The 72,089-nt window shown below is 40.9% G+C and overlaps 1 pseudogene; it reads left to right on the top strand.

The window, feature by feature from the left end:
- Positions 1-10,390: 10,390 nt before the first annotated feature.
- Positions 10,391-57,268, top strand: LOC101438271 (1-acyl-sn-glycerol-3-phosphate acyltransferase alpha pseudogene; annotated as a pseudogene).
- The last annotated feature ends 14,821 nt before the right edge of the window (positions 57,269-72,089 follow it).

Below are 72,089 nucleotides of genomic sequence, written 5' to 3' on the forward strand. Positions count from 1 at the left end.
AGGCTACAGGCCAGACTATGGAGACTCCCCATTAGGTTAACTGGATGTTATAATGGTATTTAATAAATTGGTGATTCTATCTGTAGGACTCAGCACACTTGGAAACTAGTACTTTTCCGTGACTTTTTCATCCCTTCACTTTGGAACACATTGGTCCCTTTCATCACTTGGCTTAAGTCAAGTAGATTGTCAAAAGCGTTGTTTACAGTACTTCAGAGCTGTCTTTATAGATTTTTTCCTGAGGATTTTGAAATAATATCAGTGCACAGAGTTAAAATTGAACAATGAAATCCCAAACTTCTAATAATCAAGTCCTAATTGGTCCCTTATTTTTTCTCTCCTTATGATTATCTGTGACTTATTTAAAGAATGCCATAAAAGAAACATGAGTATAACATGAAAAAAAAATCGTGTTTAAATCCATATATTTATCCTTGAAAACAGCAGAGTTTTTAAATCTGTGGTGTATTTCTTCAGTCATATTATGGCAAATGTTTCTTGCTTGTGACCAGGATCAATATCATTGGTAGAATCAACTACCTTTGTTCTTCTCTTTATTAATCATAAAACTTAAAGTTTAGTAATCCTAAAAAGCTAAAAATAAATAAATAAATAATATTTTAATGCTGGAACTGCTTGGGATCCCTGAAAGAAGGTTGAAAGAAAAGCCATGCCAAAGAAGGAAAGTTTTTAAAACAAGAAAGCATTGTTTGGGTTAAGTGGACGTAAAAGCCAATTATTTACATATTAATTACCTTTCCAGAAGGACAATTGTGTTTATAAGATAGAAGTACTGTCATTAAATGTTTCCTTTGCTCAAATACTGGAGGACATAAAAAATAAGTGCAATTTAATTAACAGGTAAATTAGGCCAATAAGAAATTTACTTTTATGTTTATTGGCATTTAACTAACGTGAATTAATGAAAGAAGGATCAGCTGTGGAAAATATCTGGACAGTTTCACAGGGTTTTTTTCAAACAACTAATATTTATTTAGTCCCAAACAAAATGTAATCAAACTCCTGCAGGCTATATCATGGGGACCAGTTTTGGTTTTTGGTTTTTAATTCCATGCAGTTTTACTTCCCCTTATCCCTCCAAGCACACAGAGAAGCCTCCAGGAGAGAGTTTCAGAAGCCCTCCAGAACATGTACCTGAGACCCACAGGCAATCCCCTCCCAAAAAGTTTAAGTAGGTTGTACTTAGAGTCACCATATCATACAAATGGGGACATGTTTTGAAATTAAAAGAAAACAGGATATGATGTGGGTGCATTTTCAGGATTTGGAGTTGTCCTGGGTGGTGCTGCAGGGACAGATGCTGGACATTGTGTGTCCTGCCATGGTCCACTGGGTGGACTTGGGGAGAGTGTAGACTACAACGTAGACCACTGTCTTATGGTGCATCAGTGCTCCAAAATGTATTCACCAGGTGCAGTGACTGTGTCACAATGATGGAAGAGGTTGTTGATGTGGAAGGAGTGGGCTGGGGGAGTAGGGGGTATATGGGAACCTCATATCTTTAGAATGTAACATTTAAAAGAAAATAAAGAGGAGGAAAAAAAAAAAGAAAAGAAGAATCTAGGATGAGTTGTTTCTAATTGTATTAGACCTGGCTCACTTCCTAGCTTAAACCCCTTAGTTTGAAATTAACCCCTTCCTTCAGCTTCCCCTGAAGGGAGACTTTGACTCTGCCCTGTGGTCCCAGATGCCTGGATACCAAAGAGGGAGGAAACCAGTTGTGCAGGCTAGGATGAGCCGGATTGCTCCCTTCCTGATGTGAATGGAGATGGTCAGATGATGACATACCATGTACCATGACCAGGGAGGGGAAGTGTTGATGCAGTGCAGGAGGCAGCACCATATATTACAAGGGAGTAACAAAAGAGAAAATATCCATCTGGAGAAGAAAGACAAAAATGAGAGAGGAGGCATAAGGCACAGAGCAGCCTAAAGGATACCTGACTTTCCAATTCAAATCTTTATGTGACCCAGTTGTACTTAAAATCTATTCCTCAAATATGATGAGATTTTTTTTATTGCATCCTTTAATTACATTTATACTCCAACAAACTTGAGTGAGGTTTTACTTTTTGCCCCAATGCCATTCCTGTTTGGAACAAAGGTTAAGTATTGCAGAGTGTATCCTCTTCCTCCAATCAAAACTAGTCTTGTATTAACAAATAAATGACTAAATGGCCTCTGTATTTCCATCGTAATAAAGGCCAAATCCTTAAAGTCATGAAAAAACTCTAATGTTACCCATGTAGATTAACTTATTTTTTCTTCTTTTTTTAAAAATTGATGTAGACTAGTAAACCAAAGAAATAACAAATATTTAAATATGGGTTTTAGGCCAATGTTGGGCAAAATATTTGTTGACAATCTTGAAATCAAGATGAAAAAGTGTTGAATGATAACATAATTAGATGGCTAATATAGAAGACGATTTAGTGCTTACGAGCATGGATTCTGTTATCAGACTCTCAGGGTTATAACCTTAACTCCACAGTTCTTTAGCTGGTAAAATTGAAGTTACTTAGGATTTTTTTGTATTTTTCTTAAAGCTTTGTTTTATTTATTTACTCCCCCCTCCCCCATTGTTTGTGCTCTCTGCCTGCTCATTGCATGCTCCTGTGTCTGCTTGTCTTTTTTTTAAGAGGGTCTGGGGCCTCTCATGTGGGAGGGAGACACCCAATCACTTGAGCCATCTTCGCTCCTTGCTTACCCAGTCTCTCATTCTGTCTGTAGCTAAGCGTGAGGGTCTCGTCCTCGCTCAGGCCCAAGAGTCGGGGGGGCTTGCTCTTGCCAAACCACTGGCGGGGGGTGCCCCAAGAGGGAGCACCGGTTCTCCAGGCGTGGGGGACGCGCGGTTGGGGAAAAACCACGGAGACCGCTTGAGCGCAAGAACAGGTCTGCTTTATTGCGGAAGTACACTTGGTTATATAGGGTTGGGTAGAGGGAGGGGTTGGAGCTAGGGCGGGCTAGCTACGGGGTGGTAGTGAATAGGTGGGAGTGGGCGGGACTGGCGAAAAGGACAGCAACGGCTGGAGGGGGAAGATAACAACGGCTGGGAGGAGAGGTGGAGGGAGGCAGTAACAATTGCTCTCTTTTTGTTTTTTAGAGGGAAATAATGAGGGGAAAGGGGAATAGGCTGGGGAAGGCGAGGGGTAAGGGGGCAAAGCCGGCTGGCTATGGGCGAATGACATAGCATCTGGCCAGGATGCATGCATTAGCCCTCAGGGTCGGTGCGTGCCGGCGCTAGACGCACTCCGAGCCTTGCCAGCGGAGTGGCCTTGCAATGCCCTAGAACCCCCATAGAAGGGAAGGAAATGACAGGGAGCGGCTAGAGTAGGTCTCTCGGGCGGAGAGGACGAAGAGGACGGTGGGGAGGGGGCTCTTCGGTGGCGAGGCGTTGGTAATGAACTTGCACGAAGGAGCTGAACACAGCATTGGATACAGCTTTGGCTTGATCTTTGGCAAGACTGACTACCCTCTTGATGCCCCAGGGGCCCACGGTGAGAATTAAAATGACGACAATGAGCGGGCCTAGAAATGGAAGGAGGTAAGGGAGGAGGCCATGAAAAAGATTGGAAGAATAGTTTGCGTTTTCTCGCTCTTTGCGGCGTTTTTCTAGTCCCTCTTGGACTTTTCTCAGATTGTCCTCAACTAGGCCGGTGGAATTGGCGTATATACAGCATTCTTCTCCAAGAGCGGCACAAAGACCTCCTTCTTTGAGAAGGAGGAGGTCGAGGCCGCGACGGTTTTGCAGGACTACTTCGGAGAGAGAGTTAAGAGAGTCTTTTAGATATTTGACAGCTTCGCGAAGATAGGTGATGTCTTCATCAACAGCCTGTCTGAGAGAGGAGAGGGCAGAAGACTGCGTGGCGAGGGCAGCGATGCCGGTGCCTGCCCCCGCGAGACCCAGAAGGGAAGCAACAGTTAGGGTTGCAGTGATTGGTTCCCTTTTTGTAGGTGGAGAGAGGTTTGTTTGCTTAGCAAACGGCGGAAAAAGTCAGTGTCAGAGTGGTAGAGGACTCGAGGGGCGAGAAGGATAAGCACACAAATTTCATTACTAGCATTGAGGGTGGCGATGTTGAGGCAAGGGGTTAGTCCAGTGGAGGTACAAAGCCATTGAGAGGTGTTATGAGGGATTAAGAATTTGGCAGTAGTGCTGGGAGAGGAGTAACCAGAGCAAACACTAAGGGAGGGGTGAGGGCCTCGACGAGAATGAACACAGTGTCCTGTGGAGGAAACAGACTGAAAGGTTAGGGGGACAGAGGAGGCGTTCCAATTGCATTCGGTGGGATTCTGTTTAGAGGATTCGCTGAAGGAGAGATTGGTGGCGACAGGTTCATAGAGAGGAAGAGAAGGGGAGAGGCAGAGCCAACAGTTCCGAGTGAGGTTGGGGTAAGATGTGTTTAAAGAGGTGTATGAGGCATTGATTAGTTTGAAGAGAGGACTGGAGTACTGAGCAGGGGGTAAGTGAGGCTTAAGAGCATGGGAGCTGAGGGAGGCAGTGGCAGGGGGGGTACCAGGTGGGGGAGGAGAAGGAGGTTGTGCCTTAGGGGGGTTGAGAACTCGATTTGGGCCGACAGCAGGGGGGGGTGAAGCAGACGGCTGTTTCTTTACAATAGTGAAGATAGAGCCATAATCATAGCTTTCCATGTATAGACGGAACCCCCATGTGCGACCTTGAAACCAGATGTTTGAGTTGGGGTCTTTGACTGTGAGCGTGATGTTATTGTGTAAAGCATTGCCCTTTTTTAGAGTGAGATAGGGGTCTTTGTTTGGGGCTCTTGACCAGCCATGGGCTATAGTTTCACAGCCCCAGGAAGGGCAGAAAAAATGTGTCAGGTCATGGCAGCCTCTTGCAGAGGCAGGGCAGATATAGTAGCCTTGGACTCCATAATCCCAGGGGCCGTTGAGGCCTGTAAGTGAGCTGTACCAGCATCGATGAGTTTTGTGTGTAACGTCTACGAGAGAACTGACGACAGGAAGGTTGGCAAGATTACATATGTGCACTGAGAAAGAGGGAGCACTCGCAGTTACATTGAAGGCAAGGACTTTGTCAAATCGAGAGAGTCCAGTTGAAAGGTCGATGATTTTGATTGGCAGCGGCTGAGAGGGCGAAGAAGGCCAGGGCGCAGGAAATGGTCACGAAGCTGTAGAGAGGCATCATTTGACGAGGCAGCATCTGTGGAGATAAAAGAGAGAGAAAGTTCCTCGCTCTTCACGCGTGGAGAGCGGGTGGCATGAGGGGAAGAGAGGGGGTTTTTGGATGATGGCTGGTGTTGGATTTGGGCGAATGGGGCGCAGTTTGGGCCACCATAGATAATGTTGTCTCTCACTGAGGGCATAGGGTGTTGATCGTTTGCTGGGACTAATGGGTCAGTGGCAGGCCGAATGCAGCGCCCAGGGATCCAGAGAGGCTGCGGCTCAGAATCTGGAAAGATACAAGCAAAGCCTCTCCCTTGTGCTAGGAGGGGAGCAGGATCTTGCCAACGATTGGTGGCAGGGTCTTTCCAATGGACTAGGGGGACTTGCGAAGGCTGCCACATTGGCCCCCAGTGCTTGTGGGTGGGAGAAAGTCCTTGATTGTCAAAGGTTAGAAGATTGTGGTGAATGAGGCAGGCAGTCACAACGTCCGTTGGGGCCTTGTGGGGGGAGGAGGCTCTCTCCTTCTGAATGAGCAGTTTGAGCTGTTGATGAGTACGTTCGAAGATCCCTTGTCCTTGTGGATTATACGGAATGCCGAAGTGATGTGTGATGTGATACATTTGCACGAAGCTGGCAAAGGCAGCACTATGATATGCTGGCCCGTTATCTGTTTTGAGATCCCATGGGACCCCCATGAACAGAATAGCTTGGCGGAGCGCTTTGACGCAATGTTTGGCGCTCTCCCCTGCAAGGGGGACTGCATAGCACAGATGCGAAAAGGTGTCAATCGCCACATGAAGATATTTGAGGCGGCCGAAGGCGTTGACATGAGTGGCGTCTAATTGCCATCTTGAGTTTGGGCGGAGGCCGCGAGGGTTGACGCCTTGAGGTTGTAAAGGTCCAAGTGGCAGCAAAGGCGCTCAAGTCCGGCACGCACGCACGAGGTGCTTGCAAGTTTCAATAGGTACGTCTGGAAAGAGCTTTCGGATGGACCGCGCAGAAAAGTGAAACTGGGAGTGTAAAAGCTTAGCTTGATTGACGAAGTTTCCAAGCCGTGGCTTGTTAGTGGAGTCTTCCCGAAAAGTGACTGGGTTTATTTGATGGGCGGACACGGAAGCGTCAGCAAGGTTATTTCCCTGAGTCAGAGGCCCTGGTAGGCCACAGTGGCTTCTAATGTGAGCTATGAACCAGGGCTGTTGCCGTTCTTCAAGCAGCCGTTGCACAAAGGCGAGTGCCCGATCAATGTTTGAGTCACTTGGCAAGAAAGTGGCAAGTGGGAGGCTGCGACAGACTTGAAGAGTGTATAGGCTATCGGTAAAAATATTGAGAGGCTGGTCTGGGTGGAGATTGAGGACTGCAGCGACAGCTAGAAGTTCGCCCACTTGAACAGAAAAGTCATTAGCGAACAGCAGTTGCCGCGGCTCAGGATTTTTAGGAGTGTATATGATGGCTGCAAATGCCGTTTTTGAGGCGTCTGTGAAGGCAGTGATGGCTGAAGGGATTGGGTTCCGTGCAGGCAACGGGCGGAACGGGTTGGAAAACGCCAATTGAGACATTCCTTGCAGCAATCGGTGATGAGGATAGTGGTTGTCAAAGGAGCCGCGAAAGAGCTCTATTAGGCTCTGCATTTGAGCATTGTTCATGATGAGAGAAGTGACTTCTTTGGCATCTAAAGGCCAAACAATGGTGTGTGGCGGGACGCCATATGTTTGCATGGAGAGAAGTACTAAGTCAGTAGCTAACGCAATCCATGCCCTTATAGAAGGGCAAATTTTTGGAAGCTTGCTTTTGGATGTATGCAGGAAAAGGAGTGGGCCATCTTGCCATAAGAGGCCCGTGGGAGTGATTGGCGTTGGCAGGATTAAGGCTAAGACTGGAAGGTTAGGGGAGAATCGCTCTAGACGGCATTGCTGCAGAGCGGCACTGACTTGTTGAACGGCTTCTCGGGCGGCAGGGGTGATGGTGATGTTCCGAGTAACCGCAGTTGGTGGGCTATCTTTGGTTTGCAAGAGCTCGAAAAGGGGCTGCATTTGCGCTGTTGTGATGGGGAGCGCTGAGAGAAGCCAATTAATCTGTCCACAAAGCCGTTGGAGCTCAGTGAGTGTCATCTTGTGAGAGACGTGAATTTTTGGGCTCGCAGGTTGAATGGACTGGTGAAAATGAAAGCCTAAGAATTGAAAAGGAGGTTGAAGGTTTATTTTGTCCGACTGCACAGTAAGCCCGAGGCTGGAGAGGTTTGTTATTGTTGCCGAGAGCAGATCATTGAGGAGCGCATGGGAGCTCGCTGCCAAAAGGAGGTCATCCATGTAGTGGAGGATGTATGTGTGCTCCGGATTGAACTTGGAGCGCAGCGGCTTAACGGCATGGTTGACATACAATTGGCATATAGTAGGGCTGTTGCGCATGCCTTGAGGTAACACCTTCCATTGAAATCGCTGCGCTGCACCTTGGTTGTTGATGTGCGGAACTGTGAACGCAAACCTTGGACAGTCCTGGGGATGGAGAGGGATAGAGAAAAAGCAGTCTTTGATGTCAATGGTTGCTGCATGAAAATGTTGGGGGACTGCGGTGGGATGCGGGCATCCTGGCTGAGGCGATCCCATTGGCTTAATATGCTTGTTGATCTCTCGGAGGTCGTGGAGAAGGCGGAACTTGCCTGTGTTTTTCTTGTTAATGACGAAGATTGGTGAATTATAGGGACTGGTGGACGGCTCAATATGCCCCGCTTGTAGCTGCTCTTCGACGAGGGCAGAGAGAGCCTGTAGCTTGTGAGCTGGCAAGGGCCACTGCTCGACCCAGATGGGCTCCTCTGTGTCCCATTCCAGAGGGATAGGGTCAGGTTTTGAGATGGGAGCAGTGGCCCCTAGCAGGGGGGGGGGCAGCGCGGCTGAGAAGGCTTCTGTGGTGATTCGGGCTTTTAACTGGCTGAGGACATCTCTCCCCCATAAGATCGTCTGGACTGACGAGAGGATGAGTGGGCAAATTTGGCCTTCATGGCCTTCTCGGTCACTCCAGTGCAGAGGCTGAGATGTTTTCCAGGAGGTAGCGGCTCCTGTGGCGCCGATGACTTGAGGGCCAGTTTCGAGGGGCCAGTGATTGAACGCGGCGATCTCAAAGGGAACACAGGAGACTTCAGCACCAGAGTCCAGAAGCCCATCGAGCCATTGTCCACCGATTTTAAGCTCTAATGAGGGTCTCTGGCGGCGTGTGATGGGCATTGTCCACATTATGGCTTGGGAGTTTTCCCGAGGACCTCTTGCGGGTGGGGCTGAGGCCTGCCCCGCTGGGAGTTTAAAGGCTGCTGGTAGTTTTGGATGGCACGGCAGTCACGAGCCCAGTGATATCCTTTTCCACAGCGTGGACACGGCGTAGAAGGGCCTCTCGGTCTTCGTGGTGGCAGGGCGGAGCGGGGTGCTGGGCCTGGCTGAGGGCACTCGCAGACGAAATGGCCGGACTGACCACACCGAAAGCAGACGGAGGTGGGAGTAGATGAAACGGCCATGGCAGAAGCAAAGGCAGCAGTGAGCGTTTTGACTTGCGGGTCAATGTCGCGGCAGGCGAGAACCCATTCGTGGATATCTTTATCACGTATGGGGAGGACCACAGCCCGGAAGGGCGCAAGGCATCCATCTATGATGAGCTCTTTGGCGAGTGCGAACTGAGCGTCTTCACTAGAAATTTTTCGCTGGCAAGCTTCCAGGATGCGGGCGACGAATGCTGGGAAAGTTTCATTGGAGTCTTGAAGCAGTTGTGCGAGCTTGGTGGGCTGCTTGGTGGAGACCAGAGAAAAGGACCGGTGGATGAGGAATTTTACCCGGTGCCAAAATCCTGGGTCAATGTGTAGATATGGACGAGGGTCCGCGTAGTTGTTGATCCCCGTATACGCATCAGGTGGATCTAAGACGCCAGCTTGGGCATTTTCTACTACCTGCCGGTCAACGGCTGCTTGGTAGTGAGCTCGCCATTCAAGAAATTGACCTGGCGTTAAGATGGTACGGGCTAGTGAAATCCAGTCGTATGGGAGAACGAGTTGAGTTGCCAGCTCTTCAAGGAGCTGGGTCACATAAGGGCTGCCGACTCCATCTTCTTTAACAGCTTTGCGGAGGGTCTTAACTTCTTCCGCTGTGAAGGGCAGCCAAGTTTGAGGTCGTTGCGGCGTAGGCTGCAGATTTAGTGGGTAAAGCTGGGGGGTATGAGAGGGTGCCCCGCTAGGAGTAGGTGGAGGGCTACTGCCATACGGTGGTGGCGAAGGATAAGCGGAAAATAAGTGAGAAAATGGCGACCAGGCAGCATTTCGACGACAACAAAATGGCGGCGGGGCACTTCCGGGCCAAGATGGCGGGGTGGCCGCGTCACTTCCAGGCGCCGGCCAAGATGGCGGAGTAACTGCGTCACTTCCGGGCGCCGGCCGAGATGGCGGAGTAACTGCGTCACTTCCGGGCGCCGGCCAAGATGGCGGAGTAACTGCGTCACTTCCGGGCGCCGGCCGAGATGGCGGAGTAACTGCATCCGGTTGTGAACAAAATGGCGCGGGGGAAGCTTCCGGTTTAGCGGAAGATGGCGACCATACAGTTTCCGGGACGGAGCCAGATGCTGACAGGGCAGGAAGAGGCGGGTAAAGGCGGGAAGAAGCGCCTTTGTTCCCGCCGGCGGGCTCCGGGCCCGGTGAAGAAGAAGCCGGAAGTGCGCCATTTTGGGCAGAGGTGGAGGAAGAAGGTGGAAGTTCGCCATTTTGGGGAGCCGCAGGAGCGGTCTCTGTGTGCCGCGGGGAGCTCGGGCGGGGGGGCTCACGCTCGAGGGCAGCCGCAAGTTGGTCAGACAGAGAGTCAGTGTCGGCGGACTCATTGGGATCACAGTCTAGAGGCTGCTTGGGAGAAGCCTCATGAATAGTCTCGGATGGGGCACCAAGGAGACAGGCGCGGATGGCGACGAGAACGGGTAAGAGACCTGGCGGGAAGGAGCGTTTTTCATGCTCCATTGCAGAGGCGACTCAATTTATGAGTCGCGAGTATGTGTCCGGGCTCCAGAGTTGGCAAGTGGCGAGCCATGGATTAAAGGGGAGCAGAAGGTCCCAGTATTTTTGGAGTTGCCGCAGGGAAACGCGGACTCCATTGGTGTCGAGCAGGGCGGCGAGGGCCCTGACTTGCGGCGCCTGACGCGTAGATAGAGAGGCGCCCATGTTGAAATAGAGACAGGACGACGGCGAGGGGTCCTTACCTGGAGAACGAGGATGGGCCGTCCGATTCACAGCAGCAGCAGCAGCAGAGAGGGGCCGGGGGAGGAGCTTCCACGTTGGGCGCCAGTTGTAGCTAAGTGTGAGGGTCTCCTCCTCGCTTAGGCCCAAGAGTCGGGGGGGCTTGCTCCTGCCAAACCACCAGCGGGGGGTGCCCCAAGAGGGAGCACCGGTTCTCCAGGCGTGGGGGACGCGCGGTTGGGGAAAAACCACGGAGACCGCTTGAGCGCAAGAACAGGTCTGCTTTATTGCAGAAGTACACTTGGTTATATAGGGTTGGGTAGAGGGAGGGGTTGGAACTAGGGCGGGCTAGCTACGGGGTGGTAGTGAATAGGTGGGAGTGGGCGGGACTGGCGGAAAGGACAGCAACAGCTGGAGGGGGAAGATAACAACGGCTGGGAGGAGGGGTGGAGGGAGGCAGTAACACTGTCTCCTCTTTGTATCATTTCATTGCATCATCTCATTACTTTGGGTCACTGCCTTGCTTGTCTTTTTAGGAGGCACTGAGAACTGAATCTGGGACCTCCGATATGATAGGTAGGTGCCCAACTCTTGAGCCACATCTGTTTCTCAAAGTTACTTAGCTTTTAAGCTTCAGTTTTCTCAACTATAAAAAGGAAAAAAACAGAATATCATCTTCATAGGGTGGTTGTGAGGATTACATTAAATACTGTATAAAATACTGTATGACCAGAGCACCATGCACTTGATAAGCACATAATTAATATTATCATTAGAGTCGAAATTAACAGGACTGATGTCAAACTACCAAAAAGTCACAAGAGAGAACTATGTTCTTTTCTATGACATTTTGTCATTTTTCCAGTTTTGAATACAAACTTTCAATGTACTTAACACAGTGGGTGCCTGAACAAATATTCAAAGTTTTTCAAAATATGTCTATGATATCTAGGTAAGTGAGAATAAAATTTAACTAAAATAATTGCAAAACTCTGTACTTTGGTTTTAAAAAAATTCAAGACTCAAATATAGGCTACATGAAAATTTCCTTAACCCAAATGAAAAATTAGACATTTCAGTTACTCACAGGTCCACATGAACCACAGTGCAAGTCTGGTTACTCTTGTGAAAAGAAACAAAGTCACCAGCATAAAGACACTGAGGGTCTTATTAATATAAAGTGGTGAGTACATATACTTTGATTAGTATAAAATGCTTATCCATTCTGATAAAATATTTATTCTCAACAGAAATTGGTTATCACCAAGTATTGCTTATCTGAAATTCTATAAAGTGTGCTCCATTTTCCTTTTTTTCTTGGAAAATCCCTAATGGTTAATTGCTTTTGTCTTCTGGAAAATCCTTTCTCAGAAAGGCACTCCTTCCTGCAATGCCCAATGCAGGTGACCATCTTATTTTACTTAACACTTTTTTTAAATTACTTTTTTTTTAACTTTTTTTTTTCAAGATTTATTTATTTATTTCTCTCCCCTTTCCGCCCCCCCCCCACCCCCCACCCCGGTTGTCTGTTCTCTCTATTTGCTTCATCTTCTTTGTCCACTTCTGTTGTTGTCAGTGGCTTGGGAATCTGTGTTTCTTTTTGTTGTGTCATCTTGTTGTGTACAGCACCATTCCTGGGCAGGCTGTACTTTCTTTCGGGCTGGGCGGCTCTCTTTATGGGGTGCACTCCTTGTGTGTGGGGCTCCCCTATGTGGGGGACACCCCTGCATGGCAGGGCACTCCTTGCACGCATTAGCACTGCACATGGGCCAGCTCCACACGAGTCAAGGAGGCCCGGGGTTTGAACTGTGGACCTCCCATGTGGTAGACAGATGCCCTAACCACTGGGCCAAGTCAGCCACCTACTTTTTATTTTTAAAGAAACTTTAGATTACATAAATGTTACATTAAAAATATAGAGGAGTCCCATATACCGCCACCTCCTCCCCCTCCCCCATTATCCCCAATTAGTATCTTTCATTAGTGTGGTACATTTGTTGCAATTGGTATACACGGATTGAAGAATTGCTGCAAACCATGGTTTATATTTTACATTATAAAATGTACTTGCACTGCACAATTTTATAGGTTTTGATGGAAAGTATAATGGCCTGTATCTATTGTTGCAATGTCATGCAAGGAAATTCCAATATCAAAAAAATGCCCCATATAACACCTAACTACCCTCTTCCTCCCCTCAGAACCTCTGGTGGCCACTGCCTTCATATCAATGATAGAAGATCTTCCATTGCTAGAATAATAATGTCTACTATAGTCCATAGATGCATTCCCCCCTTAAGTTCATTTCTCATTCTTGAGGATTTGGGGATGGTGATGTCCACTCTGTTTCTGATTGAGAGGGGACTTCAATCCCATGGGGCAGATGGATGGAACCGTCTTGCTTGCAGTTGTGTATACTCTGTTTTTAGAATGAGCATTGTCTAGTATTACATATTGTCTAAGAGTTACCTCCTGAAAGCCTTTTGTGGCTCAAATGTAGCCTCTCTCTAAGCCAAACTCAGCATATAAATGCATAACCTCCCTCAGTGTGGGACATGACTCCTGGGAATGAGTCTTCCTGGAACTGAGGTATTATTACCAAACATTTAGAAAAAGACCTTAAATCTTAAATACAAATGAATTTTTAAATCTAAGAGATTTCAAAGTGTGTCAGGTGGTCATTCCAGAGGTTATGCTTATGCACATCTCAGCAGGATCTCCTCCACGGTAAACAGTGCCTCAAACAGTTGGGTTCCTATTCTCCAAGATAGACCATATGCTAGGCCACAAAGAAAGGCTTAATGAATTCAGAAAGATCAAAATCATACAAAACAATATCTCTGACCACAGTGGAGTCAAGCTGGAAATTTGCAAGGGACGGAGGCCCAGACTTCACACCACAATTTGGAAATTAAACAGCACACTCTTAGAAAAACAGTGGGTCAAAGAGGAAATCTCAAAAGAAATCAATGACTACCTTGAAACAAACGATAATGATAACACAACATACCAAAATTTATGGGATGCAGCAAAAGCAGTACTGAGAGGGAAATTTATAGCCATAAATTCACATATCAAAAAAGAAGAAAGAGCAAAAATTGAAGAACTAACTGCATTTTGACGGAATTAGAAAAACAACAACAAAGTAACCCAACAGGAAGAAGAAGGAAGGAAATAACAAAGATAAGAGCAGAACTAAAAGAAATAGAAAATAAGAAAGCACTTGAAAAAATAAACAAGACCAAGAGCTGGTTTTTTGAGAAGATCAACAAAATTGACAAACCTTTAGCGAGACTAACAAAGAAAAAAAGAGAAAAGATGCAAATACACAAAATAAGAAATGAGAAAGGGGATATCACCACTGACCCCACAGAAATAAAGACTATCATAAGAGGATACTTTGAAAAACTATATTCCAACAAAAATGACAATTTAGAGGAAATGGACAAATTCCTAGAAACACATAAGCAGCCCATATTGACGAAAGAAGAAATTGATGATCTTAACAAACCAATCACAAGCAAAGAGATAGAATCAGTCATTAAAAATCTCCCAACTAAGGAGAGCCCAGGGCCAGACGGCTTCACAGGTGAATTCTACAAAACATTCTGGAAAGAACTAACACCAATCCTGTTGAAACTATTCCAAAAAATCGAAACAGAAGGAACATTGCCGAACTCCTTCTATGAGGCCAACATTATCCTAGTACCAAAGCCAAACAAAGACACCACAAGAAAGGAAAATTACAGACCAATTTCTCTAATGAACCTAGATGCAAAAATACTTAAAAAAATACTTGCTAATCGTATTCAACAACACATTAAACGAATTATACACCATGACCAAGTGGGATTTATTCCAGGTATGCAAGGATGGTTCAACATAAGAAAATCAATCAATGTGATACACCATATAAACAGATTGAAGGAAAAAAATCACATGATTATATCTATAGATGCAGAAAAGGCATTTGACAAAATACAGCACCCTTCTTGATAAAAACACTCCAAAAGATCGGAATACAAGGAAACTTTTTGAACATGATAAAAAGTATATATGAAAAACCTACAGCCAACATTGTTTACAATGGAGAAATCTTGAAATCCTTCCCTCTAAACTCAGGAAGAAGACAAGGATGCCCATTGTCTCCGCTCCTATTTAACATTGTCTTGGAAGTACTTGCTCGAGCACTGAGGCAAGAACCAGATATAAAAGGCATTCAGATTGGAAGGGAAGAAGTCAAAATTTCATTATTTGCAGATGACATGATCCTATACATAGAAAACCCTGAGAGATCTACAACAAAGCTTCTAGAACTCATAAATGAGTTCAGCAAAGTCGCAGGTTATAAGATCAATGCGCAAAAATCAGTAGCACTTCTGTACACCAATAATGAGCAAGATCAGGAGGAAATCAAGAAACAAATACCATTCACAATAGTAAATAAAAAAATCAAATACTTAGGAATAAATTTAACTAAAGAGGTAAAAAACCTATACACCGAGAACTATACAAGACTGTTCAAGGAAATCAAAGAAGACCTAAATAAATGGAAGAATATTCCTTGTTCATGGATAGGAAGACTGAATATTATTAAGATGTCTATCCTACCAAAACTGATCTACACATTCAATGCAATCCCAATAAAAATCAACACAGCCTTCTTTAAGGAACTAGAAAAACTAACTATGAAATTTATTTGGAAAGGAAAGAGGCCCCGAATAGCCAAAGACATACTGAAAAAGAAAAACGAAATAGGAGGAATCACACTTCCTGACTTCAAAACATACTACAAAGCTACAGTAGTGAAAACAGCATGGTATTGGCATAAGGAGAGACACACAGACCAATGGAATCGAATTGAAAGTTCAGATATAGAACCTCATGTATATAGGGAGAGAATGGCCTATTCAACAAATGGTGCCTGGAGAACTGGATAGCCATATGTAGAAGAATGAAAGAGGATTACCATCTCACACCTTATACAAAGATCAACTCAAGATGGATCAAAGACCTAAATATAAGAGCCAAGACCATAAAGATCTTGGAAAGCAGTGTAGGGAAACATCTACAGGACCTTGTAATAGGAAATGGCTTCATGAATATCACACCAACAGCACGAGCAGCAAAAGAACAAATAGATAAATGGGACTTCCTCAAAATTAAAGCCTTCTGCACCTCAAAGGAGTTTGTCAAGAAAGTAAAAAGGGAACCCACACAATGGGAGAAAATATTTGGCAACCATATATCTGATAAGAGACTTATATCTTGCATATATAAAGAACTCATATATCTTGAAAACAAAAAGATAAACAACCCATTTAAAAAATGGGAAAAAGATTTAAACAGACACTTCTCCAAAGAAGAAATACAAATGGCTAAAAAGCACATGAAAAAATGCTCCAAATCTCTAGCTATCAGGGAAATGCAAATCAAAACAACAATGAGATACCATCTTACTCCCATAAGATTGGCAGCTATGAAAAAAAACAGAAGAATACAAATGCTGGAGAGGATGTGGAGAAACGGGAACACTCATCCACTGCTGGTGGGAATGCAGAAGGATCCAACCATTCTGGAGGACAGTTTGGCGGTTTCTCAAAAACCTAACCATAGATCTGCCATATGACCCAGCAATACCACTGCTGGGTATATACCTATTAGAACTGAAAACAAGGACACAAACCGTTATATGTACACCAATGTTCATAGCAGCATTGTTCACTATCGCCAAAAGTTGGAATCAATCCAAATGCCCATCAACAGATGAGTGGATCAATAAAATGTGGTATATACACACAATGGAATACTACTCGGCTGTAAGAACAAATACACTACAATCACACGTGATAACATGGATGAATCTTGAGAATCTTATGTTGAGTGAAGCAACCCAGGCATTGAAGGACAAATACTACATGACCTCAATGATATGAAATAAGCAAACTGCCTCAGAGAGCTAGAGTCTGGAAAAGAGGCTTACAGGAAAGCGGGGGGTGGAGGAAGGATGTGAGTTAACGTCTGCAGGGGTGGAATCTGTGATGAGCTGGCGGTAAGTATGAGCAAAAAGAAGGGACAAAATGGGGGCAAGGGGTTGCCTTCGGGTGGGGCTTTGTGGGTTTGAGGGGGGCTGGGGATGGGAAGAGGGGTAATATTGTCCAAAAATTTGGGGGAGGGAGGGGCAACATACAAACATGGGAGAGTGTCAGGTGTCCGTTGAGAACAAAAAGTTGAGAAAATCGTATCAAAGTATAAGTAGGAGGGACACCTGGTTAGGATGCTCAGGGGGTATGGTCTGATGCGGGACAGACTCCAGGGGAATAGCTGAAGGCTTATTTTGCCAAGGTGGGTAGTACCATTGGGAAGAGACCCAAGAAGTGAGAGTTGGGGTGGACCCACACCCTGGGGAGGACTAATGCCATCAAATAGAGAGAACTGTATCTCTCGTGAGAAAGGATGGCTCCCAGGGCATTAGGGCAGTTGAGAAAGTCAGGCCCTGAATACTGCTGCAAGGATCTCTGGGCATGGCTTCTTGGGAAATAGAGATTGGCTGGCGTTGTGGGCCTCAAGGGAAGGGGGAAAATGGATGTGGAATGGAAGGAACCAAGGTGAATATGGGGGCAAGAGAGGAGTTCTGTGAGAGTACACGAGGATGAATATAAAACATGTAATATTACACCAGAAACATATAGGGGACGACAGACTAATAATGTAAACCATAAGGCAAAACATAGGATAACTAAAAAATTTAGAAAACTGTACAATCTTAAGTATGGACCACTTAGTAAGCACAGATGTCACCTTGTTTGAAAGCTATTGTCCCGGAATCTGTACATCAGTATCAGGAAATATGATATGAATAAGCTAAAAGATTATCGCTATGGAAGGGAAAAGGTTTTATGGTGGATCTGGGGAAGTACTGTATATTGTATATATGAATTTCGGTGATCTAAGACTCTTGTGAAGCTGACATTATGTTGGGATTCACTTTACAGGAAGTTTTGAATCACAGAGTGGTTCAACAATGGCAGCAGAGGAATACTGATATCGGATGTTATTGACAGGATATATATGGCTGACAGGGAGTTATACAGGGCATATGCCCAGGGTATATAGTAATGTTTAGATATACTCATAGTGGAAACAATTAAAAGCAACAGCTGGGGTGGGTACTGGGCGCCTGGCCGGGGGGTCACGGTCATGGACCCTGGGGAGCAGCGGCAGTCCACCAGGGGCAACGGCAAGAACCAGGAAGGAAGGAGGGCCCAACAGTGGGTTCCTGATACTAATGGCTATGCTTTTGAGCCTATACATCTGCAATAAGAACAAGGCCTAGAGTAGCACTGTGCCTGGGAGTTTCCTCCTGACAGCCTTCATGTTACTCAAATGTGGCCACTCTCACAGCCAAACTCAGCATGTAGATGCAGTGCATTCCCCCCAACATGGGACATGACACCCGGGGATGAGCCTCCCTGGCACCGAGGGATCACTACCACATACCAGCTGAAGATGCAACTAGAAAATGACCTTGAATTAAAGGTTCAATACGGATCAGCAGAATATCCCTGTCTACATATAATAACATGACTTCAAAATGCTGTTTGACCTAATATAAGGGGGAAATGGAAAGGAGAAATGAGATTATAAGGCTATGAGTCTCTAAAAAGGAGTCTGGAGGTTGTCAGAAGGAATGCCCTTATGCACAACTGAGCAGAGTCTAAGGGACAGGTAAAGTAGATACAACCCCAGGTATTGGTTCTTCTGAGGGATAAAGAGACCCACGGGTTCTATGGTCATGGCAGATGGGGTTCACTCCCATGGCAGATGGCCCTTCTTTGGAACTGGTGTTTCTACATGATGGAATTGAACTCGGAGGGGATCTCTTCCCACAAGACTTGCATGCTACTTTATTGGAATTGTAGTTGGTGCTGGGGTTTAAGATATATTTAGGGGATTTGAATCTCTGGACTGATAATAAGACACCCAGGCCCAGAGCCTCAACAGACTTCAGCTCCTACACTTTGATTTATTGGACTGACCCCACTCAGCTAACATGGAGTTGAAGAAGGTCAACCACCACACCATGGAGCCTAGAGTGTCTACAACTGAAAGCAGGAGGAGTGCATCCAGTATCCATGTAGAATCTAAGCCCCCACTTGACATAGATGTGCAATGGACACAACCAATCCAAATGTCCACAGAGAAAATGTGGAATGGGTATGGGAAGGGTAGCCATGGTGGCTGCTGGGTTTGGGGAATGGGAGGAAGAGATGAGATGTGGAGGCGTTTTCGGGACGTGGAGTTGTCCTGGGTGGTGCTTCACGGACAATTACAGGACATTGTAGACCCCCCCCCCAGGGCCCACTGGATGGAACGGGGGAGAGTGTGGGCTATGATGTGGACCATTGACTACGGGATGCAGTGATGTTCAGAGATGTACTTACTGGGTGCAATGGATGTCTCACGATGATGGGAGAGAGTGTTGCTGTGGGGGGAGTGGGGGGTGGGGGCGGTGGGGTTGATTGGGACCTCGTATTTTTTGAATGTAATTCGTAAAAATAAATAATTTTAATTAAAAAAAATTTAAAAAAATAAAAAAATAAAAAAACAGTGGGGTTCCTGAGGACTCTAGAGTCATATAGACACTCTAGGCAGGGCAGACAATTTCAGGAATTTGGTACCCTGTCGGAAAACCTTTCTTTTTCTTAACACTTTTAACTACTGTGTTGAGTTTTAGACTTCAAAAGCCCATTAAATATTTTTTACACTTTTTTTTATTAAAGTTAATAGATCACAAAGAATGTTACATTAAAAAACATAAAAAAACATAGAAAACGTAAGAGGTTCCCATATACTACACTCCCCACCCCCCTCACCCCATCACTTTTGTAAATTGTATTTTTTGAAGATATATACATCACACAAAAAAAGTTACATTAAAAAATATGAGGTTCCCATATACCCCGCATGCCCTCACCCCACTCATCCCACACCAACAACCTCCTCCATCATTGCGACACACTCATCGCACTCGGTGAACACATTTTGGAACACTGCTGCACCACATAGATAATAGTTTACCCTGTAGTTCACACTCTTTCCCCGTACATTCAGTGGGTTATGGCAGGATATATAAAGTCCAGCATCTGACCCTACAATATCATTTAGGACAACTCAAGGTCCCAAAAATGCCCCCACATCACATCTCTTCTTCCCTCTCCCTGCCCTCAGCAACTACTGTGGCCACTTTTTTTTACCTCAGTGCTATAATTTCTTCTATTACTAGCCACAATAGTTTTATAGTAGAATATCAGTAAATCTACTCTTATCCATATTTTATTCCTCCATTCTGTGGACCCTGGGATGGTGAAGTCCACTCCACCTCTAGATCAAGAGGGGGCTTAGGTTCCACATAGCTGATGAATGCAATTCTCCTGCTTGCAGTTGTTGGCACTCTTGATTCCCTAGTTTGGTGGTTGACCATCTTCACCTCCCTGTTAGCTGACCTGGGTAAGTCCAGTGAACCAGAGAGTAGGAGTTGCCACTCTGCTGAGGCTCAGGGCCCAGAGATTCAAGTCCCCTGAGTATGCACCATCCCTAGCGCCAACCACAGATTCAGTAAAAGTTACAGAAGAGGCATGTGTAGGAAGGTGACATCTGAGTCCAGCTCCATCACACTCAGGAGCACAAATTCCAAAGTAGGGCCCTCTGACATGGCACAGAACTCCAAATCCATCTGCCATGACCATAGATCCTGTGGCTCTCCATAGCCTTCAGCAAAACCAGCACCTAGGGTTCTATCTACTTTGGCTCTTTCTGGGGTCCTGCTGAGGTGTATGTAAGCATAACCCCTCTGATGACCTTTTTGGAAGACTCTTAGCCATATAAACTCATTTGTCTTTGCCATTTCCCCTTTTATTCAAGGTCAAAATGCAGTTTTTAACGCTTGATCCAACTTGTAGGCTGAGATATTCTGCTGGTCTGAGCCATTAAATATTAGAATAGAGGGATGGTGAACAGATTGATCAGCTAATGTGACAAAAATATTTGTAAATAAAAGGGGGGATTGATTGGGTAAAGGGGATATTTGTGGAGAAAGGCAGAAACTCACTCCACCATCTTCAAATATTTTAAAGGAAGAGGATTTTGATGCATTGTCTGCTAATCCAAAAGGTAAAACTAGAAACAATATGCGGAATTCAAAGACAGCAGAAATAATAGCAATATAGGGCTCAACCTAAGGAAGAATTCATATTGCCTGCCTTGGGGTCAATTTGTGTGAGCAAGTAGTGGACAGGTCCAGAGCCTGGAGGCTCATTGCCGGGTAGGGAGGGGTTGCAGAATGGAAGCTTGGCCTGAGGTAGTAATTTGGACAGGATGATCTCTTGCTGTCCTTACACTTTCTGGACTCCAGGATTCTAAGATCCAGCTGTGTGCTCAATTTTATTGAACTCATCTGTTAAGAATGGTATTTCAAATGCACGCCACTAAAAGAAATACTTTAAGAACAGAAGAGACAACATAAAATTAGCTGAAAGTTGAGGAAGGCATTTTTGTTTTAAATGAGGTACAAATGAAAATTGTCATTTTCCCCTCTCCAAAGAGAATAGATAGAAAAATATAGTTATGTTTGTGTGTGTATATATATACACACACACATACATACATATATATATGTATCAACTAATGTATATAGCATTAAAGGTTCTTTGGCGTATTGGTCGAACAAAATAGCTATCTCCCCAGAGGTTGGTGGTGTAATATGTTAGCAAGGTTAATTCTATACACATATGTTTCTTCATCTGAAATGGATAAATTCTCTGCAATTCCTTCCTTTGAGTGTCAGAGCATGTTGTTTATACCTTTTCCAGAACTTGTCCTTATTTGTTTCTTTTCATTTAACAGTTCAGCTTCTTGGTCTTCACACAGCAGCAGCACTGTGAAGCTTCGTCTTTCTCACTCTCCTGCTCAACACACTGTAATGTCTTCCCATTGATGATGTAAAATTTTACTAAAGCCCAGTGACTCGAGAAAACAGAGAAGGTTAAGAATTCATCCCATCCCCACTTGTGTTCTGGAAAATAGCTTAAATAAGACTATTTAAGCTTCGGATGCCCCTCTTGTACATGTATGACGTATGTATACAAATTCCTGTTCTTTGCCTCATAAATGATTAGCTGAATTGCTTGTCCACTTCCTGTCCACTGATCAACAGAAACAATCTTTTGATTAAGCTTCTCTTCTTCTCCAGACCCCAGAACTTTAAGGACATCTCCCAGAAAATAGACTGTTTCAGGATAAAACAGTCTCTGATCTATCTGATCACATCATCCTTTTATCCCACCTCCTAAACCCAGTTCTTTCTACTCTTTGAAAGAAAACCTTTTGCACCTAATTCTTGAGATGCTTGCAGAGCTTATCAGGACATTCTCCCTATTGCATTCATCTCTTCCTCTACTTTAGGAACTCCTCTCCCCCATCGCAATCATCCTTTTGAGTAAAGTTTCTCCTTACCAGGTCTGGATTTATTCTTTATTTAACACAACTAAGTTCAAGTCAAACCCACTCCTTTCCCAGGCTCAGGAGACCCTGCCCACTATCCCACTGTGATTCCCATCATTCTCACTCTTGCTCAAAGTGCTCCAGTCTCTCTGGGCTCCATGCTATGTGTGTCATTCCCAAACCTGGACCACTCTACTGTGACTCTTCACATGCACAGCTTTGATTTATCATTCTTTAGTTTTCAGTTTCAATGCCACCTCAAAGTGACCGCTCCTAAAATCAGTATCAAAAACTAGCCCCATCCCCCACTGCTGACTTGCTATTACCTAAGCACCTCCTTTGTTTGTTTTTCTTCATAATTCTTATCCCAATTGGCAGATCTTTCATATATCTGTTTACATGTATCACATCTATCTTCTCTACTAGAAACTAAACTTTAAATGGAAAAAGTCTTATCACTCTTGCTTACCATTATATTCCTGGTACTGAAAACCATGCCTGGAACTTGGTAAGATCTCACTAATTATTAGTTTCATAATTAGAAGAAATATCCAAACACTCAAATACAATTGACTTCAGTCCAGTGCATTTCCACTTTCTAATCCAGGTCACCACCATTTCTCAGTCAGAGTGTTTCGAATTCCTTCTAACTTCCCTCTCCCCATCTGTTCCTTCCTTGACCATCAATCTACTCTCTACACTGCATCCAGGGAAATGTTTTTAAAGTACAAATTGGATAATTTATATCTTCTAATTGGGATTTTTTAAGGGCTTCCCATTGCTAATAAGACAACAATCCTAAAAGTACTTATAATAGAAAACGTTTGCTAGGCCATTACTATAATAGAAAACATTGCTGTAAACAGGTATTAATTCATTTATCCTCATAAAACCATTCATAGCTCCTATTATTAGTCCTATTTTAAAGATGTGGAAACTGAGGCACAGGAAAGCTAAAGGCCATGGCATGGTTGACAAACACCTCCATGACTTGGCCCATACTCACATCTCCAACCTCATTTTATGCAAGTGTCCAGACATTTTAACCAGAAACACAATAAGAATGGACTACATCTGACAAATTTAAGACAGACTGGAATATCCATTCACCCTCAAAAAGTCTCTACATCTCTGCATGTGCCTTTCCCCCTACTTATTATGCTACTTCTGAATCTTCTATGTAGATCCAAATGCCGGCCATATTTTAGAATCCTACTGCAATCATTCCTCTATGATTTTATCCCACATCACTCTGATTAAGCTCTCCATTAAATACCTATTAGTTATATTGCTGATAATACCCATTCAGTAAATGTGCCATCTCTTACTAGTTATGTTTTCTTCTTGAATTATCTACCTGAGCATTGCTACATCTCACGGCAAAAATATAAGTTCCTCAAGAGTAGGAACCCAGTCTTTCTTTTCTTGCATAGTTGCTGGCATACTATCTTGTATGTATGTCTTATAGGTGCCTAATGCATGTCCATTGTTTGATCTGTCAACTGGTCTTCTTTACACTTAGAGTGATCATTGTCAGGAGAGAGTTAGGAAATATTTGGCATTGAGCTCCCAAATATTTAGTTTCCAGCATGAATCATGGTATTTCCCATCTCACACCTGAAAGAACTAGTACTCTACTAATTACAGAATATAGTTGAGAACAATTTTTTAAGATTTTTTACTTAGAATTGTCTCCATACAAGTTCTGTCATTGGGAAAGGTAGAAAAACACTCAGCACAGCTCCAAAAGCTGTGTTTTCCTCATGTTTGACACATCATCACACACATGGCTGCTATGCTTCTGATAACATGGCTTTGCAGAGTCTGTTTCTATGGTAATTTTAAGTTTACATAACACTAGTTCTTCATACTCTTCCTGAACACGTCTTAAATTTGCAAAAATTGACATGTAATTCAATTTTTAAATGATTCAATTTAGTTTGTAGACATTAAGGCAATAATTATAAACTAAGACTATGTAACCATATAAAAATACTTCATAATACTTGAAGGGAAAGAATATGAATTTGGGCCTATGCTGAAATTATAGCCATGGAATGAATATGTGTAGCAGGTGCTTTTGGTGGCCCACCCTACAGCCATCATTCTTCCTAACGAACCATGATTCAGTTCTGGGAAGTGTGGACCTAGCCTTTCCTACCCCACAGCTGGGTCATGATTAGGCTAAACCTGAGGTACTTAATCTAAGCCAGAGTTACTTGGCCCAGGGAGCTTTGGGAGCACCAATGTCCAGCTATCCTATTCTCCCATTTCTGCATTTTTGTAGATCTGGGGTGGGGTTCTGGCATCTGGTAAGTCTTTAAAGCTCCCCCAGGAGGTTCTAAGTGCAGCCAGGATTTAGAACCATCAGTCTGAGTCAGTGTTTCTCAAACTTTAGGAAGCCAAGAATACCTGGAGTGCATGTTAAAACACAGTGCTGGGCCCACTCCCTGAGTTTCTGAACCCCACTCCCCAAAAGTTCCCAGGTGAGTTCAGTGCAGCTGGTCTGTGATCACACATTGAGAACTAGTGATCTAATAAGCTCTTCTATGGGCGCTATTTTGTATTTAAAGTCTGGAACTGGAATATGGTAATTTTGCTACCAGCCTGCAGACGGCACAAACACACAAAAGAGGATGGAGCCAAGTGATTCTCAGAGAAGGGGAAGGGGGAGTTGAAATGACTCATGCAACCCACCCTGTCTAGGCACTTATGTGAGTTAAATCTCCATATTTTGTAAGTCATTAGAGAGGAGGCATTTGTTGTTTGCTCTTGAAACTATGTCTTTCTGAGATAAAAACAGTTCTGTTACAAATGATGAAGATGTTATGTTTTCTTTTGCAAAATGCTTTTTGTATAATAAATATGATATATTATATCACAAAATACAATTTACTTGATTGAATCTCTACCATAAAGTGGAAAAGAATGGATGTGGTTATTTTACCAATTTATTCAACTTACATAATAATTTTACCACTTTTTATTTATGGTCTGTTTTAATTTTCCAAAATATTTTCCACTGAATACCTCATTCAGAGGCAATATTCCAAATGTGAGACCTTCTTCTCAATGTTTGGAATTAAAAGGTTATAGGTATGCCTCCATATGAAAGAGCTCTTTAGAGATACTGACCTGGTCATCAAGAAGTGCATAGCAACTAGCTACACCAGAAAAAAATAGAACAATTAGAACTTTTTTCTTAGTTAAGGCTATTGCCTTTAACCTCCTTCTGACTTTGCCTTGACTCTGCCAAATGAGTTTTCCATGTGTGCTCCACTTCCTCCTACTTCTATGTATTTTCTGATACAAATATTCTAAATGCTCCTCCTTTTCTCTTTAATCCTACTTCATCAATGCTTAGTATAGTACAGAAAGGTTTTGCAGAAGACATTGTTTGTTGTTAACCATATTATCCATTCCCAATCTTGCTGTCCTGCCTCCATTCTAGAGTGTGAAAAGACTACATGCTCAGTTTTTCCATCTCCATTGTAGCTGGAGTGGTCACATGACACAGTTCTGGCTAATCTAACATATGCAAAACTCTTCTATGGAGATACTAGGAAAGGTTTGCTTTCCTGATGAAAAAGACTCACAAAGATTCTCAAAGTGAATAACTCATATGGAAGAGGTAGGGATATGGGGAGATGGAAATTGCATAATATTTTAAGTTATGTAGGAGGAAAGATGCTGTTAAGTAGATATAAATTTGATGAAAATAACTCAGTAAAAACATAGGATTAGTACAACCAATTAGAATCTAAAGTTAAAAAAAAAAAAAAAACAGCGAGGAAGTGTGCCATAATCTAATTACTGCCGGAAAGATGATGATATCTCAGCCATTCTCTTCATTTTTTATATATCTTACAGGAGCAAGACAAAATACGAGATTCTTTCTGTTACATTTTGTAATCTGCTTTGTTTGGAAAGTTCAACAGAAGTTATAATATTTAAAACTAGTTATTTCATAGATGTTTATTGAATTATTTTTATGGTTGAGTTGGCTTTTTTCCAATACCCATTTCAGAATATTTCCAGGCTAAAATTATTGCAACTTGGCTCTAAAGAATAGAACTTTTGTTTCTTCCATCATTGCTTTTTCACTGTGCTGGAGCAAATTAAAAGTACGGTCCTGCCCCTGTGAACTATGTGGACTCATTTCTATTAAGAAGCAGGATCTTATTAGGGTCTCCAAATCTGAAAAAAAGGATGCCATTTCTACTTTCCAGTTCCACTTACTAAGGAATGAGATTCTGAATTTAACCAACAATATGGACTTATCTGCACCCCCAGGAACTTGTAAGCTAACAATAACCTCATGCCCAGTGCCTCCCAGTAACTCTCAAAAGATCCGGTAAGAGAAGCACTATTTAAGGAGAATTGCCTAAACTTTTGATAAGCAGTCCATAAATTGTAAACTTCAATTTGTACTGAATCAATTGGAATTCAGAGATCTGTGTAGCTTGACTACATTGTCTGATGCCTGTAGAATTGCTCTTAATGAATGAACTGTGCTGAATAATCATGGCAGTCATCCACATTGATGGGTGCTAAGAGAAAAACCCTGGGATACCCATTATGTTCTTACCAAAAGGACATTACTGATAACATGGTTCATTAAATTTCACAGGATGCTCTTCATGAAAACACAGTCAACATCCCCATAGGAATAAACATCAAAAATCGTTGTCTTTCTTTTTAGCAAATGCGTTTTTATCTATGGACAGCACATTATATACTTTTATGTTTTGCTCTCTGTGTTGGCTGCTAGAAGACACAAAATCGAATCCATGATCCAAGTCTAGCAAGTGACACAAAATCAAATCCATGGTCCAAGTCTAGCAAGTGAGGTAGACCTCAGCATGCATTTTCTTCTAACCTCACCCCTGTTTTCATGTTATTTTTCCAACCCTATTTCACGTTTTTCTTGATTTACTCACTAGTTTTTCTTTCATTTTATGCATTTTGGTAATTGGCTGTATAATCTTTTGGAATAAAGAGTAGTGCAAACTATGAATACCCAGGCTTTAGACTATCCACAGATTTTTCCATGAGAAATTCATGTGCCTCTACACATACACCAAAGTTATCCTTACTTTAAGGACAGAAAGGAAAAATAGGTAGTCCCTTCAACCAAGGCTATTTCTAAATTCAGCAACTTAGTTATCTGGGTAAAATCACAGATATAAATACACATACACACATACTCCAGAACAAAATTCAAGGCAGAAATTAGGTTGTGGATCCTGGTCATCTGGTAAGGCTAAAATATAGGCATTGTTTGAAGACCAGCACACAGTAGATCAAGAACTCAGGAAGCTAACTTAACAAAGGGATTTATTGCTCAGACAATAGAAAAGAAACCTTGGGAAGAACACCAGGCATTGGTATCAGAATCCAAGCAATGACTCTGGTCAGCAGAGATTATAAACAACACACAGAGCCAAGAGATTTTCCCCAGCCAAGATTTTGTGATTTATCTTAATAGCATAGACCTGTGCCCAAGGATAGAGATAAGCGTGATTACCTGGGTGTGATGAAAGTAAAAGGCAAGAAAGAAGACTAGCAATAAATTCCAGAGGAGGAACCACCAAGAAGAACAAATGAGAGATGGTTTTGTGAGCACATACCTAAAACAAATGGAACTCCATATTTTGAAAGGACATTTATACCAAATTCATTTATTTCCCAAGAATTTTTTCTTTGCCTTTTTGTGGAAATAAATATAACCACTTACCTAGAATTAGAGCATCCCCTTTCCTAGAAAAACTCTAACAAAACCTTAATTTCCAATGGTCCTTTTCACATCCTTCATGCAAATTATTCCATTTGTTCAGTGTCATTCTGCCCCTGTTTTAAACAAGCAATGGTCAGCTTAAACAATGAATATTTATTGGCTCACAGTTTTGAGGATAGGAAAAGTCCAAAATCAAGGCATCATTAAGATGATGCTTTCTCTCAGAAAACTGTGGGCTTCTGGGGCTGGTTGCTGGTGATCCTTTGTCCTTAGCTTTTCTGTCACTTGGGAATTAACATGGCAGCCTCTCTTGGCCTCTTCCTTTTCTTCAGGGTTCCACTGACTTTCAGCTTCTGTCTGTTCCCTCTGTGGCTTTCTTTGCAGCTCTCTGAATTTCATTCGGCTTATAATGGACTCCAGTAATAGGATTAAGACCCCTCCTGGTTGAACTGGGCCACACCTTAACTGAAGTAACCTTATCAAAAGGCCCTATGTACAATGGATTTACACCCACAGGAATGAATTAAGTTTAAGAACATATTTTTCAGAGACACATAGCTCCAAACCACAATAGCACTCCCAAAAAACAAAAGGGGCAGAATGTTGGGACCAATCAAGAGGTGTACAGATGTCCACACCTGCGACCAGGAGGCTGGTATTTAAAATTCCAGCCTTTGATGAGGGCAAGCAATAACAGGGTTCCCAAGAGTGATAAGGAATCACACCTTACAGGTTCTGGACAAAATGAGAAATAAATAGGGTATCAGATGAACATCAAAATATCATCTTTCTGCTGGAAAAATTTTATGTTGAAGATATGGCTTTGCCCTGTAGCCAAAAGCAAGCTCCTCTCCTTCCCCTCAAAAGGAATCTAATCACTTAGGACTTGGCTCTCCTCAGAGAGGAGGAAGGGAGGTCCTCCCTTGGAAAGGAGTGACCAGAAACCACTGCCCAATATTTCCTAGACGGTGAAAGATCCCACTTTATCGACCGACAGGAACACAGAGAAAGGGAGAAACTGGTCTTCCTTCTGCTTGCATTTTCTAACCTTTTATTTGGCCTACCAACCCAGTCTGTGGTCCGCCCAGGCTGTGGCTGATTCCTAGGGAGAGAGCAGTTTGTCAGGGCAGTCTTGCTTTCATCTTCAAGAGACTGCTTCCCATATATTGTCATTTGTTCTGTGGCATTTCTAGTTTCTATCCCCAGAAAATGGACTGGAACTTTTAAATTAACTCCAAGACCATGTTTCGCCCTAAGCTAAAAATTTACCTTCCATTCTATTTCCTATCTCAGCATATGCCAGCTATCCAAATAGCACCCCCAATGGAGGTTATAATAAACTAAATAACAAGGAAAAATCCAGTAGTGTAAAATCTGCCCCCAACTTGAACAATATAAGCCCTCTCATTAATAAATTCCTAGATGAAAATTAAAGTTCAAAATTAGAGATCCTTATGAGTTAAGGGTCAAAAAAATAAAAGTCCAAAATTATTTTTTCCAAAATGCCTTATTAAAATGCACCGGTAATGGGAGGTCCTGGGTTCAGTCCCTGGTGCCTCCTTAAAAAAACAAAAACAAACAACAAGCAAACAGATGTAGGCACCAACTCAGGGGAACTGATGTGGCTCAGTAGTGGATCACTGGCTCCCCAAATATGAGATCTTGAATTTGATCTCTGGTCCTAGTACCTCAAAAAAAAAAAAAATGCATTGGCACAATCGAGGTTTCTTCAGGAGTGGTGCCTGGGCTTTCTACTGGAACGCATGAAGTCCATGCATAGTCATCTAGAAGCAGTTACCATCAAGCAGAAACTTGATGGAATCTGGGCAAAGGAGAATCATCTAAGGAAACATAAGAGGAAAGTTACCAGGCTCACTGGATATGCTGCATCTCTGCCAGGAATCAGAAGTCAAGGACCTGTGAACCAAACTTGGCCAGGAGAAATCTCACATCAAGGGATTGTTTAGGGATCCTTCGTGAGTGTGGGCCTTGGAGAGAAGAAGTGGAAGAATTTCACAAAGGCATCTTCTTTCTGCAAGTGGCATTGGAGATATTCTGGTCTTGCAAAATTTAGGAATTTGCCATTGGTGGCACCCCAGCCATAAGGTCTTACTTGAGGCTTTCTCCTTCCCCACTTCCCCAGAGTTTTTTAAAACTCTGAATTTCCATTTCCCCTTTGAGCCCTCCCTTCCTGGTACAAGGGTTCTGCCTAGGAACCTGGGTCCTGAATACCCCACCTCTGTCCCTGGCAATCAGACCATCCCACATCTGTAGCAGCCTTGTGTCCCTCACAGTCTTGTCTCCAGCTCTTTTCTCTTCGTTTTTGCATCTATGGAAATGTCTCGAGACATTTCCCCCCTGAGCCATGGTGGGTGTTACCGATCCCTCTTGTTCTTGAGTCTTCTAGGCCTTTGAAACCTGCTTCTTATGGCAGGTTTCTCCCTTGTCTGCACATCCTGTCAGCAGGATAGTCACCCTTCCCCCTTGGCTGCTTCCTGAGCTGAAGCTACTCCAATTGGTTTTAAAGGTTGTGCCTTTGAAGGCTGAGCATAAACCAATATGTTTTCTGACATGTATTGCTCAAAAACTCGTGAATTCCTCAGCTCTTGAATTCTCCTTGATTCCAGGACACATCAATTCTGTCATCTCTTTCTCTCATATTGAGAAATATTTCCTGTGCTGTTTTCCTCAGATGTGTCCCTGCTCGTTTGAAGTAGGTTCAGCTGATTTTTTAACATTCTAACCTGCCTCTTAAATTGGTGTCTTTCCTCTTATGCATATAAGGCTATCATGACTTGCCAGATTTTAGCAACTTCTTACCTTTAATTTTCCCTAAAATAAACATTTCTTCTTCTTACATCCTCTGTTTTAGTTTGCCAAAGGACTGCCAATGCAAAGTACCAGAAATGTGTTGGCTTTTATAAAGGGTATTTATTTGAAGTAAAAGCTTATTGTTACAAGGCCATGAAAAATTCAACTCAAGGCACCATAAGAGGTGCTTTCTCACCAAGTCAGCTGCCACATGTTGAAGCAAAATGGTGGGCGATCTCTGATGGTCTCTTCCTTTCCCTCATGCTGTACCATCTCCAAGGGCCTTCGCTTCTGGGCTGTACCACCTTCCAGAGCTCAATAGCAGGCAACCAGGCACAGGGCTTTTCTCATACCTGGCCTTTTTTCTCAGGTTCAACTGCTCCGCTTTCTTCCCAATTTCATCTGCAAGTTATCAGGCAATGGTTCATCTCTCCCTGGAGTCTCAACTGTTTGAACCTCTCCTTTCTGTCATATGGCAGGATCAAAAGTGGCGGAGCTCTCATTTCTCTGTGTACCCATTTATATTAGACCTAGCACAGTGGCAGAGACTCAACTTGAGTCACTCCTCACTGACATTGTCCAATCAAAAGTCCTAAAACAATCTTATCAAGTAATCTAATCAAAGGCCCCACAGCTGAATTTAATGCAATCAAGGGTGTCACACACAGGGGAACAGATTAGTTTACAAACATCATCTTTCTCTTTTGAGGATTCATAAAATAATCTCAAACTGCCACACTCTCCTTGAGGTTCTTTCTGATCAAGTCCCCCAGGTGGGAAAAATAAAGGCATGGGATTTGGGCTCCATCAAATGTTAATGTAACAGGATGTTAAATTTGGCACATGGCCAAGGAATTTTGAACAGACCTCAATGCCCAGAAAAATAATATCGAGGACATTCTAGTGAGAGATCTTAGTCTACATATGCTAGGCAGGCTAAGTGATTGTGAACCAGGTGCCTTCAGCATTAAGGATTAGCCAACCCCAGCCCAGATAAGAGGTAATGTTGGAGATGCCAGGAGGAAAGACAGCTCTAGAAGGTTGTCAGTGGGCTGTCCCAGTAAGTCACACCTCTATGGAGGAGGCAAGAGAGATGCTTCCCCATTATTTCAGACCAAGATAGAGGGGCTTTGAGAGAACCACTAGGAAAACTTGAGCCCTGACATTTGAGGTGATGGAGACTAACTCCTGCCAAGAGGAAGCTAAAAGAGACACTAGCTAGAACTGTTCTGATCTGCATTAAGTAGAAAGAAGGAGGTACACTTTGCCTGATGGTGGGGAAATGATTTCTGAGATTTCTCATGGCAAAGGGGACGTACAGCAGGGAGTTAACCCATATATTTTTTAAAAGGTACTGCCCTCTGCCTGAAAGGGTGAAGGGGTCCAACAGGAATCATCTGTTTTGGATTGTCCACAAGAAATCTGGTGGTTGAACTAGAGATAGATTTTACAGAACAAATGAAAAATACGTATTAACTAGAGCAATGTTGTCACAATCCAAGGCATCTAGAAAGCAGATAGTACACTCACATACACACACATACACACACAGGCACCCCACTGAAGACAGAGCTAGCAAATGTATCTCCACACAACACCTCAACTGTATAGCCTCCCCCAAAATGTGTAAAACTATGCCCTTTCATAATGTTCTCTCCCCCTTAGCTCAATCCCAAAGAGGTCAAAAACCTCATCTAACTAGAGAGGAAGGAGGTGGTAGAGCCGAGAGGGAGAAGCCAACCACTCGGCCTCCTCCCTTGCAGACTCTGAGCCTGAATCAGGCCCAAGTTAGAGCAGGTACATTGAATGAGGCTTACAGTTTTGACTATTAAGCTCAAGCAGATATTTTATTTCTGAAAACAAACCTGTTCTTTTGTTTCAAAGAGTCCTAAATTGCTCTAGGATAGAGCTTCTTAACTTTTTTTGTTCCATGGACCACTTTGCCAGTCAACCGAAAACCAGAGACCCCTCACTAAGTCCACACTACACCGCATATTATTTAGTAAATATATCATACCCATACCAACTCGTCCCCACAAGAATAATGTTTTTTTGAATTTCAGTTCAAAATCATGGGCCCTTTGCTAAGAACCCCTGCTCTAGGACCTGCCTTAGTTATTTTGTTTTTTTATCCAAGGTCGTGGAAGAACAAGACCAGTGACCAAGTTTAAAGGGGAGTGACAGAAAAGAAAGCATTCGCTTTAGCATCACAATTTCCTGCACCCAGTTGATTCAATATACAAATTACACCTATATTGCTCAAAGAGATATGTGGTAGGAATAGGGTAGTTAATGAGAAGAGAGAACTTTGTTCCAATTATCATCCAAGGATGAGGCAAGGCTATGGCACAGGAGCACTTATGCTCAGGATTAAAAATGCTACATAATAAAAGACCCAGAGCATTTTCTCCAAGCTGAATTACTGCCATATATATGATTATATAAAAACAACTTCATAGCTATTAGTGCACTTCACCTGCTGCTTCATATAAGCCAAGAGGGTCTTCTTGGGGTGTTCTTGGCTTCAGTTTGGAAGCGGAAAGCAAACCTCAGAGAACCCACAGGGATACTTCAACATCATTGCATTTTTTTTCTGTCAGAAAAGCCACACTATGCTGAAATCTTTGGAATTGTGTTTTTGTCTTTTATTTTTAGCACAGCGAGCAGGCTCTCAATTGATCTTGCAATGTGACATATTAAGTGGAAGAAACCTTATGATCAGGGTAAGCAAGGTAAGAATACTGTTGGATAACCTGAAAAAGAAATCAGGTACCATAGCAAGAGGCCTTATTGGCTCTGAACAATAGAAGAGATAAATTTTAAATGCTCACCCTAAGCAATTGGCTAAATGGATTTATGGAAATGGGAAATGGTGAGTGACGCACAGGTCAGACTTCTGACACATGGTCTACCAGTCATTACTTTAGATACTTTATGGACCAAGTGTCAGGAACCAGGCCCAAGGGATGAGATAAACAAATAGTTAAGGGTACAAGCTCTTCAGTGTCAAATTAATGGGTTAATTCAGCTGAGGAGAGGATGGAAGCAGTAGAAAAGAAAAGTGGTTACTTGATCTCTTCCTATATAGAAAATCTCAGATTTTCCTGATCTGCCTTTGTCAAACTTTACTGTCCATGATACTTAGAGTAAATATCACTCCAGGGTATATGTCACCATTTTCTCTATCCACCAATAGATGAACTGATCATACTCTCAGGTTCTCCCACTCCATCGTTTATCCTACCACTCTTTACCTACCTGGGCTGAATTTTCAACCTAATCAAAGGAGAAAATCTAAACTGTCCACCTTGAATATTATGATCCTTTTGTACTTGTCAGTATCATACTTACCCCATTGAGGCATCCCAAACTGAAGACCCTGAGAGAACTAATGGGAGGTTCACAAAAATACAGGATTTTTTTCCAGTGTTATGAGGCTTATAAACTAACTTTGCCCAACAGACCAATGAAAGTTAGATAAGCAATAACTAGAAGTAGTACAAATGGTGTGTTGTTAAATCTATGGAAATTTAACTCTTTGGAGGAACTTAGGCAGAAGCCCATATTGCAAGAAACATTATATAAAAATTCAAGTCTAAATAGGTACAAACAATTCTAATCCTCAAAGCTCATTTTCTTATTTGAATTAAGAAGGTAGGAAAAGTGATCTGACCTGCAGCAAGAAGTCTTCTATGGAACCCAAGGTGCTGGACTGTGGTAGCAAAAACCATCCATAAGAGTGATAGAAACAAATTGCCTAAATCAGCCTAAATAGGAAGGAGCTATTTGGTTATTTGGTTACTAAATTCCACATTTAGAAGGTAAAAGAAAAGTTAAGACATGAGGGCTTTGGTAAAGAAATGCAAAACAATGAATGTCAAAAATTGTTCTAAAACTAACAGTAACATTAATGAAATAGGACAAGTGCCAAATTTCTTCTTTTCTTTCAAAAACGCAGTCTAATAATTTCATATTATAAGAGATGCAGTCATGGTACATAACAGTGTAAAATTGGGAAGAATTTTAGCAGAGGGGCTAGGGGATATTTGGTGGACATCTGGTTAGAGGTTGAATTCCCAGAGTTACTGATAGATATAATCTTTCATCTAGAGAAAAATGTCATGTACTAAACAGTCCTTTATGTTGTAATTAAGGAGTATATCTTTTAATCATGATCTTTCAGCCTCTGAATTAATTAGCTTTTCTTCATAACACATCTCTCCAAAATATAGTGTCTTGAAACAACAAACGTTAATTATTTCCTACAAATCTGTGGGCATTTCCTCTAGTCTGGACCAACTCAACTGGGACTGTGTGGTTTAGGATGACCTTTCTCACAAGTTGCCTGGCAGGCTGGCAGGGCAGGATCAGGGAGTGAGGGGTATGCCTTGACTTGAATGGTTTGATTTTGTTCCATATCACCTCTCATACTCTTAGTTTACTGAATACTATGCTGAATGGAGAAAACACCCTGGTATCCTGGGAAGAGGTGCAAGAATAATTTTCACTATAAGAAAAGACAGAATTTTTAAATAAAGCAATACTGGCACTGCAGATTTCCTATTTTATACAGTAAGATATCATAGTAGAACAATGTACATGGACTCTTCATATAACTTTAGCAAGAGGACACCATTCTGTGCCAGTTAACAGATACAGGTGAAAGGTTTATAAACATTAAAGAATCTCATTGGTAATGGTGGACCATTCTTGACCACTTCTCGATACGATGAGGGCAATAATTCAAAAAGGAAGGATTTAAATGAATTTGCATGGCATTTACTAGCAAAAGCCCAGCAGCAGTAACAAATTACATTCAGTGTCTAATATATCATGTGTTAATGTTATGCAAAGATTTTTAAATACCTGTATTAGTCAGCCAAAGGGGAGCTGATGCAAAATACCAGAAATCTGTTGGGTGTTATACAGGGTATTTATTTAGGGTAGGAGCTTACAGATACCAGGCCATAAAGTGTAAGTTACTTCCCTCACCAAAGTCTATTTGGAGCAAGATGGTTGCCAACATCTGCAAGGGTTCAGGCTTCCTGGGTTCCTACATTCCTGAGGATTGCTTTTCTTTCCTCTGTGAGCTTAAGTCCCAGGGCTCCAGCTTAAGTCTTTAGCATCAAACTCCAACATCAAAATTCCAACATCAGAAACCCTCAACTCTGTTCTTTGCCATGCCTTTTATCTGTGAGTCTCTACCTACCAAGGGGTTGGTACTCAATGCCATAATCATAACTCAGTCATGCCCAGGTACAGATCAGAATACAAACATAAACCAATATCTATTTTTGGAATTCATAACCATATCAAGCTGCTACAGTATCCATTAAAAATTCTTTCACTGACGTGCACAAAATATTTGTTCACAGAGAATATGATGAATGTGAAGGAAGAGGTTCTTTGCCCTAGGGAAGAAAGGCTGTGATTGATGTTTGTAATAATTTGTCCATGTTTCCCTGTCACATAAAGGTGCTTGAGAAGAGTGACATGAGGACCAGAACTACGGGGTGGTGGATGGTAGTAGAGGTGCCTGATGACAGTACCAATGATCATCTGAGGACACGAGGTAAAACTGTGGTACAGGAACACCCTGATCTCTGATCTGCTCTTGCTAAACATTATTTTATCATTTTCTGCCAATAAACCACACTCTACTGAAATCTTTGAAATAGTGTTTTTGTCGTGTGACTAAATGCCCAATCTTACCTACCTGAGTGGAACAATCCCACCTTGAAGGTTACATCCTCAATCCAACTGACACCTAAATCCAATATTGTGGTTGTCCTTCCTGCCTCCCTTTAAGCATGTTTAACCTTCTCTTCTCCATTCCTTGGAGACCTTACATGATAGATTTCCCACCCCACCATCAACACCTTGCATTAGTGTGAAACATTTGTTACAACTAATGATAGCACTTTTTTGTAATTGTACTATTTTTAACAGTAAATCAACTTGTTATAATTGATTAAAGATTATTAAAATTGTACTATTAACTATTGTCCATATTTTACATTAGTGTATTTTTCCCATATACCACCCTATTATTAACACCTTGTATTAGTGTCATGCATTTGTTATAATTCATGAAAGAACATTCTTACATTGTTCTATTAACTATAGTCCATTGTCTACAATAGGGTTCACTGAGTTATACAGTCCTATGTTTTATCTTTTAATTTTTGTTCTAGTAACATATGACCCTTTTAACCACATCCACCTATATAATTCAGTACTGTTAATTACACTCACAATAATGTGCAATCACCACTACTATCCATTTCCAAACCTTTACAATCAATCTAGAAAGAAATTCTGTACAATTTAAACATTTGCTTCCCATTCCCTACCCCAACCCAGCCTCTGATAACCTGTATTCTAGATTCTAATTCTGACATTACTTATAGTTCATATCAGTGAGATCATACACCATGTGTCCTTTTCTGTCTGAGCATATCTTCAAGGTTGACTCATGCTGTTATATGCATCAGGACTTTTTCCCTTTTTATGACCAAATAAAATTCCATTGTATGTATATACCACATTTTGTTTATCCATTCATCCGTTGGTGGGCATTTCTGTTGCTTCTATCTTTTAGAAAATGTGAATAAAACCACAATGAACATTGGTGTACAAATATGTGTAAGAGGCTCTATTTTCCATTCTTCTGAGTATATGCCTATTAATAGTAAGGGAATTGCTGGTGCATATGGTAATTCTACATTTAGTTTTCTGAGGAGCTGCCAAACTATCTTCTACAGCAATTACACCATTTTACATTTCCACCAGCAATAAATGAGTGTTCCTATTTCTCAACATCATCTCCAACATTTTCAGGTTTCTGAGATTTTTTTTTTTAATATTAATGATTCTAATGGGTATAGTGATGTCTCATTGTGGTTTTGGTTTGCATTTCCCTAATAGTTAGAGATACTTTTTACCTGTTTGTATGTCTTCTATGAAGAAATGGCTATTCAAGTCTTCTGTCTTTTGGGGGGCTGTTTGTCTTTATTTTCTTAAGTTGTAAATTTCTTTATATATTCTGGATATCAAATCCTTATCAGATACATAGTTTCCAAATACTTTCTCCCATTGTGTAAGTTGACCTTTCACTTTTGTGATAGCTTTTTGATGCAAAATTTTTTTAATTTTGAAGAAGTACCTTTTATCTATTTGTTCTTTCATTGTTTGTGCTTTGGGTATAAAGTCTAAGAAATCATTGCCTAACACAAGATCCTGAAGATGCTTCGCTGGGGAAATGGATGTGGCTCAAGAGATTGGGCTCCATCTACTTCATGAGAGGCCCGGGGTTCAATTCCTGGGGCCTCCTGGTGAAAGCAAGCTGGCCTACACGATGGAGAGCTGGTGTAGCAAGATGATGCAACAAAAGGAGATGCAGAGGAGAGACAGGGAGAGATGCAGCAGGCCAGGGAGATAAGGTGGCTCAAGCAATTGAGTGCCTTTCTCCCACATCAGCAGTCTCAGGATTAATATCTGATGTCTCCCAAAGAGGAAAAAAACAAGCAGATATGGAAGAACACACAGTGAATGGACACAGAAAGCAGACAGTGAGCACAAACAACAACAAAGAGGGTGGGAATAAAATATTTTAAAAGATGCTTCCCTATACTTTCTTCTAGGAGTTTTTTAATCTTGGTTTCTTATATTTAGATCTTTGATCCATTCTTTGAGTTAAATTTTGCACATATGTGAGATAGGGGACCTCTTTCATTCTTTTGCATATGGATATCAGTTCTCCCAGTGCCATTTGTTGAAGAGATGATTCTGTCCCAATTGAGTAATCTCTAGCCCCTTGTCAAAAATCAATTGGCAAACAATAAAAACAACAAAAGTAACAAAAAAGTCCACTGGTCATATTTGTAAGGGCCTACTTCTGGAACTTTCAGTTTGATTCCATCAGTCAATATGTCTATCTTTGTGTTAATACAATGCTGTTTTGAGCACTGTAGCATTGTAATATTCTTTAAAGTCCAGAAGTAGTGTAAGTCCTCCAACTTTACATTTCTTTTTTTTTTTTTTTAATTTCATTTTTTTTATTGACTTTGTAATAATATTACATTAAAAATATATATGTGAGGTCCCATTAACCCCACCCCCCCACCCCCCCTCTCCCCCCCCCCAACAACACTCGTTCCCATCATCATGACACATCCATTGGATTTGGTAAGTACATCTTTGGGCACCTCTGCACCTCACAGACAATGGTTCACATCATGGCCCATACTCTCCTCCATTCAATCCAGTGGGCCCTGTGAGGATTTACAATGTCCGGTGATTACCTCTGAAGCACCATCCAGGGCAGCTCCATGTCCCAAAGACGCCTCCACCTCTCATCTCTTCCTGCCTTTCCCCATACCCATCGTCCACCATGTCCACTTTTCCCAATCCAATGCCACCTCTTCTATGTGGACATTGGATTGGTTGTGTCCATCGCACCTCTATGTCAAGAGGAGGCTCAGATTCCACATGGATGCTGGATGCAATCCTCTCATTTTCAGTTGTAATCACTCTAGGCTCCATGGTGTGGTGGTTGTCCTTCTTCAACTCCATCTTAGCTGAGTGTGGTAAGTCCAATAGATCAGATTGTAGGTGCTGGAGTCTGTTGAGGCTCAGGACCTGGCTATCACATTGTCAGTCCAGAGATTCAAATCCCCTAAATATATCTTAAACCCCAACATTAACTGCACCTCCAGCACATTAGCATGAAAGTCTTATGAAGGGAGATCCCATCTGAGTCCAGATTCATCACACATAAACACCATTTCCAAAGAGGGGCCATCTGCCCTGGTAGTTAACCCCATCGGCCATGACCATAACTCCCATGGGTCTCTTTAGCCCTCAAAGGAACCAATATCTGGGGGTTGTATCTGCTTTATCTGTCTCTCTGACTCTTCTCAGTTGTGCATGAGGGCAATCCTTCTGCCAGCCTCCAGACTCTTTTTTAGAAACTCGTAGCCATATAGACTCATTTCTCCTTTCCATTTCCCCCTTACTTTAGGTCAAACAGCATTTTAAAGTCATGGTATTTTATGTAGACATGGATATTCTGCTGATCCGCATTGAACCTTCCGTATAAGGTCATTTTCCAGTTGCATCATCAGTTGGTAGTTGATAGTGGTCCCTCGTTGCCAGGGAGGCTCATCCCCGGGTGTCATGTCCCACGCTGGGGGGAAGGCATTGCATTTACATGCTGAGTTTGGCTTCGAGACTGGCCACATTTGAGTAACATGAAGGCTGACAGGAGGAAATTCCCAGGCACAATGTTGCTCTAGGCCTTGTTCTTATTTTAGGTTTATCAGCTCGCAAGCATAGTCATTAGCATCAGGGGCTCGCTGTTGAACCCTCACTCCCTCCCGGTCCCCGCCACTGTACCTGGGAGACTGTCGCTGCTCCCCTAGGGACCACGACAGAGCACCACTGGCCAGGAACCCAGTACCCCCCCTACTGTGGTTTTTAATTGTTGCCACTATGAGTATATCCAAACATTACCATGCACCCTGGACATATGTTCGGTACAGCTCCCTGTCAGTCATATATCACCTGTCATTGGTATCCCATACCAGTATCCCTCCATTGCCATTGTTGAAACACTCTGTGATCCAGAACTCCCCGAAATTTGAAGCCCAATATAATGTCATGGTCCCTTACTAGGGAATGGCATATAGCAATGGGTTTAAAGGATAGATAAAGAACTTGGATAAAGTTAGATAAAGAACTTAGATAAAGAATGTTGACTTGAAAAAATTCCACATCCTATCTTTTTCTTCCCCCCCCCCCTAATTATTCAGCTTTTCTTCACAGGAGTCCTAGACCACAGCAATGTATATATATAATATACAGCACTCCCACACATCCACCAGAAAACCTTTTCCTTTCCACAGTGATACTCTTACACCCTATTCATATCATATTTACTTAAAGTGATGTACAGAATCTGAGACATTAGCTTTCTAGATGGCTAGTCAAGGTCTCTTAGCCTTCCAAAAGAATTTGATAATTGGATTTTTCATTTCTTCAAAGTAGGCTCTTGGAATTTTGATTGGGATTGTCTTGAATCTGTAAATCATAGGATTGACATCTTAATGATATTTAGTCTTCTAATCCATGATATACATGGGGTTCTATCACAGCTGTGAGACAGTATATAGTCTGTGTCCCCAGTGGGAGGTTGGAGGGATCCAGGCTACTGCCTCTGTGCAACCCCCAAACTATGCAAGACTGAGTGAAAGAGATGGTGTGGATTGGTGGGTCCAGGATGCAAATTTCCTATCTGATATTTTTCTTTTTCCTTGATTGAGCATTTGTGGAGACTTTCTCCAGTCTCTACTGTACTTGAGAGTTCTAAAAAGTGGGATTTATCCTCCTATTTGCTGAATCTTTGGGGAGGTTTTTTCAAGAGATGTCTTATATCACCATGTTGCTGATATCTCTCTAACCATTGATTCCTGAATGCTTTTTAGGTACAGTTTTCTTTCTGGGATCTTATCTATATTCCTCTGTTTGATCTGTCTAGGCCTGTTACCATTCACAATATACTAACAGCTAAATACCCCCTATATTCCTTCTTTAGAAGCAATTCACTCCTTTTTTCTCATGCTTTTGTCTTTTAAAATATTAATTTTTTTAAGATTTATTTTATTTATTTCCCTCCCTCCCCATTCCCCCTCTGTTGTCTGCTCTCTGTGTCCATTCGCTATGTGTTCTGGGTCCACTTGCATTCTTGTCATGTGGCACCGGGAAACTGTGTCGCTTTTTTTGTTGTTGCATCAGCTCTCCGTGTGTGCAGTGTCACTCCTAGGTAGGCTACACTTTTTTGCATGGGGCAGCTCTCCTTGCAGGGCACACTCCTTGTGCGTGTTGCGCCCCTACACCAGGGACACCCCTGTGTGGCATGGCACTCCTTGCATGTGGCAGCATGTGGGTCATCTCACCACACGGATCAGGAGGCCCTGGGTATAGAACCCTGGGCCCTCCATATGATAGGTGGATGCTCTATCAGTTGAGCCACAAGCACTTACCAAAAATATCAGTTTTTAAGAGGACTTTTTTCTATCCTCCAAACTAATCTGCATGTTCTCATTTATTTTTTCAATCTTGTTCTGTTCTTATAATGGTAATAAGTCTGAAATCTGTTTTAAACTAGTCCAGATCCTTCTTTAACGCTAAACAAAATTGATTCCTGGACACAAAGTATTCTAAGCACAAGTTATTTTTTTATTCCCTTTCAGCCTTTGCTTTCATAATAACTTCACTAAGTTGATTCTCTACTATGACCTAAAGTATAGTGCATAAGGAACCACCACCCCTACTACCATTATCACCACCATCTTTTTCCTCTTTATCTTTTCATCTACAGAAGCTTCCATCTTTTCATGATTGGATTGGACTCATACCCTTGGTTCCTGAAATCCAAACCCATGATCCTGAGATCATACGGCAATCCGAGCACACAGTGAGTAGGGTTCAACAGACTTCCCTCACCTGCGCAATATGCAATTTATCAAAATAATAAAATATTGCAACAGAGTAGGAATATATACAGAATAATATATGCAGGCATAGACACAGTCTTTATTTATCACTCCTTCCCTCCCTGGGCTAACACAAGTTGGATTAGTACTTTGTTGAACACAGGCCTGCTGAAAATAGAACAAAGATTAGTTATATAGCTATCTATGTATAACCCATGCTAAAGGGTTCTTTTACCAAAGTTCCATTGTGCATAGGTTAACTTTAAAAAATGCTTAAAAAATTTAGGAGACACTTGAATAAACTAAGTTAAATAGATTTCTTGGCAGCAAAACTTTAATATTAAGCATTAGCTATGAGAAGGCTATATATAGCAATATTTCTTAAACTAATTTAAAGCCCAAAACACTTTTAGTATGCTTTTCCTGAGATTGGAACCTTATACAATACCATTTGGGAAATGCTTCTGTGGGTGGTAATCCTGTACTTTCTGTTTAGAGGGTAGAACTTTAGAAATTTCTTACTGGATTTCAGGAAATATTCTTTTTGGATATGGGACTTTTACCCCTCGTCCAAAGACCTGCACCATTTTGGGAAATAAAGGGAATCCAAAAACAAAGTCAAATATCACATCTGTTTTTCAATTGTTTATAAGATATTTTGAATATTTACAAATGAAGCAATTATACAGCAATGTATGGTAATAATAGTAATAACAAAATTCATTAATTATTTGATACCTGCTCTGTTTCATATGCTGTTCTAGTTTCCTTACAGATGTAATCTCATTTAATTCCCCAAATATCTGTAGGTATTATTATTATTCCCATTTTCATATAGGGAAACTGAGACTCTCTTGCCAAAAATGACACAACTAAGTGGCAGAGATGAAATTGAAATTCAGCTCTCTGACTCTAAAACATGTTCTTTCTCTTATTGTCTCACCCATATGCCTCCCCATCTGTGATTAATAGTAAAAACAAGAAGTATAAATATTAACACTGTAGTAGTTAAAGAATAGAGAATTGATGAGAGATGGTGCATCCAAGAGAATTTTCAGTGACTGAGACTGAAGCTGATATTAAATGTGCAGCATTTAGCTAAATAAAGGAAGAGGAAAAGCCATTCTAAGTAAGGAGAACATTATAAGCAAAGATATGGATTTGAGACTGAAAGCAATAAAAAGTGATCCATCAATAAATTAGCTAAAAGTGATTTTGTTATAACCATAAATAATTATGTCAAAATATATTGCACTGGAAACAAGATAAGCTGGTCAAGGATATGACTGCAGAGTTTAGAAGATTCTGGAACATTCCTGGGTGCTTGCCCTGGGTGAGGTAGGTGCCATCCAAAGAATGACTGACAGCCTTGGAGCTGTCTCATTTCCTTTGGTCAGCCTAGTTCGAAGCCCATGGGAAGGGATCTACATTGAGGAAAGTTTGGTGAAAGAGGCTAAAATGTGCTCTGGAAAGAATGGTGGGGAGAATGGCAGCCTGCTTCAGGGGTGGGAGAGTTATTTACCACTTGCCTTCCTATTTTTTTTTTCTTCATTTTTTTCTCTCCCTTTTTGAAGAGCCACCACAAAATAAAAAAAGCAGTAAATGGTTTTTGTAACATTACCTTCCTCCATTGGGTTAAATCTTTTTTGAGAAGATGAATATGGCCAGGAATTCATCAAAAATTCAAATAAATCTTTTTATACAGCTCTGGTAATTGGTTCACTGGGGAGAGCCTCCTATTCAGAGGCATTAGGTGACAATGCAAAATATGTGGACTGGCCTAGAAGAGTTTCCCAAACTTATAAGACTCACTGGCAGTATTAAAAAAAAAAAAAAAAACTAAACTAAAAATCAAAACTTACCCCAGATCATTCTCCAAACATTCTGATCCAGTGGTTCTGGCAACCTGCCTGGGTTTTTGTATTTTGAACAGGTTCCCAGGGTAATATTTATTATCAGGGAAACTTGGGAAACATTTCACTACATCCTGATTGCTCAAGACCTGGTCCAGCAACCTCAACCCACCGCATAGGTATCACTTGGGAGCTTGTTACAACTGCAGCATCTCAGGCTTCTCTCCCACCTATGCAATTAAAATCTGCATATTAATAAAATCTTCAGATGAATTCATATAGATCCTGAAGTATGAGAGGCAATGTGCTTCTCCAATTTTAATGTACAAATAAATCTCCTATTCTCTCCTTAAAATGCAAATTCTGATTCAGTAAGTCCAAGGTATGGGGTGGGGCCAAGACTGCATTTCTAACAAGCTCCCAGGTGACTCAGGTTGCTGGTCTGCAGACCACACTTGCAGGAATAAGGGTCAAAACTGAAGGTCAGTGTGAGACTTGATAGTATGAAACAGAATATACTATTAGAGTTCACTCCTTTTTTTCCCAAACTATTACATTAATTAAATTTAAAATTGGAAAATTTATAGTCAGGAGTCAAAAGAAGAGAAATGCTTGGTTATGAATTACTGGGAGAATTAAAAAGTTTAAATTGGACTCCATAACCAGAAAGAGTGTCCTATGGCTGACAATCTTGAGATAGTGGGGCAAGGATCTTGACCAATGATTGGTATGTAGTAGGTGCTCAAATAATATTGAGTGAATGAACAAATATTGGATAAATCCGTGAGAGGTCCAGTATCTGGACCTCAGGAGTACTCAATCAGGAGATCAATGAGTTAGGGAATGATTAAATGGTAAAGTCAATGTATTTCTAAGGATATGTAATATTTAAAAGAAAGTAATTCAGAATGTCTCTTGCCAGGGTCACCTTCCAAGCTCAGCCCAAGAAGCTTCTCAAGAACCCCGAGTCCCTTTCCATGTATCCACGATCTACCCCCGTTAGACTGTGAAATCCCAGATGATCAGATCTTTGTCTTATTCATGCTCATCCCTCACAAAGCCTTGGACATGGTAGGTATATGTTAAATATTATGGAATTGAATCAAAGCATGCTTAAAATTTACACTCAAAAGTGAAAACTATTTCTGGAGTTTCTGGAAGGTACATGCTTGTTTCATGCTTGTATGCTCCTATCCCGTCCTCACTAGAAGGTATATATTAGGGGGGAAAGAAACTTGTTAAGAAAGGATATCTGGAATGAAGAAGCAAATCCCTCATGTTTCTGTGCTTTGGAGCTGAAGGGCATTAAGATTTTACATTCCTGCAATAGGCACAAGGATGAGTACAAGCTTACCTGGTGTCATCCAAGAACTAGATCTTTATTTTTTTATAAAGTTCTCCTCTGAAGTATTCTTACTAAGCCTGCATAAAGTAAACTGCCCGAGTTTCTCAGTACTAAGGAATGGACAAACTGTACGGTTTTTTCCATTAGAAGTTTCATAGAATCTATTATACTTCAAATGCTCAGTGATATCATCAGAAATATTGGGAGGTTTTTTGTTAGGAGAATATTTGGCTCATCAGGTGATTAGAGCTTCAGTTGCATTTGCAAACAGCAAATGTAAATGAATTTGCAAAAATAGTCCTCAATCTAAAAAGAGGTTTTCCTTTCCAAATTCCTTGCAATACAGGAGCAAGCTTTAGCAGACATAAATTGGAAAGGATCTGGAAAACCTCTTTTTTTTTTTTTTAAGATTTATTTTAATCGCACCCTCCCACCCCCCTTGTCTGTTCTCTGTGTCTATTTGCTGCATCTTGTTTCTTTGTCCGCTTCTGTTGTCATCAGCTGCACGGGAAGTGTGGGCGGTGCCATTTTGGGCAGGCTGCACTTTCTTTCACCCTGGGCGGCTCTCCTTACGGGGCACACTTCTTGCGCGTGGGGCTCCCCTACACGGGGGACAACCTGCGTGGCACCGCACTCCTCCCGCACATCAGCACTGCGCATGGGCCAGCTCCACACGGGTCAAGGAGGCCCGGGGCTTGAACCGCGGACCTCCCATGTGGTAGACGGACGCCCTAACCACTGGGCCAAGTCCGTTTCCCTGGAAAACCTCTTTGGACAATGTGCTGACTGAAATGGAAAGTTTACACAATAAAATTACTAATACCTGAAAATTTTAAGACTACAGGAAGGAAAATGAAGTACAAGTAAGACTAGATTTCAGGGAAACGGACTTTGGCCCAGTGGTTAGGGCATGTGTCTACCACATGGGAGGCCTGCGGTTCAAGCCCCGGGCCTCCTTGATCTGTGTGGAGCTGGCCCATGCGCAGTGCTGATGCGCGCAAGGAGTGCCGTGCCACACAGGGGTGTCCCCCGCGTTAGGGGAGCCCAACGCGCAAGGAGTGCACCCATAAGGAGAGCCGCCCAGCGCGAAGGAGGGAGCAGCCTGCCAAGGAATGGCGCCGCCCACACTTCCCGTCTGCTGACGAAAACAGAAGCAGACAAAGAAACAAGACGCAGCAAAAAGACACAGAAAACAGACAACGGGGGGAGGGGAGGGGAATTAAATAAATAAAAATAAATCTTTAAAAAAAAAAAAAAAGACTAGATTTCAGAGTTTTTATTGAATTTCTCTTTATGTTTTAAGTAGTCCTTCTAAAGCTGTTAGAAAATTCCCTGGCTGCAACTGCAGAGAGCAAGAGCCTCGGGGATATCTATTCAAGGCAGGTGAAGTTCCACGAAGTGAGCCAGGTCAGTGGTTAACATCGAAGCTAACAAATCAGCTCCAATAATTGAAGCAGCTGAAATTCATCTCAGGATTTTCAAGCCACCAATACTTGCAATTGCTGGTTACTAAGGTTAAGCATCCCACACATTGACACAAATCCCGAATCTCCTGTGAATCTGCCTGCACCTTTCCTTGTCTTGCTTTGGGAGTAAGTAAAAGAAGAGCTGAGGCAGATAAGACAAAAAAGAGAATAAAATGTTTATTCAAAATTTCATGCTTGAAATCTGAATCTTTTTATGATACTGTTCATTGGAAATTGTTTCCAACAAACTTCAGAGAGATGATGCCTTTCAAAATCTAAATAGAATTCCACTGACATAGCATACGATAGAATTCAAGTGACTAAAATCCTCTCATAGCATTATTAAAGTGTACTTTTTTAGAGATTTGTAACAATAAAATGCTACTTGATACAGGAGTATTAAGGAATAGAGATGTAGTTTCACAGTGCTGTGGATAGAATCATTTTTGAAACACCAACAGTAATAATTTGATGGGGGAATAAATGGTATAATTGTGTATGCACTTGATCTTAGCCATTAAATTGCCCAAAAATAAAAGCTGGTATGTTTGGCCTATATGAATGCACTAATGCTAAGCATCTTTTCTTTTACAGTATCTGTTAAAACAGAAATTATAAATTGGACAAGTAGTGGAAATGATCATTAGAAAGAAGCTAGAGGAAGATATTTGATTTAGCTGGGGAGATTTTTAAATTACAATCCCCCTTCCCACATGCCACAATCAGAAGCAGGGGATGAGGACAAGCATTGCGATTTATAATTCAAAAACAGCTTCCTATGTGATCCTCCAACTCCTATAAAAAATAAAGTTTTAAAAAAGCACATACACACATATTACTACTTTAAGAAATTGAGGATGATTACTTTTCTGACCAATTCAAGGAGAAAAACAATTATTTATAGTCATATAATTGAAGTTTTTAGAACTATAAAAATCCATAGAAATCACAATACCCAGTTCCCTCATTTTATAGTTAAGCTGAAACCAGAGAAGTTTGATGACTAATTGCTAGAGATTATATGGTTGTATGATTAAAGGAGCTTTTCTATAACTAATCAGTATATGGGGACCTCTTATATTTTTTGAATATAACATTTAAAAAAAATAGAGAGGAAAAAACATACAATAGAAAGTTGCATCAGTGAATCTATAGTGCATTCTTTAGCAAACAATTATTGAGCATCTACTCCATTAGGCATTGCTATTGCATGTTATTTCTAATACTCACATCTACTCTAGGCGATAAATATTACCACTTTCCCTATTTTATATACTGGGATAGAAGAGGATAAGGGCAGAGAATGGTTAATTAATTTTTCCAAGATCACATAAACAGTTTTGGTAGAGCTGGGAATTGAACTCCAACATTCTAAATCTGGAGCTTTCACACATAACCTCTATGCCAAACTGTTCTGCTGTGCTACTTACCATTTTCAGGGCACTCTACCAGCTTCTGGAAACACAATAGTGAAAAAGTCCTATTTTCTTAGAGCTAACATAATAAACAAGCAAACTAATTACTGAATACTTACTTTCAATTTTTCATAAGTACCGCAAAGAACAGAAGCAAGGTATTATGAGAGGGAACACCTTAAAATGAGAGGTGAGGGAAGGGAAGGCATCTGAGAAAAGGTATCTAAACCCAGGCTGAGAAGAGACCATTAATATAAAAGAATTTAAGGCACAGGAAATATCATGTGCCAAGGCCCTTGGATAGAAGAGTTAGTTCATCCTCGTCAAGGAACTGAAAGAAGGCCATTGTGACTGAATATGGGTAGTATTCAGAACAGTGATACCAGAAAAGATGGGAGAGGCAAACAAGGAGGGCCAGAATTTATTTCTCAGTGGGTGGGGCAGATATCCTTCTGGTGAAAAAGAGGAGGTCCATTCAGGGGAAGGGGTTCATACTTTCATGCTCCCTTGCCATATTCCCTTACTTTCCTCCTCTTTACAGTCATCTACTAAAGTCTCTGTCATCTCCTCTTCCTTTATGCATAGTCTTCCTTCCCAAAGAAACTACTGTCATCATTCTCAATGACTTCAACATTCATGGGATTATCAGCCAATGCATAGGCCTCTCAATTTCTTACTAACACCGTCTCTAATGTTCTTGGCTCTACTCCACTCCATGGTTATATCCTAGGCCCTATGCTTCATCATCAGGTATTGCTCCACCATAGAAATCTCAATTTCAGCTGTTTTATTCTCTGATCACCACGTTCAATCTTTCCAGCTCATTTGTTCAATACCCTCACTGACAAAATTTCATGAACTTTATTAAGACCTCCATTTTCTCACTATTTATCAGCACATCTTTGCTCATCACTCCCTAAATATAACCACCAGAGTAAGGAAAAAGCCCTGGTTGATGACATTTAACAAGTTGACCAACTTCATGATCACCAACTGCAAATAGACCCTCAGAACACCAGCAATCTCACTTCTTCTCCATTGTTTGCTACTCTCCAAGGTAATTATTTTATACATTTTCCCTGCCCCTCAATTTTTCCCCGTTCTCACCATGTGATGACCTCACTTCATGTTTCATGGAGAAAAAATGAGCCATCTTACAGGAACTCACCCATCTTCCCATCACCAAATCTGTAAACCTCCCTGCCACAGCACCCACTTTCTACTCCTTCCCTCCTCTTAAAATAGAGAATGTATCTCTCCTCCTATCATATGTCATACTTGCTTTTCTGGATCCCATCTCCCTCACCTTTTCAAGGGCTTAACTCTGGCAGTAACACCTCCTTTTCCATATCATCAATTCTCCATTTGTACTGGACTGTTCTCATCCACCTGAAATTTCCCTAGTGTTAGTTTTTAAAATATAGGAAATAAGCAAACAAACTTCACTGGGCCAACATTACACTACATCTCCATTTCTTCACTTCTGGTTTTCCTTCTACCCTCACTAGTTTATATATAAGGATTCCCATCACTTTTTCCAGAGGTTTTTTTAATCCCTTTTCTCTCCTCTCTACCTAGGTGATCTAATTCAGTCCTGAAGATTTAAGCATCTTCCAAATTTACATGTCTGGCTCCAACCTATATTTACTTGATACCTAACAGGCATCAAAGAATTAATCTGATTCAAATGCATCGCTTAATTTTTTCCCAAAATGTTATCCTCCCCTAAGTGGGTGGGCTGGCACAGTAATTTATGTTTCCAGGGAAAAGCCTGCTCATTTGGGTTCTAGGGAAAGAATTGTGTTTTCTCAAACTATGATATTTTGCCTTCTCCCACAGTTTCCCTGGGTCCTAACTAACAATATTATTCTTCAGCCCTTCTTTCCACTATGCTTTAAAAGACAAATGTAAAAGACAGTGTTATTCTTCACAGTTTTTTAAAGAAATGAAATCCTCAGAAAATAATACAGAAATGTGAAAAAGTGAAATTCAAGCATCAACCAGTCAGCAACTACAAGAGGCAGTCTCGCTGTGTACATTCCAATAGGCTTCTGAGTATCCACCTAACCTACCAATAGTCCTACTATGTACAAGACCTCCGAAGGAGAAAGATGGCTGTGTATCTAAATTACCCAATACTCTAAGCCTAGGCTTTAATGACCCATTGCTGGCCTGACTAAATACCATTTGGTGACAGAGTATGTTATAATTTAATATTTTCTTCCACCACAATTCCAAGTATGAGTTGACTTCTTCTTCCATGACTTTGGTATATATCTTTTAATTACTCACGACCAAAAATAAGTACATAGTCCACAGGGCACATTCAGTGCACTGTTTGAAAAGCACATCATTATTTCAAGAAGTTAAACACCCCAGGAGAACTAGCTGTGTGAGTAAGCCCTATACACATTGACTATTGAAGCATAATAAAGCTAATTATCATTCACATAATCTTTGCATTTATGAATTCTAATTCCTACAGTGAACAACACTTCCTCCAAATGGCTTCTGACAAGTGACTCAGCTGGAAGAATTAATCTAAACAGTATAGTACAAAGAACAGCTTTTCCTTATAGTGATGGAATTTTGAGCATTAGTCAAAATAATTAATTGAGATCTTACAGATATAAAACCAAAAGGAAAAACACATCAGATAATCAGACAGAATGTCTTTAATTAAATGTAAATTTCATATAAAGGCTGATTTCTCATTTATACCAATACTGCTGGCATGGAGACACTTGAAGATCAAGCAGCATTTCAGTTTGACAGCATTTGCTAACTTATTTCTGTTCAAGTGGCTAAAACCAAGCACAATAATTGTGAAGATCGATTTTTATTTGTATTTGTAGAAGAAATAATTTAGATCACTTTTGTGTCACTGGCATGTAAAATCTATTCCTTTAATTTAAAGCTAGCTTCTTTTAAAATATTATTCAAAATTTTAAAAAATGGTAAAAGCAAGCACTCTGCATGGTTTTTAAGCATAGTTAATCTGTATTTCTCTGGATTCTTATGGGTTGAGCAGAACTTTAGTTGCTTCTTCAATTTGTCTTTTGCTGCCGTTGAGCCATTTCACTGTTCACTGGCAGCTAATTCAGAGAGTAAACAAATGTAACTAAGGAAGAAGGCAAACTCATTAGAATAAACAAATTCATAGCCAAAAACTAAAATTTAGGTTACAGGGGCCAGGGTAACAGTAGGGAATTGGGGGATTAATGCTCAAATTGTGCAGTTTCTGTTGGGGTGATGGAAAAGTTTTGGTAATGGGTGGTAGTAATGGCAATGCTACATTGAAATGAAGTTAACACTGAAATATGTATTTGAATGTGGTTAAAAGGGGAAAATTTAGGTTGTATATATGTTACTAGAATAAAAGATTTTAAAAAGCTGTAGTACAGTACAACACAAGCAGGAAACCCTAATGGAACTATGGACTATAGTTAATAGCACAATTACGATAATATTCTTTCATCAATTGTAACTAATGTAACAAACTAATTCAAGATATTAATAATGGGAGGGGGGGTTATGTGGGAACTCTATTTTATGCATAGTTTTTCTGTAACCTACAACTTCTCTAAGAAAAAAAGAAGGTAAATTCATCAATTTTCCTGGTTTTTGGTAATAAATGCATGGAGATTAATGGCTGATTTGTGTCTAGCTTCACCCATACCAACATGGATCCTTTCTCAAAAATAACGGGGATGCCTGTAGTCAAGCAGACCTTGCTCTTATAAAGCTAAGCACATGTTTACCATATGACCCAGCAATTTCTCCCCTAGCCATTTACAGAAGAGAAATGTAAATATATGCCTACACAAAGACCTGCCCATGAACCTTGATAACAGCTTTAGTTTTTATCATTAAAAACTGTAAATAACACAAATGTTCATCAACTGCTGAATGGACAAACAAGTTGCATATAATGGAATATAACTCAGGAATAAAAAGATACTGTTCCGCTAGATAAAATGCTTTGCCATATATATAAAGAGAGAGAGATTGATATAGCAACTCAATTAACTCAAGCATAAAACAGCAACCCAGACATATATTTATTTATTTTATTAAATTTCTGTTAATAATTGGAAGAATACAAAATAAGCAAAGGAGTGTCTATGAAAGGGATCCAACTGCTACATCATAACCTTTACAATATATATACTATAGATATAAGCCCACCAAACCAGGGAATACACCAGCATAACTGGCCCACATCTGGCCAGAGTCCTGACTGGATGCAATATATATAGTTAGTGAACATTTGTTAATTGAAAGAATACAAAATAAGTGAAGGATTGTCTATATACAGGGGACCAACTGCTATATCCCAATCCCTCACGATATGCATACATACATTCACAAGCTCACCAAACCGGGGGAACACACCGACATACCTGACCCACCTCTGGCCAAAGTCCTGATTGAATGCAATACACACACACATATATATGCATAAGCAGTTTAATAAATCAATCCTGACAATTAGACTGAGAAACAAGAATAACATAACCAGTCAAAAGATTAAATCAATATTGATCGGAGTCACAGAATGACAGAAAAATAGAACAGTCTTACATACAAACGCACCAACATCTAGCTCAGGGCTGGGAAGCCCCGAATCAGCAGCCAGTACCAGAGTCTTGATTGAAAGCAATGCCTGTGCAGAGCACCCTCTCCCAGAGTGGGACTTCAACTGGTCTGATCAGGGACTATCCCTTTTATTGCGCTCATAATCAGTGAACTCAGTACTATTGATGCCAACTTGTGAGTACTGCATCAGTTCCCGAGGAAGTGGCCAGCCTCCTCAGGAAGGAATAGAACACTCTCTGGGCAGTACATTCCAAGGTCTATGCATCAATTCCTGAGAAAGCGGCCAGTCTTCCCAGGGAGGACCACAATACTTCCCAGAATGCACCCTATTTGTTCTTATTTGTTACAAAATATTCCCAATGTGCCCACTGTTCTAGATCTCATCACTCCTCAGACACATGAAGAGTGCTGATCAAAGGAATTGGTTTGCTGATTAACAAAGCTTCCTGCATGATTTTTCACTTTCATGTTTGAACAATCGCAGTAAAAATTTTCCCAATACAGATGCAAACTACTGATAGATGCAATACCAGGGATAACTCTCGAAAGCATTAAGCCAAGTAACAGAAGATGGACTCAAAAAGCTCCATACTGTATGACTCGATTTAAATGAAATTCTGGAAAAGGCAAAACTATGTGAACCAAAAATAATTCATTTGATTGCTAAGAACTGGGAGCAGGCGAAGACTACAAAGGGGGAAGTGGATTTGACTCAATGGATAGAACATCCGCCTACCACATGAGAGGTCCAGGGTTCAAACCCAGGGCCTCCTGACGACCCATGTGACGAGCTGCCCCATACGCAGCGCTAATGTGCTCAGGGAGTGCCATGCCACAAAGGGGTGTCACCCGTGTAGGGGGGCCCACACACAGGGAGTGCACCCCATAAGGAGAGCTGCCCAGTGTGAAAAAAGTGCAGCTTGCCCAGGAGTGGTGCCGCACACATGGAGAGCTGAAGCAGCAAGATGACACAACAAAAAGAGACACAAATTCCTGGTGCTGCTGACAAGAATGCAAGCAGACACAGAAGAACATACAGCGAATGGACACAGAGAGCAGACAACTGGGGAGAAGGGAGGGAAATAAAAAGTAAATAAATAAGTAAATAAATCTTTTAAAAAAAAAGACTACACGGGGACATGAGGAAATGTTATGGTATGGTGAAAAAATTCTATGCTTTGAGTTCATTGGTGGTTACTTACATAAATACATATGTAAAAATTCTTTAAAACTATACACACCAAAAGGATACATTTTGCCATGTGTAAATTATCCTTCAATAAATTCACTCTCTTTTAAAAAGTGTAGAACATGGTCTCTGACCTTAGGGACTTTACAGATGGTAAGATAAGTCACTGGACAGTGAAAAGATACCCAAGTATATATTTTGAAAAAAGAAGACAAAGGTCTTACAAGATATGCTGATATAAACTCCCCTTATGTGATTCCTCTTGGGTTTAATTATAAGGCAATGGAATGTAGAAATTATTATGTATGAAGTCATATTTTCTGAAATATTGTTAATTGTGGCACTTCAACAAGTAAGGAATTACTTTTGAAGCTTATAAGAGTGAAATTAGTTGAATTTTCTAATTGTAGTTGGTGAAACCTAATCAGATTCTAAAGTGTTTAAATAATCTTTAGCATCAGGGAGGCTTAACTTGTGGAATGAAAGTGTACTCTTTTATAGGTTATTCTCCTGGTTGTAAACAACATGATTTTTATCACAATTCTGCAGTCAACTTATTTATCTCTGGACCTGCAGTATACTTGTCATCTGAAAGAAAGGCCAAAATTATTGCTTTGGATGGATGACTTCCAGCTTTTAACTGGGTTATAGCTGAGACTCCATACTAAGTTGTTCCTTTAGTTATGTAGGCTTTTCTTTTCTTTCCAGAGAGACTCTTGGGCCTACTGGTGGATACTTTCTTGGCTCGCCATCATGTTGTAGTATGAAGGGCTTCTCAGTGGCCTCTGTTTTTTCAAGTGTATCTCAACACTTCTCTCCCCATATTCCTCCTCCCTCACCTCTGCTTCCCCACACAGTCCCCCAGCTAATGAGTGAACTTGGAATTGCAGTTCTCAGGGTACTTGCCAAGGAATGTAGCAGAGTTATTTCCAAGCAATATCTTCCCAAAAAAATTAGGCAAGAAAGATAGTTTATGAGAATTGCCTCACTGTCTGGTTTTTTAAATCCTTTGTCTGAACTCACAGTAAGAAATACATTTTGCATTTGACCCAGTGTACACATTTGAATGAAATTTTGAAATGTTTGATCACATCATATCCTGAGCACTCCTCCATCCCCTATGGACCAGAATTATTTTTACTGAGTCATACTTTGGGTGAATGCCATAAACCCATATGAGAATCATTATTATGTTAATTATTTAAAATATTGTTGAGGGCTTTGTTTATTACACTACACAGTATCGCTCCTATGGGAATCAATCGTAGAAAAATCTTTCTGTTCTCACCGTCATGAATAATGGTGATAATCCTATGTGACTAGTTTATTTTTTCCTATGAAAATCTTGTTTCCTTTCTCATGTCGCCCGTAAGAAGCCTTAGAGTCACATTCACAGGCTACCTCTAGAAAGTCTGTTAGATTTTTGTGGCTAAAATTTAGACCATTAATCTCACTCCTAGTTCCATTTTACTTTTCTACGCTTTACTCTTTCCTTTGCCTCACATTTATTAGTTTAATTTTTAACCCTTTTACTTCCATCTTTATATGCCGCTTTAAATATCTGTGAAACAGAAGAAAAAAAGGAAAAAAGAGGAAGGAAAAGAAAGAGGGAGGAAGAGAAAGAGAGAGAATGGTCTCCATGGATGGTGATAAAACTCTAGATTTTAAGACTTTATACCTTACATATTCAAAATGAAATTAATATGAAGAACAAATTCAGAACATTTTATCCTACTTGTATCAGAAACAATAATTACAGAGAAACCATGTTGCTAATATCTTAAAGCTAATTTTCAAAAATGCCTTTAGAATCTTACCTGACATGAAAGTGTTCCATATGAATTATAAACTATACATGGACCAGTAAGAAAAAACTTCAAGGAAAAGCCGCCTTCTTTAATTGTATATAATTTGCCATAATGGCAGGGAGTATAGTATTTTCTATATTGCCCAAGATAATGGTGTTGAAACACTACATGATACCTAAACGGAAAGAACAGTTTCTTCTGCGAGAAGCAAATAATATGCATTTTGCCAGTGGCCAAGGTGAACTTCAGCTTCAAATACATTTCTAAATAATGAAATAGATCAGGATATCGGAGAACAGATAACATCAACTATGAAAATGTGCATTTAGCCAAACTTTTTAAATAGAGCCTTGTACTTCGAAAACAAGAAAATTATTTGGTAGCATCAACAAAGAAGTCAAATTAATTATCTAATGATATTTTGGGAAATCACATCAAAATTAGACTTAAGTAATACCCATTTGAAAAGTTGTCTTCTTAAATCTGTTAGTTGAGTAAATCAAATATTAATATCCATCCCTCTAATTTTCAAGCAACTTAAATGATCTCTTAGTACAGTGGCTATAACTTTCTGGATACTGGTATGTAAGGAATCAAGGACAAATAATACTATTTCCTTTAATAGTCCATCTCCAAGTGTTAAATGAACTGTTCTCAGCGGAAACCGACAGGCGGTAGAGAGGGGAGGGGGGATAGCGGCAGCAGCAGCCCCAGCCCTTCGAGAGAGACAGCAGGAAGGAAGGGAGGGAGGGAACTGGGAGGCAACCCCCCACTATTCCTACTGCTATGGACCCAGCCTCCCAGCCCCACCTCCCCTCCAGTGGCTGGGGATAGGACACCCCCAAATCCTGTTGCCTTCTTGGCACTGACACCCCAATTGAGGCGAACACAACCAGCCACCACCACCGCTGCTGCAGCCTGGCTGGGAGGGGCCGGCCCCCCAGGTGCCCCCACCCCACCGAGGTGGTCAGAATGGAGCTGTAGCGAGGGGCATGGACGGAGCTGCTGCTACTCTCCCTGCTGCCCGCCCTGTGGTTCTGTAGCCCCAGCGCCCAGTACTGCTTCTAGATGGCCTTCTGCAACGGCTGGATCCTCTCCCTGGCAGTGCTCGCCATCCCCGGGTGTGCCGTGGGACGCAACGTAGAGAACATGAAGCTCTTGCGTCTGATGCTGCTCCTCCCGGGTGGAGGTGCGAGGGGCCCACCACGCCCCTCCCTCACAGCGCTACCTCATCGTCTCCAAGCATCGGAGCTCCCTGGACCTGTGAGATTGCTGGACGTCCTGCCCGGCCACTGGCCCTACGGCCAAGCGCGAGCTGCTGTGGGCCCGCTGTGCCTCGCGGGCCTGTTGGCTGCCTGGCGACGTCACTGTGGGGTGCGATCAAGGTCATGCTGTGGTCGCCCAGACCCCTCTCACCCAGGATGTGCATGTCTGGGTCTTCCCTGAAGGAACGAGAAACCACAACGGCTCCAAGCTGCCCTTGAAACGTGGCACCTTCCACCTTGTGGTCCATGCGCAAGTTCCCATTGTCCCCGGAGTCATGTCCTCCTACCAAGACTCCTGCAAGGAGCGCCGCTTCACGTGCGGGTGCTGCCTCCGGTGCCACAGAAGGGCTGACACCAGATGAAGTCCCAGCTCTGGCGTACAGTCTGGTGCTCACGGTTTTCCCGCCGCGGAGGCAGCTAGCTATCTGAAGATGCCTGGGGGCCTAGGTGTAGCGGAACTCTGAGCTCCCCTTAATCCACCCCCACCGTTCTCCCTACATCTGCCAACCAGTGGGCCCTGAAGTGGGCAGAGCCCTCTTCCTCTTTCCCCTCTGCTCACCTGTTCTCCTCTTTGGAATCTTCAAATTCCGAAGTGAATGTGGATACAGCGCCACCCCTGCCCCTTCCACCCCCACCCCCTGTGAACTCTGGCCTCGGTGCAGTCTCCACTCTGACTTCCTGTCATCTTGTCTGTGGAACAGTTGCCTGCCCCCATCTAGAGTGGCTCAGCCTATACGAGGGTGGGGAGCACTCCTTACCATCCCCAGTGGACACTCTTTCTTTGTGGTCTTGTTTCCCCCTGTGCCCTACATTGGCCAATGGACTCATCCATTGTGTCAATGGACTCATCCGTTTACCAGGAAGATTCCTCACCCAGTGGCTAAAAGCTGATACTGCCAACTCCTTCTGGAACAGTCCTCCCAGGCACCTCCTGGGAACAGTCTCCTCAGTACCTTCAACTTCCCTCCCAGTGGAAATTCCCCCGCCAGTGGGGGCAGGACTTTTCAAACTCAGAGGTCTCATCCCTGCCCTTACCCAGATGCACAAGGTTGCACACGCACCTGGATGCACACAGCCAGTTTGGTCTCCACATTTCTCTGCTTCTTCCTGTCCCCAAGGTACAGTTCTTCAGTGGTCCTGGGCCCACCCAGCACCCTGCAGCCCTGCTGTACCATTCTGACCAGACACAAGGGGAAGAGGCAGACAGCAGGTGCTGCACTCATTTCTGTTTCCTGGGAGTTGGAGAACCAAACTGAACCCTGGCTGGAGGTGACAGGAGGGCTTTTAGTTTATTTCTCTTTCTTTGAAGGCTTCCCCTTTCTGGGCCACTTTTCATCTCCTCCCTGTGACATTAGCCACTCCCTGCCTCCCACCCCAGGCCCGTTCTCCCAATCAGGGAGATGGTCTGGGCACGAGAGAACAGGAACGGACCTGGCTTTGTGTGGTTGATTTTTATTAATTATCTGGATAACAGCAAGAAACTGAGAATAAAGAAAGAGAGAGATTTTAAAAAGAAGAAAGAAAAAAAAATGAGCTATTCTGGTGTTACCTTGATTTTGCCTATCTACACCCCACCCCCAATCCAGCTTTATATTACAACTATATGATGATACCTATATAAAGAGAAAAGGGCTGGGAGTGGAAAAATAATTAACTTATGGAAAAATTTAAGGATGAAGTATTTGATAAATAGATCTACTGATAAACAATAATGGGAAAAAGAGCTTGAATGAAATTAGTGTAATTATGATATCTGATATTATATTAATAATTAGTTTAATACTTTCAACTTATAATCAATAGTCTTAATGTTTTAGTTACTCAAATAAATTAACTTTCAGCAATAATGCAATTGTTGAATAATAACTTCCCTTTGTTGGAGAAAAGAGCAAGCAAGAAGCATTCTCTTTTTGAAATCAAGTCTTCTTGCTCCTCTGGTCTCCTTCCATATAATCTAGTCTTCTCTGATTGTCACCTCTCACTTTCCATTGGTTTTGACTCCCCCTCCACCTCCTCAACCCAATCTCTAAATGTGGGAGTCCCTCAGCATTAAGTCTTGGGCTCTCTTCTTTTCTCACCCCATATACTTCTCCTGAATCACCTCAGCCACTGTAGGAGTTGCACATACCATCTATTTGCTAATGGATCCTAAACATATATTCTAGTCTTGCCCATGCCTTTGTACTTTGACTCCCATATTCATTCAGGTAAATATTTATTGAGTTATTGAATGCCCACAATGTGCCAGGTATCATCAGTGGTGAACATGACAAAGTCTCTGCAGGCATATACACAATAAACAAGTAAAATATTTATTTGTGCTAGAGGCAAAAATTGCTAAAGAGAAAAATTAACAGGATACAGGAAAAAAGTGTTAAAGTTAAGGAGAACACCATTTTAGATAGAGTGGTCAAGGAAAAAAATCTCTGGGAAGTCACAATAACATCAGAGACCTGAATAGAGTTGGCGCCAAGAACAAGCAAAGATCTATGGAAAGATATTTTTGAGGCATAAGGAACAGTAAGTGCAAAGGTTCTGAAGCATAAAGGGCCAGAATACAAGTGTGCCTGGAGCAGAGTGAGTGAGGGGAAGAAAGGAGGAAGATGGGATCAGGAAAGTAAGCAAAGGCCAGAACTAGACCTTGTAGACCATTTCAAGAGCTTTAGATTTTATTCTAAATGAGATGAGAAGCCTGTGGTGGGTTTTGAGCAAGTGAATGGTAATGGTCTGATCTAGATGCCCACTTGATATCTCTATTTGATAGGCTGGGAGGCTTGGAAATTCCAGTAAGATTTGCTGTTGAAGTCTTGAGTCTGAAATCCATAGGGGAAGCATCAGGATGGAAACTCAAAAAGAAGTAGAGAGTGTAGTCTTGAGGCAGAATTTCTTCTTCTGGAAACCATATTCCCTGCTCTTAAGGTCCTCACCTTATTGGATGAGGCCCACCCCAATATGGAGAGTAATTGCCTTTTCTTCAGTCAGCTGATTATAAATGTTAATCACGTTTACAAAATACCTTCACAGCAACATCTAGGCCAGTGTTTGACCAAGCAACCTGATGCCATAACCCAGCAAAGTTGACATAAAATTAACCATCACAATCTCCTTTTGTCTCCCACATCCATTCCATGTTAAAAAGCAGAGCTTTCTACCTTTATAACAGATGACTAATCTACTTGCTTCTCTCTGCCTCTCATGCCACCAAAATAGTCCAAGCCTATAGCCATCTCTAACCTAAATGACACAGGGGCCAGATGGATCTTTTACAGTTTTGATTTTCCATCAACAACTTCTAATGCTCTAAAAGTAAAATCCATACTCTGCCATGATGTACAAATACCACGTGATGGGGTCACTGGTCAGCCCTTTGACATATCACACCACTCTTGCTATACTTCCGATGCTTTAGCCACAGTGACCTTGATCATTTCCTTTTCACACCTTTCCAGCCTCAGGGTATTTAATTTACTATTCTTCCCACCACTTGCTAATGGCTGACTCTTCTTATCTCCCAATCTTAAACGAAATGTCACCTCCTTTGAGAGAATGTCCTTGTCCACCCAATTCACATGTGTACATTGTATTTCCCTGTTATTCTCTGTCACAGCATGCTCTCCTTTAATTTTGTAGTGCTTTTTATACTATGAGCTTCAAAAAAGGGACCATGTCTGTCTTATTCTCTACTGTATATGTGGTCCCAGAATCATGTCTGGAATCGATAAGCATTAGTTGAATGAAGGGTCATTGATCCTGCTATCTCCCTGCATCTTGTGGAAATATTTATAAATATTCAAGGCTTTCTCTCTTAAAAATAGACATATTCCTAAAATGCCAGCAAAAACAATAATGTGTCTAAGAAATCAAGTAATTTGCCTTCTACTATAAACTTGGTACATATTTCCACATGAAAAAAAAATCCATTCCAAAAAATAATTTAAGTAGAATTAAATAATAACAAATCTTTGAAAACCACACATCCCATTCATCAAATATCAATTGAATGGAAGGTATGGCATTTTTAACTCTCTTCTATATCCTGGATGCTATCCTAGGCACATCCCTTACTTTGCCTTACTTATTCCTCACAAACTTATTCCTCACAGCCATCCTGTGTCCTGGATACTGTGATGCCTAATTAAGATGAGAAAACCAAAGCTCAGAATTATTAAGAATTAATAACATGCCTAAGATTACACAACTATGAAGAGAATCAATACTCAAACTCAGCTGTCTATTACATTGCAGGAACCATATGAAAAAAGTACATACATTTTGTAATCACAATACTAAAAATAAATCAATAAATAGAAATATCATTATAATGAGTGGTGCCCCAAAATTCATGCCCACTTAGAATTTCAGAATTGGAAAAAGGGCTTTAGCAGATGAAATCAAGGTAATGAACTCAAGATGAAATCATCCTAAATTAGGGTGGACCCTCTAGCCAATGACTGGTTTCCTTATAAGAGGAGAGGACACTTAGAGGCAGAGAGAAGACAGCCATATGAAGACAGAGGCAGAAACTGGAGTTATGCTGGCACAATCCAAGGAACACCAGTAGCCAACAGAAACTGGAAGAGACAAGAAGATTCCCTCCTAGAGCCTTCAGAGGGAATGTGGCCTTCCTGACAACTTGATTTTGGATTTCTGGCTTCCAGAAATTTCTATTGTTTTGTGTATGTGTGTGTGTTAGCTTTTTTTTCTTTTTTCTTTTTAAAGAAGTTTTACATTACTTAAATGCTACATAAAAAATATAGGGGATTCCCATATACCCCACCACCTCTGCTTCCCATATGTTCCCCCATTAACAATATCCTTCACTAGTGTAGTACATTTGTTACAATTGATGAATACATATTGAGGCATTGCTACTTACCATGGATTATAGTTTACATTATGGTTTATGCTTTGCCATTTACAATTTTATAGGTTTTGACAAAATGTGTAATGCAAAAAAAAATTCATTGTTTTAAGCCAACCAGTATGTGGAAATTTGTTGCAGCAACTATAAGAAACTAATGCAGCCACTTAACTAAAACTTAAAATATTGAGTCAAAAACTCTTTGTTTTAACCTCCATCTGTGGAAGAAGGAGAAGCATATTATTTTGGCCCCATGCTAAGCACAGTGCAAAACTCATAGACATAGTCAGTAGCTGTAGATCATTTCAGAGACTCCATAAATTTCAAGTTATGGTCTCTATATTCCAAGGAAAACATTCTTTTCATAAAAACCCTACAATCTTCTTTTATTTGTTCTTGTGTGAGATCTCTTGATTATTAGTTTCTTTAATAATAGCATTTAGGTCTTTTAATGATAGTTAATACCTGTTCTAAGCATTTTGTAAGATTTTCAATGGCAAATATACTATCCTATAAATTACGTTACCAGGTACCATTAAATATATGACTGGTGTAATCTATTTTCCTTAAGATGAATTTCTATGCCCTGTTCCATTTTAGTAAGCTCACATATGCATACATAGTTTATGCATTTGGGTGCCAAGATGGGGGCATCTTCCTGGTATTTCCATACTTCAATGAAAAAATAAGTCATCAATAACCAATTATGAATTAAGAATTCCATCGTTTGTTCTCCTCACAGTTCCTGGGACATGATGGAAACTTAAATGCTATTTGTTGAATGAATATTAAATGTATAAATGAATAATAAGTGCAAGTGAGTAAAAGGAAGAGGTACAAGGAATTTTATTTTAAACATCAAAGCACTTCTGCTCACCCAAAGGCTATTGCTATTTTAGGTAATTTTTCCTTCTTTGTGTTCTTAATATTTTGTCACTTAGTGCTTAAGCAATTTTTATTTTATCATTTTATATCCACTATTAAAGCACTCCTTATTTATTATAAAAAATAGGAAAATATGCATGTGTAAAATGAAGGAAATTACAATGATCAATACTGCCCCACACCTCCCCCGTGCATCCAAATAATTTATGAATTAAAAGATAACATGCCAGTACTGAAAAAGAAGAATGAAAAATTATCTCTTATCTAAAATCACAATATTAGCTATACAATCAAAAATTAAAATGTCTTATTTTCCAATTTAGTGTTTGTTAGTTTCTTATTGAAAATAATATTTGCTGTGACCTATTTATAATTTACTATGCATCATGAACTGAGTAGGTTTTTGCAAACCATTGTACTATTTGATCTTCATAAGGGCATCTAAGATAAGTAGTGCTGTTAACCTTTTTTAAAGATGATGAAACAAAGGCTTAAGAAAGTTAAATAATTTTACAGAGGTAATTTGATTCTGATATGTGGCAGAACTGGGATTCTAGTCTTTGGCCAGTCTGATACCAAAGCCTACACTATCTCCACACAGAATTTGGCTACCTATATTAGATGCAACCATATAATACTGCTACTAGTCAAAAATTTTAGACCTAGAAAAATTGGAATAGTAGGTGATTCTTCAACAGAAATAGGAATAAGATTATTTACTTATCTTCGGTTAAGTGTATTAGTTTCCATCATTACTCTAGAATCAAGGACCATGATAAATAGGCATCAAACGTCAGGTTACAAGCCATTGTCAGAAGATGTATTTTGTGTTCTGGTTGCCACGTGGGCAGGTCAACCTCACTACAGGTTTATTTTCTTGTTTAAAAAAAATGATTTAGCCCCACCCTGTACACTTCACAAGAATTTGTGAGGGACAAATGGGGTATGTAAAATTGTAAAGGATATAAAACATGGGGCTTATTATTATAAACACTTCTACATACATAAAATCCAACAAGCCATGTCCCCAAATTTCAAATGTGAAAGAGTAGCATTAGAGACTAGTGTAAAAGGCCCCAAAGAGCCTTCCACAGAGAGTGAACTCAGTTTTTCATAGAGTACTCAAGGTCAAAGTCAATCATTCAGAACCCTATAAGTGATTAGTGATTCCTATTTGGACCAACGACCAACAGCCTACCCTAAATGTCAACAAGATGGGAAACGGACTTTGGCCCAGTGGTTAGGGCGTCCGTCTACCATATAGGAGGTCCGCGGTTCAAACCCCGGGCCTCCTTGACCCGTGTGGAGCTGGCCATGCGCAGCGCTGATGCGCGCAAGGAGTGCCGTGCCACGCAACGGTGTCCCCCGCCACGCAACGGTGTCCCCCGCGTGGGGGAGCCCTACGCGCAAGGAGTGCGCCCGTGAGGAAAGCCGCCCAGCGTGAAAAGAAAGAGCAGCCTGCCCAGGAATGGCGCCGCCCACACTTCCTGTGCCGCTGACTACAACAGAAGCGGACAAAGAAACAAGACGCAGCCAATAGACACCAAGAACAGATAACCAGGGGAGGGGGGGAAATTAAATAAATAAATAAATCTTAAAAAAAAAAAAATGTCAACAAGATGTATTAAAATACACAGAAATTCACTTAATCGACACAAACTCATCATTGTTGCTGGAAAAAGAGCTCCATGCTATTTAAGAAATAATTATTGCTCTACTATCTGGAATTCCTAATTGAAATTTCAAGAAGTTCAGAGCATGCTGGGCAGCCTACATAAATTTAAGGAGAAAAAAATATAATGTCTGCTGGCAAAGTATCAAATCCCAAAAATGTGCTTAACCTGGAGCAGGCTTATTTAACAAGCTCCTAGGAGAATCTGAACTGCCCTAGGATATTAAAGCCCTTTGCTATACTCTTCTGGAAATGTCAGTTATTCAGCATGAAGACACTCTTTCCCTTCTCTGGAAATATTTTTCCAGTGTGATTTATATTCAGTATTTTTCTCCCTTCCAATCCTTTTAGCATGTGAGATACTATGCGTGAGTGTATTATTTTAAACTGAAAAAGCACTGGAAAAAAAAAATCTTTATTACTATTTCCTGAGAGAGACATGGAAGATACTGTTCTTTCTAAATCCCTCATCCAAACATGAATTTGAAGGAAAAGTTAATTAATACACCACTAAACGATGGTTTATATTTTCCCTTGCTACTCCAAAACGGAAGATGTCTTCAACAACTATTAGGTTTATATAACTGAAGCACTTATGTAGCACATTAATCTAATTTTAAGCCTGGTTTTGAAGTTGGTGTATATGTTCCTCTAAGTTAATTCAATAAAGTAAGCCTCAAAGCTCTTGTATAGCTTCTCTTTAATATATTTTTATTAGGGTGGTTGTGAACTTACATCACAGTCATGCACATGTGTGGAATTTCTGTACAACATCCCTCCACCAACACACTGCATTGTTGTGAAACATTTATTACAGATTATGAGATAATATCATCAGACTGTACTATTTCTATAGCTTACATTTGGTATTTTTTTCCATACCTGCCTATTATTAACACAGTCCATCTTTGGTATTCATGCAAGAATATTATAGCATTGCTGTTAACTATGGTCCATAGGTTACTTTCATTGTAATTTTTTCCACATTTCTTCAAATTCTTACCACCTTTCTATACTGATGTACATTTGTTCTAGTTCAAAGAAGGACATTCTTGTATTTGTACTATTAAGCACAATTCTCATCCACCTCTGGATTCACTATGTCATTCAGTCCCTAGATTATTTTCTAGCTTTCTTTCAACTGGCATCTACATCCCTAGACTACCCTTTTCAGCCATAATCCCTTGTATAAACCAGCTGCAGTCATTCAACTCATTATAATGTGTTACTATCAACTCTATCCATTTCCACACTTTTCATTTAATTTAATTAAAACTTCTACATGTATTAAGCATCAGCACCCCTTCTCAACCCTCCTCCAATCTCCTAATGACCTATACTCTAGGTTTTAATTCCATATGTTCATTCTTCATATTTAGTTCATATTAGGAGACAGTGCAATATTTGTCCTTTTTGGTCTGGCTTATTTCACTTAGTATAATGTCTTCAATGTTCACCCATGTTATATTTGTCCCAATTTTCATTTCTTCTTACAGAAGCATAGTATTCCATTGTACATCCATACCACACTTTGTTTACCCTTTCATTGGTTGATGGACACTTGGGTTGTTTCCATATTTTGACATTTGAGAATAAAGCCACTATGAACATCAGTGTACAAATGTCTGTTCACATCACAGTTTTCATTGTTTCTTGATATATTCCTAGTATAGGAATTGTTGGATCATAAGGAAGTTCTGTGTTTAGCTTCCTGAAACCGCCAAACTGTCTTCCACAGAGGCTGCCCCATTTTACATACCCACCAACAGGGAAGGAGTGTTCCTATTTTTTCACATCTTCTCCAGCACTTACTGTTTTCTTTTTAAAAATGGCCATTCTTTGTTCTGTGAGATAATAACTCAATGTTGTTTTGATTTGCATTTCCCTAATAGCTAGTGATAGTGAACATTTTTTCATGTGCTTATGGGCCATTTGTATTTATTCTTTAGAGAAATGTGTGTTTAAGTCTTTTGCCCATTTTTAATTAGATTGCTTGTTCTTTTATTGTTGAGTTGTATGATATCTTTAAATAGAATGGAAACGAAACCCTTGTTGGATATGCAGTTGCCAAATATTTTCTCCCATTGAGTGGGCTCCCTTTTCACCTTCCTGATGAAGTCCTTTCAATCACAAAAGGATTTAAGTTTGAGGGGTTCCATTTATCCATGTTTTCTTATATTACTCATATTTTCAGTGTAAGGTTTAAGATCCAACACCAACTACCAGATCTTTATGGTTGTAGATTTTATAATTAGATTTTTGATCCATTTTGAGTCAATTTTTGTGTAAAGTGTGAGGTAGGGTTCCTCTTTCTTTCTTTTGGATGTGGATATCCAATTCTCCCACCACCATTTATTGAATAAACTGTTCTGCCTTGGTAGGGTAGGTTTGACAGGCTTTCAAAAATCACTTGACCATAGATGTGTGGGTCTGTTTCTGAACCATCAATTCGGTTCCATTGGTCTATGTGTTTATCTTTATGCCAGTAACATGCTGCTTTTACCACTGTAGCTACGTAATATGATTGAAAGTCCAGGAATGACTTTAAATCATATTACGTAGCTACACATTGGCTCTTCCTTTTTAAGATGTTTCTAGCTATTTGAAGCCCTTTACCCATCCAAATAAATTTGAAAATTGTGTTTCCCATTTTTTTAAAATTTCTGGTAGAATTGTTATCTGCATTTCATTGAACCTGTTTATCAATTTGGGTAGAACTGACATCTTAACCATATTTAGTCTTAACCAATTCATGAGCACCAAATGTTATTCCATTTATTTAGGTCTTTTTTTAAAATTGCTTTTAGAAATGCATTGTCGTTTTCTGATAAAATTGCTTTACATCCTTCGTTAAGTTTATTCCTAAATATTTGATTCTTTCAGCCACTATTGTAAATGGAATTTTTTTCCTGACTCTCTCCTCAGTTGCGCATTACTAATGTATAGAAATACTACTGATTTTTGCATATTAATCTTGCATCTTGCCACTCTGCTGAAATTATTTATTAGTTCCAGCAGCTTCGTTTTAGATTTTTGGGGACTTTCAAGGAATAGATTGTACCATTTGTGAATAGTGAAAGTTTTAATTCTTCCTTTCCAATTTGGATGCCTTTTATTTCTTTTTATTGCCTGATTGCTCTAGTTAGAACCTCTAGCACTATACTGAACATCAGTAGGGGCACTGAGCATCCTTGTCTTCTTCCCAATCTCAAAAGGGAAGCTTTCAGTCTTTCATCATTGAATACAATGTTAGCTGTGCGTTTTTCATGTATGGTCTTTATCATGTTGAGAAAGATGCCTTCAATTCATATCTTTTATAGTGTTTTTATCACAAAAGGATGCTACATTTTGTCAAATACCTTTTCTGCATCAATTAATAGGATCATGTGATTTTTCTTCTTTGGTTTATTAATGTGGTGTATTATGCTGATTGATTTTCTTGTATTGAACCATCCTTGCATGCCTAGTATAAAACCAAATGATCATGAGGAATAATTCTTTTAATGTGCTGTTGGATTCTATTGGCAAGTATTTCATTGAGGATTTTTTTATCTGTATTCATTATGGAAATGGGTCTGTAACTTTCTTTTCTTGTAATATCTTTATTTGGCTTTGATATTACAGTGAGATTCTTGTTGTTCAATTTTTTTGAAGAGTTTGAGTAAGATTGGTATTAAATCTTTGAATACTTGGTAAAACTCACCTGTGGTCCTGGCCTTTTCATTTTGGGGACTTGCTTGATGATTGTTTCAATATCTTTACTTGTGATTAGTTTGTTGAAGTCTTCTATGTTCCTAAGAAATTTTCCATTTCATCTAAAATGTCTAGTTTTCTGGCATATACTTTTTTATATTGTCTTCTAATGATCACTTTAATTTCTGTAGGGTCAATAGTAATGTCCCTATTTTCATTTTTTATTTTATTTATTTGCCTCTTCTCTCTTTTTTTACTGTCAATTTAGCTAAGGGTTTGTCTATTTTGTTAATCTTCTCAAAGAACCAACTTATGGTTTTGTTAATCCTGTCCATTCTTTTGTTGTTGTTGTTCTCAATTTCATTTGTTTCTTCTCTGATCTGTTATTTCATTCCTTCTGCTTGCTTTAGGAATAGTTTGGTTTTCTTTTTCTGGTTCCTCCAGCTGTGTAGTTAGGTTATTAGTTTTAGCTCTTTCTTCTTTTTTCAATGTAAGAATTGGTGGCTATAAAATTCCCTCTCAGAACTGCCTTTGCTGCTTCCCACAGGTTCTGATATGTTGTATTCTCATTTTCATTTGTCTCAAGGTATTTATTGATTTCTCTTGCAATTTCTGCTTTGACTCACTAGTTATTTAAGAGTGTGCTGTTTAATCTCCATTTATTTGTGCATTCTCCTTATTTCCACCTGTTGTTGATTTCCAGCTTTATTCCATTATAGTCAGAGAAAGTTCTTTGTATAATTTCATTCCTGTTGAATTTATTGAGTACAGCTTTGTTACTCAATATATGGTCTATCCTGGAGAAAGATCCATGAGCACTTGAGAAGAATGTATATCCTGCTCTTTTGGGGATGCAATGTTCTGTATATGTCTATTAGATTTAGTCCATTTATCACATTATTCAAGCTCCCTATTTCTTTATTGATTCTCTGCTCAGATGTTCTGTCCAATGACAAGAGTGGTGTATTGAAGTTTCCAAGTATTATTGTAGAGATGTCTCTTTCTCCCTTCATTTTTGCCATTGTTTGCCTCATGAAATTTGGGGCATCCTGGGTAGATGAATAAACATTTATGATTATTATTTCTTCCTGGTAAATTGCCTTTTTTATTAATGTATAATGCCCTTCCTTTCTCTAATGACAGTTTTGCTTTTAAAGTCTATTTCATCTATATAAATAGAGCTACTCCAGCTTTTTTTGGTTACTGCATGCATGGAATATCTTTTTCCAGACTTTCACTTTCTATCTTTTGGTATCCTTGGGCCTAAGGTGAGTCTCTTACAGACAGCATATAGATGGCACATATTTTCATATCCATTCCACCAGTCTGTGTCTTTTGGTTGGGGTCTTCTTAACACTCAATGTTACTACTGTAAAGGAAATTCTTACATTGCCCATTTTGACCTTTGGTCTTTATCTGTCATATTTTATTTTCACCATGCTTTTTACATTTTCTGTTACTTTTACTGATATAATCTTCATTTCTAGACTGTCTCTCAAGTTTCTCTCTCCTGTTTTTTTCCTTTCAGGCTGTAGCACTCCCTTCAGTATTTCCTGGAAAGGCAGTCTCTTGGTTACAAACTCTCTCAGTTTCTGTTTATCTGTGAATATTCTAAATTGGCCTTCATTTTTGAAAGTCAGTCTTGTCAGATATGGCTAGCACTTTTTCTCTTGCAGTATCTTAAATATATCATACCACTGCCTTCTAGCCACTATGGTTTCTGATAACAGCACTTAATATCATTGGTATCCATTATCTGTGAAGCAACACTTTTCCCTTGTTCTCAGAATTCTCTCTTTGTCTTTGGCATTTGACATTTGGTTAGTAAGTGTCTCAGAGTAGTTCTATTTGGATTTATTCTGATGGAAGTGCTTTGTGCTTCTTCGACATGGATATCTATGTCCTTCAATAAGGTTGGGAAATTTTCAACCATTATTTCTTCAAATATTCCTTCTGCCCCTTTTCTCTTCTCTTCTCCTTCTGGGACACCCAAGACATGTATGTTTGCATGTCTCTTGCCATCATTTAGTTCCCTAAGGCCTTGTTCAATTCTTTCCATTCTTCCGTTCATCTTTTTTTTTTGTATGTTCACCTTCAGAGGCCATGTCTTCAAACTCACCAATCCTTTCTTCTGCCTCCTTAATTTACTGTTATATGCCTCCAGTGTATTTTTAATTTCATTTATTGTGCCTTTCATTCCCATAAGATCTGCTGTTTTTCTATGTATGCTTTCAAATTCTTCTTTATGCTCACCCAGGTCTTTTTAACATCCTTAATCTCTGTAGCCATCTTATTGAATTTATTAAGGAAATTTGTTTGAACATCTATGATTAGTTGTCTCAACTCCTTTATGTTATACTGAGCCTTATACTGTTCCTTTGTTTGGGCAATATCTTCCAGTTTATTGGTATGGATTGTAATTTATTTTTTGGTGTCTTGGCATTTGGCTTCCTAGATGTATGTATTCTGAGTGCAGTTTCTTTCTTTAGTTTAGTGCAACTTGCCCTTTCTCCCTTGCTGGTTTTGTAGTAGGAGCTGAAGATGTATTTGGTACTATAAGCTCTGGAGGCTGATGCTGTTTGTAATGCCCCAGAAACCAAAAAATATTCTCCCACCTTTCTCCTCTGCCAGGTTAGGGACAGAGCCACAGCATTGTGTAGAGTTCCAGCCATGCAGGCCAAGACTGCCCATAGTTGCACAGAGAGGTTAATGAAGATGCATGCTTCTTCCTCCCCTGCCTGGGGCAAAGATGGAGCTTCAGGTGAGCAGCAAATTAAGCCATGTGGATCAAAACTGACTACATTTGAGCAGGTAGACTGATGCAGCTCTGGTCCTTTTGTCCCTTTCTAGGAGTGTTGATGGACCCCCCAGGGTGCCCAAAAACCTAATCTGTGTAGGCCAAAAGCATCTGCAGTTGCCCAGAGGGGCTGAGGGAATACTGTCCTTTCTACCCTTTAAGGAGTGGAGATGGTGCCAAAGACGCCCATCAGACCAATCTGTGAAGAATGAAAGTGACTGCCATTGCCTAGAGAGGCTGAGAAAACACCAGCATCCACCCCTATCCTATTTGGGGGTGGAGATGGAGTGACAGGTGCCCAACAGTCCAGTTCATGCAGGCCAAAATTGACTTCCATTACCTGGAAAAGCTGAGGAAACACAGCTCCCCTCCTATCTTTTTGGGGGGTGAGGATGGAGCCACAGGTGTTTTACAGTTCAGTCTATGTGTGCCAAAAGCACCTTTGGTTGCCCAGAGAGGATGGGAATACACCACCTCCCTATTGTCCTATTGGGGATGGGGGTGAAGCCACAGGCATCCAATAGTCCAGTTCATGTGGGCCATAAGTGCCAGAGGTTGCCCAGATAGGCTGAGGAAACACCAGCTCCCTCCCATCCTTTGGAGGAGGATCGGGGATGGAATCAATGACAATCAGCAAATCAGTCTGTGCAGGCCAAATGATCTGTGGTGGCCCAGAGAAGCTGAGGTAACATAGCTTCCTCCTATCCTATTGGGGTGCAGGAATGGAGCCCCAAGTGTCAGACACTCTAGTCTGTGCTGGCCAAAAGCATCTGCAGTTGCCTGGAAATGTTGGTGCAGGTCCCCCAAACTTCCTCCTTGTCAGGGGTGGGACTGGAGCTTAGGCTAAAGCTGCCATCCAATCTTAGTGGAAAAAACCAGTCCCTACCATCACTGTGAATTTCAAGAAGCCTTGTTCCCCCTCAAGCTGGGGAGTAAGTTAAAATGGCAGCTATTGGCCTCTTTCCAACTTGGACAGTTTCAAACTTTAGCTGTTCTTAGGATTACACTCTACCCAGCCAAGTTTACTAATCAATAGCTGAAGTCAAAGTCTGACCATCTCTTCCTCATCCATTTTGGGAAAATAGAGCTTCCAACTTCAGCCACAGGATAGCTCCCAAGGCATTCAGAATACTACCCCTCTATGAAAAATCTCCATTCCCAAGTTTGCCTTTTCTGGCTTTAGCCAGTGACCTGATCCTCTTCAGTTCCTTCCATAGCAATATCTTTCCAAATCCCCTCTTCCCCATTTTCTCCTCATCCCTCTTTCTCAGAACAGGGTAGGCATCTCCTCCTTTTGAAGGTGGACTATTCCGCCTACAGCTCCATTCCTTTCCAAAGGCTC

Source organism: Dasypus novemcinctus, chromosome 11 (assembly GCF_030445035.2).
Source record: "Dasypus novemcinctus isolate mDasNov1 chromosome 11, mDasNov1.1.hap2, whole genome shotgun sequence".
In the NCBI taxonomy this organism is placed as follows: domain Eukaryota; kingdom Metazoa; phylum Chordata; class Mammalia; order Cingulata; family Dasypodidae; genus Dasypus; species Dasypus novemcinctus.